Here is a 72,089-nt window from a genome sequence, read left to right on the forward strand (position 1 = left end):
TCTGGAAGCTCGCCTGACACTCATCTGATCATCTGAACGGGGCACCCTTCTGGGTTAACCTGGTCAATGGGGTTGCTATAGATGAGAACCCCTCCACAAACCGATGGTAATAACCCGCCAATCCTAAGAAACTACGAATCTCTGTAGGTGATGTGGGTCTAGGCCAGTTCTTAACTGCCTCAATCTTCTTAGGATCCACCTGAATACCCTCTACTGATACAACATGACCCAAGAAAGCAACTGAACTCAACAAAAACCCGCATTTTGAGAATTTAGCATATAGTCGGATGTCTCTCAAGGTCTGAAGAACGATCCAAAGGTGATGCTCGTGCTCCTCTCAGCTGTGGGAGTAGACCAAGATATCATCAATAAACACAATCACAAAGGAATCCAAGTAGGGCTTGAACACCCGGTTCATCAAATCCATGAATGTTGTTGGGGCATTGGTCAGCCCAAATGACATCACTAGAAACTCATAATGCCCATATCGAGTCCGAAAAGCTGTCTTAGGGACATCAGATGCCCTAATCCTCAACTGATGGTAGCTAGATCTCAAATCAATCTTTGAAAACACCTTGGCACCCTGAAGCTAATCAAATAAATCATCAATCATTGGCAATGGATACTTGTTCTTGATGGTGACTTTGTTCAACTGCCGATAGTCTATACACATCCTCATCGACCCATCTTTCTTCTTCACAAACAATACAGGTGCACCCCAGGGCGAGACATTAGGTCTAATGAAGCCCTTATCAAGCAGATCTTGCTTTTATTCCTTCAATTCTTTTAACTCTAGCGGGGCCATGCGATACGGCGGAATGGAAATGGGCTGAGTGCCCGGAGCAAAATCAATGCAGAAATCAATATCCCTGTCGGGTGGCATCCCCGACAGGTCTGCAGGAAATACCTCTGGAAACTCACGAACAACTGGCACTAAATCTATGGAAGGAACCTCCGCGCTAGAATCGCGGGCATAAGCCAAATAAGCTAGACACCCCTTCTCGACCATATGCCGAGACTTCACATGAGAGATAACCATACTGGTAGAATGACCAAGAGTCCCTTTCCACTCTAATCGAGGAAACCCCTGCAAGGCTAAGGTCACCGTCTTGGCGTGACAATCTAATATAGCATGATAAGGTGAAAGCCAATCCATACCCAGTATGACATCAAAATCAACCATATCGAGAAGTAGAAGATCTATACGAGTCTCAAGACTCCCAATGGTGACCACACATGAACGATAAACACGATCTACAACAATAGCATCTCCCACTGGTATGGACACATACACATGGGCACTCAAAGAATCACGGGGCAAAACCAAATAGGAAGCAAAATAGGATGACACATAGGAGTAAGTAGACCCCGGATCAAAAAGAACTGAAGCATCTCTACTGCAAACCGAAACAGTACCTGTGATAACAGCGTCAGAAGATTCAGCCTCGGGCCTGGCTGGGAAAGCATAACATCGGGGGTGGGCCCCACTACCCTGAACTACGTCCCTGGGATGACCCCTAACTGGCTGGTCTCCACCTCTAACTGCCTGACCTCCACCTCTAATACTCTGGCCCCTACCTCTGGCTACCTGACCCCTGCCTCCGGCTGGCTGAGCAGGTGGTGCCGGAACCATGGCACGAGAACCCTGATATTGTGAGTTGCCCGATGTCCGAGGGCAAAATCTAGCAATATGCCTCAGATCACCACAAGTATAACATAACCTCGGTTGATGTGACTGTTGACCCTGAAACTGACTCTGTCGACCTGAGTAACCACCCTGATAACTCTGGAGTGGAGGTGTACTAATAGGAGCTAGTGGTGCGCTGTAAACTAGCAGGTCGGAATAAGGCATATGAGGACCACGACCACCTAAGGCACCGTGGGATGCCTGGAGTGCTGAATGAAACGGCCTGGGAGGATGGCCTCTACCAAAAGTACCCCTGCCTCTAGATAAGGCACCGCTGAATTCACCAGAATAACGAGGTCTTTTGTCAGACCCCTGACCTCCCTGATTAAGAACCATCTCGACTTGTCTGGCGACATTAGCAGCCGCCTGAAAAGAAATCCCACTCCCAGTCTCCTTAGCCATCTGCAATCTGATAGGCTGAGCAAGTCCATCAATAAACCTCCTCACCCTCTCTCTCTCTCTCTCTCTCTCTCGGTGGGAAGTAGAAGAACATGATGGGCCAAATCCACAAAACAGGTCTCACACTGAGTAACAGTCATACTGGCCTGCTGGAGATGCTCAAACTGACGGCGACGCTCCTCTCTCAATGTGATAGGCAGAAACTTCTCTATGAAGAGCTGAGAGAACTGGTCCCAAGTAAGAGCATGCGACCCAGCTGGTCTGGTCAACAAATAATCTCTCCACCATTTCTTGGCGGAACCAGTCATCTGAAATGCAGCAAAATCGACCCCATTGGTCTCCACTATACCTATGTTCTGTAGAACCTCGCGACAGCTGTCAAGATACTCCTGGGGATCCTCCGAAGTAGCACCACTGAAGTGAACAGGAAAGATCTTGGTAAACCTGTCCAATCTCCACAAAGCCTCAGAAGATATAGCGGGCCCATCTCCGGCCTGCGCTGCAACAACCGGCTGAACTACTCTGACTGGCTGAGCTGCTGGAGCCTGATACTGGGGAGCTATCTGCTCCGAAGCGGGAGTAGTGGGAGTCTAGGCTCCTCCACCAGCCTGAGAGACGGCTGGTGCCATGGTAAATGCTCAAATTTGGGCCACACTCTCCATAAGGCCCACCAAACGGACCAAAGCGTCCTGAACTACTGGGGTGGCAATGAACCCCTCCGGAACCTGAGTTGGCCCGGCAGGAACAGTCTGGGTTGGAACCTCCTCATCAAGCTCTATCTGAGGCTCCACTGCTGGGGTTGCTGCTCATGCTCTAGGCTGAGCCCTGCCCCTGCCCCTGCCTCAGCCTCTGGCACGGCCTTGGCCTCGACCTCTGCCCCTCGTACGAGTTGCCACTCGAGGCTCTGGTTGCTGCTCAGCTGAGAAAGCGGTACGTGTTCTTGCCATCTGCGATAGAATAAAAGTAGAAGAGTTCAATCAGTATTGAGAAAACAACATCGCACGACAGAGGAGAATAGAAGTGAAATTTGTTCCTAAACTCCATAGCCTCTGGAAGATAAGTACAGACGTCTTCGTACCGATCCTTTAGATTATACTAAGTTGGCTTATGAATCGTGAGACCTAGTTAACCTAGTACTCTGATACCAACTTGTCACGACCCGAAATTCCCACCGTCGGGACCGTGATGGCGCCTAATATTTCACTTGCTAGGCAAGCTAACGTTAGAGAATTATTAAACCAATTCTTATCTCATTCAACAAATAACAACAAATTAGCTAAGGTGAAATATAATGAGTGGGGAATAATATAAAGACTGCATTAACTCCTAATACCCGGATCTGGAGTCACAATTCACGAGCATTATAGAATTCATTACAAGTAATACTCTAAAATAAATACAACTGCTTGGATGAAAGAAATAGTAAAACTGAAAAGATAGACGGGGACTCCAAGGTCTGTGAACGCCGACAGATCTACCTTGAGTCTCTGGATAGTGGGTCCAACAGCTAAATTCTCGATCAACCCGAGCCGGTACCAAAATCTGCACGAAAAGTGCAGAGTGCAGTATCAGTACAACCGATCCCATGTACTGGTAAGTGTCGAGCCTAACCTCGACGAAGTAGTGACGAGGCTAAGGCAAGGCACCTACAAATCAACATGTACAATTTAACAGTGTATATACAAATAACATTAATGAAGAATCAGACAAGAATTATTGGGAGGGGATACATGTTAGGGGAAAATACGAAGTAAAGAGCTACAGCAGAATGAGAACTGAAACAACCAACATAATATGAATCAACAGGAACACGAATACAATAAAGGAAAAATGTATGACATCACCCTTCGTGCTTTTACTCTCAATCTCACCATAAAATCAATAAAGACGGCACGGCATCACCCTTCGTGCATTAACTCTCATATCATGGCACGGCATCAAGCCTATATAAAGGCCTTGTAATAGATAGAAAAATACACACAATTAAAGAAGAAAATCTCTTCCTTCTCTCTATCTGCATTTCTTGTTCATTTTTTACTAAATTGTTTTTATTTCGTAACAACATTTCTTATTCATATTTTACTAAATTACTTTTATTTTATAACAATCATCACTTAGTTGACCAATAATAATTGAAAAGCATACCAAAGTTTAGCAATCCTGCGACCATTTTCTCTTAGCTTCGTACGGAATACGCAGTAGAAGTTCTTTTTCGGCCGCCGTTAATTTGCTCCAAATGAGTATGTGTTTTTTTCTCTCTAACCAACTGGGAACTCTATTTATATACCCTAGTTTTCTCATCTGGCCAAAACATTAAATAAACAAATAGTGGTGTCTGGCCAATTTAAACCTTTTGAAAAAAAAATTATATTTCTAAAGAGTTATGTGTTTTATTTTGGCCCAATAGCTACAAATTAAATCAATTCTCCAATCTCACAATTAAGTATAAAAATATTTTGGGTTATTACAGGTGTCACTCTCCTGAACCTTCCCCGATGCAATATCCTTCGACCTCAGCTACCTAACCTACCTATCCAAAATGGCCACTGCTTCCTCCTCATAAGCCATGTTCTCATCCAGCTGCACCAAACTGAAATCTAGCACATGTGAGTGATCCTCATGATACTTTCGAAGAATGAAAACATGAAATACCAGAAGAATTTCAGACAAGCTGGGTGGTAAAGCAAGCTTGTAAGCCTCCTCACCCACTCTCTCCAAAACCTCAAATAGACCAATGTACCTAGAGTTAATTAGTCCCCTTATTATAGAGTTATAACATAAAACTGTCCATTAAAGTTAAAAAAAGTTTTGAGACAAATTCTACGGTGGTAGGTCGTGGTTTTACTCCCTTAGCTTGAGCGAGGTTTTTCACGTAAATATTATTGTGTTGTTTAATTTTCACACTTTATTTCTGTTTGTATCCATCTATTTAGTTCAAAGAACCAAGTTTTTTGCAATCGCGAAAATCGGGTAAGACAAATTTAATCCCTCCTTTGTGTGTCTGGTTCAACTCTAAAATAACATTGTTCTCGTCAGAAGTGGGCAGTGCCTTCGTTGCAATGGTGTAGTGCGTCAGGTTCCTTTTATTGTACAAGGTTGTGAGCTTTGCTTTGATTTTTATGTGCTCACACTATACTGAGTTGATCTGGTTCTAGGAGTTTCTTGGATTTCTACATTAGGACAGGTGGTCAAAGATCATTCCACTCGCATTTTTGAGTTTTCTTTCCAAGGAACAAGTTATTTTTGGCAATAGGAATTGCCTAGGAGGTCCAACTTGTTCAGCTGCACAAATTACGCCGTCTAACGGCTATGATGCCATATCTTCATTCTTTCTTTTTGGAGGTGGTACAAGAGGGAACGGACCTCTAAAAACACTCCAGTTGACCTTAAGGAAATATTCAACTCATTTGAGGATGTCTTTCAGAAACATCAAGTTCTGCCTCCAGAACGATCTCAAGATCATGTATTCACTTACAACCATGTACCGGTCCTGTTAATGTCAAACCATATTGGCATCCTTATTTTCAAAAGCAGGTAACGGAGCAACTAGCCGGTGCTACTAGTTCGAAAGATGGATGGAATATGGCGATTTTGTATGGATTATCGTGCCATCAATGCCCTAACTGTGCGTGATCACTTTCCAATTCCTACAATAGATGAGCTTTTTGATGAATTATATGGGGCTTGGTACTTCTATAAGCTGGACTTACTTTTTGGGTACCACCAGATACGTGTTCGAATGGAAGACATTGAGAAAACAGCATTTAGGATTTATGACGGCCATTACGAGTTTTTGGTTATGCAATTTGAGTTATCCAATGCTCCCTCAACATTTCAAGCAACCATGAATGACATATTTTGACCTTATTTGCGACGTTTTGTATTGATTTTATTTGACGATATACTCATCTATAGTCATGATTGGATTGCTCATTTGGAGCACCTTCAATTGGTTCTACAGCTACTCCGACATCACCACTTAGTGGCCAAAAGGATCAAATGTTTATTCGGCCAACAGACCATTGATTATCTTGGTAACATATTATCTCATCAAGGATTGGTAGTCGATATGATGAAAAATATTGCCATCCAGCAATGGCCACCTCCCATTATGCTTTCTGGATTTTATCGGAGATTTATCTATCATTATGCTTCCATCGCAGCTCCTTTGACCGACCTACTGTGTAGAGATGCCTTTCAATGGAAAGAGCAAACACATGAAGCACTCGAAACCTTAAGAAGTGTTTAAATTCGACTCTTGTTCTTGCACTTCCTAATTTCAGTCAGGAATTTCAGCTAAAAATTGATACGTCTGGTGTAGGGATAGGTGCAATCCTATCTCAGAGGGGCCATCTTGTGGCTTTCTTTAGTCGAACATTAAGCCCATGCATGCAATGAGCTTCTATTTACTACCGAGAGATGTTTGCTATCACCTAGGCATTTGATAAATGGAGACAATATTTACTTGGATGCAGATTTACAATACTCATTGACCAACATGCACTTCGAAATCTTACCACTCAAAGAATCCAAATTCTAGAGCAACAGAAGTGGTCGAGCAAATTACTGAGCTATGATTTTTTGCATTATCTATACACCGAGAAAACAAAACATGGTTGCTAATGCATTGTCGCATAAATTTGAAGCCATTTATGGCTATTTGTGTCCAAACTCTGGAATTAGTTAACGATTTGAAGGAATTGAACCGAAGCCATCCCCAGTTACTAGAAATTCAGCAACAACTTGACCAACAACCCGAGTTGCGCAGTGATTTTTCAAAGAGGGGTTGCTATTTTCTAAGGGATGTTTGGTAATTCCTGCAGATTCACCACTTCGTCAGCAACTATTACAAGAATTCATTCTTCTGCAGTTGGTGGGCATGCTGGGGTTGCTAGGACCTATCAGCATGTGGTCTCTAATTTTTACCGGAGAAACATGAATGAAAGATGTGCAGTCTTTTGTGTCCATTTATCAGATCTGCCAGCAAATGAAAGACATTTATCATCATCCTATAGGTCTCTTATAGTCTCTACCAATCCCGGATATGGTGTTTGAGGATATAGCAATGGACTTTATTATTTGCTTAATTAGTTCCATGGGGATAACCACCATAATGACAGTGGTTGATCGACTCACAAAGTCCAAGCATAGTATACCCTTACCATCCACTTTTTCTGCTCGTACGGTTCCTAAGGTTTTTGCGGTTGGTGTTATCAGATTACATGGTCCTCCGAGAACTGCTGTGATTGATCTTGATTCCCGATTCATCCATTCTTTTTGTCAAGAGGTTAGCAAAATGCAAGGCACCACTCTTCATATCAGTAGAGCTTATCACCCGCAAACTGATGGACAACCTGAGGCTCTAACAAGTGTGTCGAATAGTACCTTCGATGTGTTGTTGCAAATAGTCCTTCAGAATAGGTGTCCATGTTGCCATGGGCTGAGTACTCGTACAATACATCACTTCAAACACCAGCTGGCATGACCCTTTTTCAAGCTCTTTATGGAAGAGAACCACCAACAATTGCTAGTTATATTTTGGGCAGCAACTGTAGTGATCTTGTGGAATAATTTTTACTCCAAAGGGATGAGGTGTTAGATATATAAACAAAATTTGGCTAAAGCTCAGTGAAGATTGAAGGCCCTAGCAGATAAACAAAGAACTGAACTTTGAGGTAGGAGATTGGATCTTTGTGAAGCTCAAACCATACAGACAAGTATCAATTCAAGTTCAAAGACAACATAAACGGAGAAGAACGTACTTTGGTCCATTTCGTGTTGTTACAAGAATTGGAGAAGTGGCATACAAATTAGAATGGCCGATAGCTGCAAAAATTCACACCGTCTTTCATATATCACTGTTTAGAAAATGTTTAGGGCAATCAGGTCGCACTTCACTTGACTGATTTTGTTCATAATTATAGACCTACAGGACTGAACCTTGAGGACAAGGTTCTCGTTGGAGATGGGGTAATGTTATAAATCCAGAATCACAAAATGAACCTGTTTATCAGGCTGACGAGTTGGGTGCTGATGTGGAGTCCACGGAAGATACTATTGAGGACAATATGGTAAGGGGCAAACGAGTGAGACAAATGCCTTCAAAGCTACGTGATTATGTTGTGGGATTATATAAAGCAGGGTAGTGGATCAGAAAAAGTTAGGCAAAAGTTATCAAGAATATTCTTCTCTCATCTATACCTATGTAATTCTAATTCTCATCTCCTTCTTTCAGTTGCTATCCCCTGCACTGTGTTAATTTCATCATTGTAGTTCCCTTTGCATATCAATATAAGTTGTTTCTGGTGTGGTTAAGTATTATTAGTAGCAATTGCTATAGTATGTACTCTTTGAATATTGCAGTCAATAACATAATTTCAACTCAGGCACTAGTTAGTTTGTGTCCACCAGATGCCCATTTTTTTCCAGGCTAGGACCAATCTAAACTTTTGTTGGGACCAATTAGAATAAAGCCTCACTCCTCATGGTGAGAGATCTGCAGTGTTGTATTAATTCATTCAACAATTGCATATTCGTATTCCTGTAAGCACATGCTAAAAGGATCCCAGGCACTGAGAAACAAAAAATTCTGAAGAAAATATACTAACCTAATAATGATACATTTGACCAAAATTATAGCACAACATTGAGAATTGTTGAATTGATATCATTGATTTATTCAATAAATTCAATCAACCACTAATTCTGATTTCTGATAAATACAACAAAAGGATACAAAATCGACAAGTCACGCCAAAGGGAAAAAAAGACAATCTAATACAATGATATAACACGGTGCAATCGTAAGCACCGATTAAAGTTACAAGTTTACAACAACAAAATTTAGAAAGACAAAAGGAGGGGGGGGGGGGGGGGGGGGGGGGGGAGAACTATCTTTCTTCCTAGTTCAACAAAACTGTTTATCAAAAGCCTGCTGCTTATTGTTAACTTTTTATTTTTATTGGTTCATATAAAGAATGACAATGGCCATGAATAATGCACCTATACAGAAAGTAAAGGTTTATATTTTCCCCTTCCTCTTCTCATCCAATGCCTGCACAAAAAGAGAGGTAGAACTTAGGCAGCATTTTTATGAATCTATAGCACCAAAACAAATTCCCTATGAAAGTGTAATGACTCAACCCGTGTTTTCAGTTCTAGCATCCCATTCTTTGATTTGAGACTTGGTACGTTCGTATAATGTTTATGACAAGCGAGCAATGACAGTTTGGACCCCGAAGGACTCGGGGAAGATTTAGGCTCTTATCATGCTATTAGGAAGTTTAAAGAGTTTAAGTAGCAACCTTACCCCTGGATTCTAGTAATATACTTCTGGTTCATGTTTTGAAGCTTCTAATAAGTTTACATGATGTACAAGTCTGAATGTTCGGTTTAGGACTTGAGGGACTTGGGGGACGTTTGTGCACTATTGCATGAAAGTTGGAACCTTAAAGATTCTTTAAGTTGAATCAAGTTGTTGTTTTGATTTGTAGCGTTTGCTTTGTGTTTCGAGCCTTTGGATAAGTGCGTACAGGGTATTTGGACTTGTCAAGATGATTTGAAGGGATCCCATGGGGCTTAGGTGAGTTTCGAGGTATTTGGAGGAGGATTAGGTGAAAGACCAGCCAAATCTGCAAAGAATGCAAACCTGGCGCGCCAGGGCAATTTACCTGAAGTTTTGTATAAATAGCCTCATTTCGTACGTTGAGTTCATTTCACCATTTTTGGAGCTAGGGAGCTCGAATTGAGGCAATTGTTTGAAGGATTTTTTATGTACGACATTGGGGTAAGTTATTTTAACTAGAATCTATGATTGTATCATGAATCTGTCGTCAATTTGTCTTAAAATCAAGGAATCAAAGAGGTGAAAATGGGATTTTAGACCAAACCTTAAGAAAGTGATGAAGATTTAAAAACCGATTATTTGGATTGAGAATCTAATTACATATTTGAACTCGGAAGATTATGGATCACCGAGATTTGACCTTCGTTTTGGGGTTTGACTATGTGAGCCCAAGGTTGACTATTGTTGACTCTGACCTAAGCTTATCTTTTGCTCCGGGAATTGAGTCCTATGACTTTATTTTACATCAGGAGCATTATTTGGGCTAGATCAGGCTCGTTTGATGGAATTGGAGCAGGGAAAGATTATATTCTTCGAAGAATAGAGCTAGTCCAAAACCGAGGAAAGTTGAGACTTGACCTTACTGAGGGAATATTTTCCAAATTGTCTTGTTTGTTATGTGCTACGTATTTGGGGGTAACGCATATTCGAAGTGACGAGCGTATACGCGGACACCATGTTAATTCCATGCTTGGGTAAAGGACAAGCTTTGTATGCTTTACTTGTTTTAACTGTTGTACGACTACTTGAGCATCTTATTCATGCTAGTATCATCTTATTAGAATTCCTGCACATGCTAGTTTAACATGATAGTGTTATGTATGTTGGATTACATGAGTTACTCATTAGTTATACATTGATCATGTCTAATCTTTGAGCCATGACTATTTATGCATCTTTATATGCTAGTCTTATGTTATAGGCATCTTTCACATACTAGTTTTACATAATAGGTTACATGAATGTCGAGTTACATGCTTGTTTGATAGTCATGCACTGAACATATGCATCTTCATCTGCATATGAGGTTCACAAATAGATGTGGTTTTGGCATGTTGAGTTGTCCCTGTGGGTTATATTGTGCATGTTGATTTGGCAATGCAGTCTGGGTGTGTGGATCCACGTTCATGTTTGTGTGTGGATTAGGATTCATTCCTTGTGAGTCACCCTCTCATGTTTCTTTTTTGGTGGCGTACACGCAGATTTGTGAGAAACTGACGAGTTTCTGGTTTGTTGGACACTTTGAGGATGTCGGTCGATGTAAAGTTCGAGTTTGTATCATAAATATGCAATCATAGACTCTTGTTGCATTTTATATAAATGTTAACTGGTGCATGTCATTAGATATATGTTGTTCGATGCATTTCACACATGCATTGGGTTGTTTGTTGTGAAAGCATACATCATATTGCATGCTTAGACTGTGCATATATTTTGATGCATTGATATATGTATTGGACTTGCTTAGTCGAGATAGGGTGTATCATTTCATATGCTCTATGTGTGCATATTGTTATATGCATTGAGCATGATTAGCTTGTTCTTCAGTGCAATTTTTCTATTGTTGCTATGTATATGAATTACAGGGGTTAATAAGAGAGTATTTTGACTAAACCCTTGCCGCTAGTTTGTTAGGGGAATAGTCATGGATACTTACTGAGTACTGTGCTCGTATACTCATACCACATTTTTGCACCTTGTGTGATGATACTGGAGTTGAGCGTTTATAGAGTTCTTGAGCGAGTATTGAAGATATATCATCGTTCTAGTTATGAGTAGTCATTTTGTTTATGGTAGTGTAGGACCTTGTATCTATGTTTTGTATATTTCAAATAGATGTTGCATTTGTTTTTCATATCAACGTTGTATTCATATTCTTAGTAGCTCTGACTTGTGACATCAATTCTTGGGATAGTTTGTATTGAATTCTTCATTTTAACCTTATTATTTATAAGAAGATTTTCCGCTTAAGTTATATTTGTATTGATTGGTTCACCTAACGGGTTGCATTGGATGACATCATGATTTAGTGGGATTTGGGTCGTAACAGAAAGTCAAGTTCATGTCAAGACAAAGTTGTCGAAAATAGAAATATTTTCTATGCCGAAGTAAAAAGTAAACAAGATTCTAATCCTTCAGGTTGAATTATAAGAGTAAAGTACGATTCCCACACTACAATATTCATCTTGGCCGGCAAGCACTCAAATTGCTTGATGTTATTTTCCCCGTTCTTTTCATCTAGACTTGGGGGCTAAATATAAAAGATAAGAATGAAGCCAAAGCAGCACTATCACATTAACCAACACCGTGTTGGATTTGGACAAGGACAAATAGATGAAAACATAGAAACAAAGATATTCATATTCTGGAAAATAGGAGGACACGGCACGAATAGGACATGAGATTTGCGTGTATATATGCAAGAGTACATATAACAAAAAGGAAACACGGAAAAACATACAACACATGCTTCAGACATAATTTATCAAACGTTGTTAATTGTATAATCCTCTTATCTAAAAGCTTAAACTGTTAGAAAAAGAACACTTCTATTTACGTAAGTCTTCAACACGCCCCCCACGTGTAGGCCTAATTTTTCTTCATGGGTCAAACACATGAAACTTTTTCCCGATAACGGCTGGCGGTGAGGCTAAAACTCTAAAAATTTGCCTGCTCTTATACCATGTTTAAGTGTGCGACTACCTCATTTAAAGGTTGAAGCAGTTAAAGAGAAAGAGAATACACTTTCATTTACTTATTTACGTCTTCAACAAACTTCATGAAATCTTAGAAAGGTATTAAGTGGCCCATATTGGTTGAGGAAATGGATTGTTGTCTCCTTAAAAGCGAGAAATCCTCATCTCATGACATGAGTTAACTTTTGGGTTAAGTTAGGTCCAAATTCCATTTTTTTAGACATGGTATTAGAGTCAAACCAGTCATAACTTCATTGCCAATGTTGAGACCCCTGTTATGTTTTCCATGCTTTAGTTGTCTAAATATGGTCTTTTTTTTTTTTTTTTGGGGGGGGGGGGGGGGGATTAAGATCCCAAATTGATCGAGGAAATAAGTTGTTATCTCCTTATATGATCTTGGTAATCCTTGTCTGATGAGCTTACTTTTGGAGTTAGAATAAGGTCCAAGGTCCCTCACGGCTTAAAAGAAACACATGCTTGTTGTGACTGTTAAAATCATTCGCAAATTTTCCGAATGTACCTTTCTAACTTCCGAGTTAGAGCTTGGTAAAAAAACAGAGATTCGAGATTCCAGTTTTGACAAGCTTCCTTCACTAAAAAGGATACTCCATGTACTCCTTTAAAATATATTATTAGTCAGTATAAGAAGGGTGAAGATGAGATTAGACGGTATTATGGTGCCTAAATGCAAGCAATTCAGATATCTAAGCTCATTTCAGGCGAGTGGAATGAGAGATAAAAATGTTACATGTAGAATGAATATCAGATAGTTGAAATGGAGAAGTAGTACCAGGGTTTTATGTGATAGAAGGATGCCTAGCAAAATGTAAGAAAAGTTCTATTAAACAGTTATAAGACCAGTAAAGTTATATGGGAATGAATGTTGGGAAGTCCGACACTATCCACAAGATGTGTTTCATATAGATGCAGATGCTAGGATAGATGTGCGGTCATGAAGATTAGATAAGATTAAAAATGACAATATTGGTCAAAAGGTGCAAATAGCAGATATTGAGGATAAAGTGAGAGAAGGTCGCTTGAGATGGTTTGTCATGTCATGTGTCGCCACTGGTCTGTAAGTCTAATAGCATAGCGAGTGAAGGTGTTAAAAGTGGACGAAGTAGACCTAAAATCACATGGAAAGAAATTATCTTGAAAGACCAACAATTTCTTGGAATCCATACAGACCTAGCGAAAGACAGAGCACAATAGAAGAAAAAAATATATAGGCGATATTAATTAGTTGGGAATATGTTTTGGTAATGTCAATACATTTAGCCCTATGCTTCTAAGATAGCCTTATCTCAGATTTTATGCCGATACAAAGTGCAAAGAACTTCTAATACTTCTATTCTTGTTATTTTGTATCATGTTGGACTGAGATGAATTGAAATGAAGAAACATGGTCATCGAGGATTCATATATTCAACCCAACTTGTTTGGGATTGAGGTATGGATATTCTTGTATGCATTAGAGAAAAAACTTTAGCAAATAATAATAGTAGTAGTAGTTTAGTGCACTAGTAAATCAACACAAGTGCCCATAGTTGACAACTGCGTTTATATTTTCAAGATTTCGGACATGATAGGTTGGTGCTAAAAACTGTCCCATTGGTGTTAGTGTCGGACTACTGTACAACTCAAATATGCTACCCAACATTTGATGCCCACACTTTCAAGAATTTAAGCTAAGCATCAATATACAGGAAAGTTTCTGTTAGTTTACAGCATGTATATAGTGTATTATTGTCCCATATTGGTAGAAGAGTAGTATGTCCTTGTATAGTATAACTATAAATAAGGACCTCTTGTATTGTATTGTTCATCTAATATCAATAATATATTTTCTCCCGTGCTTTCTCACATGGTATCAGAGCAATTGTGAGAGACTTATCGCTGTGCATAAATTCCAGCGATTCCGGGAAAGAGAAATCAGTACTTTTTTAAGGTTGTTTTATATCTGCTTCATTTCTGTCAGTGTTGTGCAAAATCCAACACTACCACAAGAGCCGTCACTGTCCGGCGACCAAACCCCAGTGAAAAACTCCGGCAGCAGCCTCCTCACGCGCCACCAGAAGCTGACGCGCGTGAGCTCACGCGTCGGCGCGTACGACCACTTCCGGCCATTTTTTGAAAATCTTCCTTTAGAACTGTTGGGTCGCCTGGTAATTCCGATCCTACCCCTACTGTTTTCATTTCATTCCGAAAACTTTGAGTTTTTTCCGGCAGCTACAGTACTATTGCGACAGCTACAGTAGATTCCGGCAGCTACAGTATTTCAGTATTCTGTTTCTGTGTTTCCGTACACTGTTTCAGTGGATTACAGTTGATTCTTTCTCCTATTTGGTAATAATTTGCAACAATGTCTTTGGGATTTGATGCTTTTGGGTCTAGAAACATGAGTTCTGGAAGCTCTAGTGCTATTATTACCTCGGAACCTTTAATGGGAGGTTCAAACTACTTAGCTTGGGCTTCATCTGTCGAGTTATGGTGTAGAGGTCAAGGTGTTCAAGATCATCTAATCAAACAGTCTAGCGATGGAGATGAAAAGGCAATAGCACTTTGGGCAAAAATCGATGCTCAGTTATGTAGCATCTTGTGGCGATCTATTGATTCCAAGTTGATGCCCTTGTTTCGTCCATTCCAGACATGTTATTTGGTTTGGGCAAAGGCACGCACCTTATACACTAATGACATATCTCGCTTCTATGATGTGATATCACGGATGACAAACTTAAAGAAGCAGGAATTGGATATGTCTACTTACTTGGGTCAAGTACAGGCAGTCATGGAGGAATTTGAGAAGTTGATGCCAGTTTCTGCTAGTGTGGAAAAACAACAAGAGCAGCGACAGAAGATGTTTCTCGTTCTTACCCTCGCTGGACTTCCTAATGATCTTGATTCAGTACGCGACCAAATTTTGGCTAGTCCGTCTATCCCTACAGTTGATGAATTATTCTCTCGATTACTCCGCCTTGCTGCAGCACCAAGTCCACCAGTGATCTCATCACAGATACTTGATTCCTCTGTTCTTGTATCCCAGACAATGGATGTTCGGGCATCTCAAACTATGGAGCATAGACGAGGAGGAGGTCGTTTTGGAAGATCTAGACCCAAGTGTTCTTATTGTCACAAACTTGGACACACTCGTGAAATGTGCTATTCCTTACATGGTCGTCCACCCAAAAATGCTTACATTGCTCAGACCGAGACTCCAAGTAACCAAGGATTTTCTTTATCTAAAGAAGAATATAATGAGTTCCTTCAGTATCGAGCAAGTAAGCAGACATCTCTACAAGTAGCCTCACTTGCTCAGACTGATACTTCTGTTACTGGTAATTCTTTTGCTTGTGTTTCCCAGTCTAGCGCTCTTGGCCCATGGGTCATGGACTCCGGCGCTTCTGATCACATCTCTGGTAATATATCACTTTTGTCAAATATTGTATATTCACAATCTCTTCTCACTGTTACTTTAGCCAATGGATGTCAAACTGAGGCAAAAGGAGTTGGACAAGCTAATCCCTTGTCTTCTATCACCCTAGATTCCGTTCTTTATGTCCCTGGCTGTCCTTTTAGTCTTCCATCTGTTAGTCGTTTGACTCATGCCCTCCATTGTGGTATATATTTTATTGACGATTCTTTTATTATGCAGGACCGCAGTACGGGACAAACAATTGGTACAGGACGTGAATCAGAAGGCCTTTACTACCTTAACTCACTCAGTCCTTCCACAACATGTCTAGTTACAGATCCTCCAGATCTAATCCACAGACGTTTAGGACATCCGAGTTTATCCAAACTTCAGAAGATGGTGCCTAGTTTATCTAGTTTGTCTACATTAGATTGTGAGTCGTGTCAACTTGGGAAACATACCCGAGCCTCCTTTTCGCGTAGTGTTGAGAGTCATGCAGAGTCTGTCTTCTCCTTAGTTCATTCTGATATATGGGGCCCTAGTAGAGTCAGTTCATCCTTGGGATTTCGTTATTTTGTCAGTTTCATTGATGATTATTCAAGATGTACTTGGCTTTTCTTAATGAAAGATCGTTCTGAGTTATTTTCTATATTCCAGAGTTTCTGTGCTGAAATCAAAAACCAATTTGGTGTTTCTATTCGCATTTTTCGCAGTGATAATGCCTTAGAATATTTATCTTCTCAATTTCAGCAGTTTATGACTTCTCAAGGAATTATTCATCAGACATCTTGTCCTTATACCCCTCAGCAAAATGGGGTTGCTGAGAGAAAGAATAGGCACCTTATTGAGACTGCTCGCACACTTCTAATTGAATCTCGTGTTCCGTTGCGTTTTTGGGGCGATGCAGTTCTCACAGCTTGTTATTTGATTAATCGGATGCCTTCATCTCCCATCAAGAATCAGATTCCGCATTCAGTATTGTTTCCCCAGTCACCCTTATACTCTCTTCCACCTCGTGTTTTTGGGAGCACGTGTTTTGTTCATAACTTAGCCCCTGGGAAAGATAAGTTAGCTCCTCGTGCTCTCAAGTGTGTCTTTCTTGGTTATTCTCGTGTTCAGAAGGGATATCGTTGTTATTCTCCAGATCTTCGTAGGTACCTTATGTCAGCTGACGTCACATTTTTTGAGTCTAAACCTTTCTTTACCTCTGCTGACCACCATGATATATCTGAGGTCTTACCTATACCGACCTTTGAGGAGTTTACTATAGCTCCTCCTCTACCTTCGACCATAGAGGTTTCATCCATACCAACCGTTGAGGAGTCTAGTGTTGTTCCCCCTAGTTCCCCAGCCACAGGAACACCACTCTTGACTTATCATCGTCGTTTGCATCTTCCATCAGGCCCAACTGGTTCTCGTCCTGCACCTGACCCTGCTCCTGCTGCGGACCCTGCTCCTAGTACACCGATTGCACTTCGGAAAGGTATACGGACCACACTTATCCCTAATCCTCATTATGTCGGTTTGAGCTATCATCGTCTGTCATCTCCCCATTATGCTTTTATATCTTTTTTGTCCTCGGTTTCCATCCCTAAGTCTACAGGTGAAGCGTTGTCTCATCCAGGATGGCGACAGGCTATGAGTGACGAGATGTCTGCTTTACATACAAGTGGTACTTGGGAGCTTGTTCCTCTTCCCTCAGGTAAATCTACTGTTGGTTGTCGTTGGGTTTATGCAGTCAAAGTTGGTCCCGATGGACAGATTGATCGACTTAAGGCCCGTCTTGTTGCCAAAGGATATACTCAGATATTTGGGCTCGATTACAGTGATACCTTCTCTCCCGTGGCTAAAGTGGCTTCAGTCCGCCTTTTTCTATCCATGGCTGCGGTTCATCATTGGCCCCTCTATCAGCTGGATATTAAAAATGCCTTTCTTCACGGTGATCTTGAGGATGAGGTTTATATGGAGCAACCACCTGGTTTTGTTGCTCAGGGGGAGTCTCGTGGCCTTGTATGTCGCTTGCGTTGGTCACTTTATGGTCTAAAGCAGTCTCCTCGAGCCTGGTTTGGTAAGTTCAGCACGGTTATCCAGGAGTTTGGCATGATTCGTAGTGAAGCTGATCACTCTGTGTTTTATCGGCACTCTGCTTCAAGTCTCTGTATTTATCTGGTAGTCTATGTTGATGATATTGTTATTACTGGCAATGATCAGGATGGTATTACCAATCTGAAGCAGCATCTCTTCCAGCACTTCCAAACTAAGGATCTAGGCAGATTGAAGTATTTTCTAGGTATTGAGGTTGCCCAGTCTAGCTCAGGTATTGTTATTTCTCAAAGAAAATATGCTTTAGACATTCTTGAGGAGACGGGGATGATAGGTTGCAGACCTGTTGACACTCCGATGGATCCGAATTCTAAACTTATGCCAGGACAGGGGGAGCCGCTTAGCGATCCTGCAAGCTATAGGCGGCTGGTTGGAAAATTAAATTATCTCACAGTGACTAGACCCGACATTTCTTATCCTGTGAGTGTTGTAAGTCAGTTTATGAATTCTCCCTGTGATTGTCATTGGGATGCAGTTGTCCGCATTATTCGATATATAAAATCGGCTCCAGGCAAAGGGTTACTCTTTGAGGATCGAGTTTATGACCAGATCATTGGATACTCAGATGCTGATTGGGCAGGATCACCTTCTGATAGACGTTCTACGTCTGGATATTGTGTTTTAGTAGGAGGAAATTTGGTGTCCTGGAAGAGCAAGAAACAGAATGTAGTTGCTCGGTCTAGTGCAGAAGCAGAATATCGAGCAATGGCTATGGCAACATGTGAGCTAGTCTGGACCAAACAATTGCTCAAGGAGTTGAAATTTGGTGAAATCAGTCGGATGGAACTTGTGTGCGATAATCAAGCTGCCCTTCATATTGCATCAAATCCGGTGTTCCATGAGAGAACTAAACACATTGAGATTGATTGTCACTTCGTCAGAGAAAAGATACTTTCAGGAGAGATTGCTACAAAGTTTGTGAGGTCGAATGATCAACTTGCAGATATTTTCACCAAGTCTCTCACTGGTCCTCGTATTGGTTATATATGTAACAAGCTCGGTACATATGATTTGTATGCACCTGCTTGAGGGGGAGTGTTAGTTTACAGCATGTATATAGTGTAGTATTATCCCACATTGGTAGAAGAGTAGTATGTCCTTGTATAGTATAGCTATAAATAAGGACCTCTTGTATTGTATTGTTCATCTAATATCAATAATATATTTTCTCCCGTGCTTTCTCACAGTTTCAATTGTACTAAAACGAACATATATGTGCAAAATGATTAGTTTACCAAGAAATAGTAGCAAATCATATGAGATGGTTAACTACAAAGGAAAAAGTTAAATTTCGAACTCATATATTTCAGAATATCGTAAAGGAAACAATACCTTGCTTTGGAAGATTCTCATCGTCAGCACAAGAGTATCGCGCATTCTAGAAAGAAATAAGAAAGCCGCAACTTATATTTCAATGATTCAAAGAACGAAGAGAATCAAAATCTGATTTAATAACAATATAGTAACTAAGGAAACACTATATTCCCCATACCAAATTCTTTGGTAACAAACAAACCCAAGAATACAAGCAACAAAAGAAATAACAGATTAGTTCCTCTTTTTTTTTTTAATGATAAATGAGAGCTGCCTCCCTACAAGAAGTCACAACTTAATACCTTATCTAAAAATTAAAAAAGAAAAAGTACACAACTTAATATCATGAAATCACTAAAATTTAAGCTGAAAACTGGGTGCTTCTAGTACTCTAGCTACAGCTTATATAAGATAATAATTAGGTAAAATACAGTGGGAATATACATATAGCTGTTGACAAGCAACTTACGACAGGAAATATCAATGCATGCTACAATCTGAAATAAATCCATATGCATCAAAGAACCGTGTCTAGAATAGTACTGCAGAAATAATTAATAAATACTTCTAAACTATGAATATGTGGATGCTTTTCATTCATTTACATGATACAGAACACATAGGGGGTACCTCTTTATCTACTACATATTACTCTTAAAACATGTGACACTAATGCGCTTTTAGAAAAGTAACTTTCAAGATAGATGAAGTGACAAAATCCTAATCTCTTCAACACAATCTATCACTGTTCACCTACGTTGATGCGGGTACCCCTAAGTTAGATGTTCTCCTAAATCACGAAATTACGATTCAATACCACTTCAATTGTTTGTTTAGAGCTTTACTTTTGTGTGACTAAGTAGAACCTACTAAACAAAAAAATTGACAACCAGTTTATGCCCTGTGCATGATTATGTTATAGGACAACTAACAATTTTTCAATGTCATGTGATTTTAACCCAAAAAAGATGCTAAGTTAAAAGTTACCTTATATCATTGTTTGTACTGAAGGGATGTGAAGACCCATTGGAACATGTGATAACAAACTGTGTTGACAACCCACTTGGAATTTTGATCTGAACATAGAAGAGTCAGAATTACACTCAAATATTTGACAATAAATTAGGTGATAATACAAATTTCCGTTATATTCAAGCACTTTACCACCATACTGTTAAGCCTATTTTCTGTTTATTTGCTCCAATTATGAGTAACGATCACCCTCACACCCACCCACCCTTAAGTACAAGTGACTTGTCCATCCATTGATCGATAATGGTGTCTCCAGCATTTTTAGATTACTAAATTTTGCTTCCTGTGATTATCTTTAGGAAAATCAAGAACAATGTGACTAAACCACGATAAAATGGGCTTCTTTTGCTTGCTGTTGTTATTTTTACATTTTTACTATAGTTTCTTTTTCTTCTTTTCTTAGGTGTAACCGTATAAGCCAAATGAACCTATCAATGGTTAGGCGATGTGCCCACCAAACACGGTTAAGTAGGATACATCCTTTTCCTCCCTACAACAAGAAATCATAAAACTAATGTGTTATCTCCTCCAACTAATAGCCTGTAATGACAATCAGCATCATTGAACATCAGTTAATGTGATGATTCAAACCTATGTATAATTGTATCATTACATTTTTTATAAGTAATGAAAATCAGGATGCAACCAACAGCTTCTTTCCATTGGTAAATTTCAGAGAGCTAACTGCAAATCAAAGGTCAAGACAACAGTCTACCAAGTCTAGAGCTCCACATCTAGAGCCAGTTCCTTTTTTTCTATTAACGGAGTTGAAAAATGAAAAAAAATAAAGAGAGAGAGAGAGAGAGGGGAGGGAGGGAGAGAGAATTGTAAGAAATGTTCAGTCATATCCTCAATCCACTGAGATGTAAATAATGTACACACATGTGACATGTATTACATAACATACAACTATAGGAATTGAATCAGCCTAATGATTCTAATTAATCTACATAATATTGCTTTATATCCATAACATTACCAAATCTAAGTCCTTAATTACATAATATATACTTCTTAATTATAGAAGGAAGAATATATATAGATGGTTTTCTAAACTTGGCAACAATTTTCACTTAGCTACCTCAACTGAGGCTTGTACTATTAGATACTTCAACCTCACTCAATGTGTGCCTATTAAGCACAACACGCTGACATGGCAAACAAAGTGTATACTCGGCAACAATTTTCACTTGCCTACCTCAAACGAGGCTTGTACCTCCTACATACTTCAACCTCACTCAATGTGTACCTATTAAGCACAACACCTGACATGGCACAACAAAAGTGTATCTCACCCCTCTTAGGAGCGTGGAAATTCCAAAATTACATTTTTTTTCAAAAATAAATCCATTTTCAGAAAACCACCGGGCCTCAAACGTATAGCACAGTCCAAACAGCGGCATACCGGAGTCAAAGACACCCGTAAATAATTGGAGCGAACGATTACTGCAAACAGATACTCCACCCTTTGAAGGATTCAGAGAGCTCGAGATGACTTTTCTTGAGACCATGGATGAGGAAAGCATTGAAATAGAGAGAGGGGTTAGGAAGCGGAGAGCATTTTTCGGTAGTGGTTCACTGGTGGGTTTCTGCTAACAAGGAAGGAGGGCTCGAGAAGAGAGAAGGGTGGCCGACAGCGATTTCAGAGGTTGAGGCTGGTGGACCGGCGGTGGTGAGATGATGAAAAGAGGAATGGGAGAGGGTAGAAGAAGGTGGTGGCGGCTATTTTGAAGGTGTGGTATTAGTGGTGGGTTAATGACGTTTCGAAGGTTTTCCGGCCATGTCGGCGGTGAAGGTCCTTCCTGGTGGTTGTTTTTGGGAATCTGATGGGTAGTCAGGTGATGGGGTCGCTGGTGGTTTCAACGGGTGATGGACAGGAAGGTTCGCTTCAGAAAGAGGGTGGAGTAGGTGGTGGTTCTGACCTGCAACTGAGAGGGGAAACTTGCCGGCGACAGCCGACGGGTGAGGGGGGGTTTGCAGCACTGAGGGAGGGGTTTCTTTTATTAGAACAGATTTTTCTTTTTCTTCTTCTGAAAAGTTATCTTTTTGGATTATCTAAACCCAAAAGCCACATGGCCTTGTTCCATTTGTTAATTCTTGCCAAGTCATCGCATGTGAGATTCACGCATTACATTTTTTTTGCTGATTAGACAATTGTGCCCCATAGGCACGCAGTAAGTGAGGTTGAAGTATCTAATAGGTACAAGCCTCAGTTAAGGTAGCTAAGTGAATACTGCCACGTTTAGGGAGTCGTGTATGTATTCCGCCATTATAGAATGTTCTTATCAAGAACTTTTCCATACGTGATTATAAATGATGCTGGAATGTATACATGCATAACAAATTTATGGTAACTATGGCTGCACGCCTTCACATTATCATATATTTGCAGGAAAACTTGAACTCAGCTTCTCAAGACCCATACTAGATGAGTACAGAGTAGTAAATTCTATTGCTAAATAACACAAATTTCACTTTAAGTATTAATCCATCACATGAAAGCACATACCGACAACTCTTTGGAAAATTTTTCTGCTATTACAACAGCTTGTGTTCTATGAACCTTGACTTGGAAGCTTGATCGCCGCAAAAATATAATCGCTGGTTCCCAGTTCTCAGAAGACTCGACCTGTTGGGCAGAACCAAAAAAGATTGTTCTGAGAGATCTTACAGGGTACTGACAGCCATGATATCTAAGAAAATGATAACAACAGTTGACTCCCAAAAGAAACACCGAACAACGCAACCAAGAATTTCATTCTAACCAAACATTTTATGAATTCAATTATATGAAAAAGCCTAAACTTATTGAATGATTTAAACTCAACAAGCTTAAATCCTAGCCAATGAATTCCTCATCGGTTTACTCATTTCTCTAATTTTTCTGTTAATAGGGCTTATTATCCCAGGTAGCTTAAAAAGAATGTTTCCTATTAATGTTTCTACAACACTACCTTTGACAGAAAGGACACCTGGTGCCTAAGGGTGTCCAAGAAGAAGAATTGAATGCCAGTAACTGTGAGAGAGGCTATAGGTGCAAGAACAGGACAAATAGAACATCTCGTGAGCCTATCCAGGAAAAAGTAATGTCATCAAACAATATTTTGTATAACCCGTCTGAATATAACTCGCAAGGACGAGAGCAATAAAAGACGAGGAGCCTCATTTTGCTGCCTGCTGAATCTGGCTAAAGGGACTTGTTAAGCCTGAGAAGAAGTTAATAAGTTTTCGCAATGCACATCCGGAACCTAATATAATACAGGTTTTCAGTACATATCATCTATTTGGGCAATTGGTTTTAAATGACAGCAGTGCTTTCCCTTCACATCATAAACTTGTATATCCTGGATCACACTGCCATCCTCTACACCAGCTGAGCTACATTGAGCCCAAATGAGTTTATAATGAAAGCTAAAACTAGCAAAAGATGATTCAATACCAAGATGAAGTTGGACGGAAGACATTGATTACAAAAGGAACTGACAAGAGACCTACTCCAGCTAGACATGCCCTCATTTATAAAACCATTTAATCCAGATGTAACTTCTTCTTATTAATTTTCCAGCTGAAGTTAAAATTTTATTGATACTTTAGCTCTACTAACTAAGTGCACCTTTATCAGTGTAGTTACCATCTTGCTGAATGATTAGGACGAAACCTTTTCCAGCATATGCATGTAAATTTGGAAAGGTACTCGTTTAAGAACGTCACATAGAGGTTCTCACATACTTCCTCAAGCAGCGGAACAGTCAATGCCCAAGCAGTTACACGTTGATTTCAGACTCCTCCGGTAGAGAAATCAATGCTCTCTAGCCGGGATATGTCACGTGTTCGATAACGATAGCTTAGCTATGGCCTCAGATCATCTTTCTGTTCAAGCAAACTACGGGCCTTTTAGTTTTGTTTTATCTAGTCTTAATGCAAAGAAATTTAGCAGTCTAATAGAAAACTCATTCATAGATGAAAATTGTCCAAATTTCGAACAGTTCAATAAATGGTGGCTCAATGTAGAGAGGCACTAGCTGGAATATCACTAGACATTGGCAAGATCAATAACTGGTGGGAGTATGTTCCTAATTCTTTTCAGCTTTAAGTGGGTAATACCAGAGAACTTAATAATAAAACATCCTGCAGCTGGAAAGGAGCAACGGTACAGAAAAGCAGAAGGAACTTATGGTATGCCATTCACTATGCATACTGATAAATGGACCTTGGGCCTAACTCAACCCCAAAAGCTAGCTTATGAGGTGAGGATTGCCCAAGACCATATAAGGAGACCAAAGAACTCAAAATCCCTCCGATGTGGGACAACACAACACCCCCACCACGCGACAACATAAATGGGGGTCCAACATCGGTAACAATAATTGAAATGGGTCTGGTGGCTCTGATACCATGATAAATGGACCTTGGGCCTGTGAGAAGGTACGGGAGAAAATATGTTATTGATATTGGATGATAAATACAATACAAGAGGTCCCTATTTATAGCTATACACTACAAAGAGATATTACTCCTCTTCCAATGTGGGACAAGACTACACTATACATATCTATAAACTAACACTCCCCCTCAAGCCGGTGCATACACATCATATGTACTGAGCTTGTTACACATGTAACTAATACGAGAACCAGTAAGAGACTTAGTGAAAATATCTGCTAGTTGATCATTCGACTTTATAAACTTTGTAACAATATCTCCTGAAAGTATTTTTTCTCTGACAAAGTGACAGTCGATCTCAATGTGTTTAGTTCTCTCATGGAACACCGGATTTGACGCAATATGAAAAGCAACTTGGTTATCACACACTAGTTCCATCTTGCTGATTTCTCCGAACTTTAAATCCTTGAGCAACTGCTTGACCCAAACTAACTCACACGTCGCCATAGCCATGGCCCGATATTCGGCTTCGGCGCTAGATCGAGCAACTACATTCTGTTTCTTGCTCTTCCACGAGACCAAATTACCTCCTACTAGAACACAATATCCAGACGTAGAACGTCTATCAAAAGGTGATCCTGCCCAATCAGCATCTGTGTACCCAACAATCTGCTCGTGGCCTCGATCCTCGAATAGTAATCCTTTGCCTGGAGCTGACTTTATATACCGAAGAATGCGAACAACTGCATCCCAGTGACTATCACAGGGAGAATCTATAAACTGACTTACAACACTCACCGGAAAAGAAATGTCAGGTCTAGTCACTGTATGGTAATTCAATTTGCCAACCAACCTCCTATATCTCGTAGGGTCTCTAAGAGGCTCCCCTGTCCAGGCAGAAGCTTAGCATTCGGATCCATAGGAGAGTCAATAGGTCTGCAACCCATCATTCCAGTCTCCTCAAGAATGTCTAAGGCATACTTCCGCTGTGAAATAACAATACTTGAGCTAGACTGAGCGACCTCAATACCTAGAAAATACTTCAATCTGCCCAGATCCTTAGTCTGGAAATGCTGAAAGAGATGTTGCTTCAGATTAGTAATACCATCCTGATCATTACCAGTAATAACAATATCATCAACATAAACCACTAGATAAATACACAGATTAGGAGTAGAATGCCGATAAAACACAGAGTGATCAGCCTCACTACGAGTCATGCCGAACTCCTGAATAATTGTGCTGAACTTACCAAACCAAGCTCGAGGGACTGTTTCAAAACATATAGTGACCTGCGCAATCTGCACACACAACCATTAAACTCCCCCTGAGCAACAAAACAAGGTGGTTGCTCCATATAAACTTCTTCCTCAAGATCATCGTGGAGAAAAGCATTCTTAATGTCTAACTGATAAAGAGGCCAATGACGTACAGCAGCCATGGACAAAAAGAGACGAACAGATGCTACTTTAGCCACGGGAGAGAAAGTATCACTATAATCAAGCCCAAAAATCTGAGTATATCCTTTTGCAACAAGACGAGCCTTAAGCCGATCAACCTGGCCATCCGGGCCGACTTTGACTGCATAAACCCAACGACAACCAACAATAGACTTACCTGCAGGAAGAGGAACAAGCTCCCAAGTGTCACTCGCATGTAAAGCAGACATCTCGTCAATCATAGCATGTCGCCATCCTGGATGAGATAGTGCCTCACCTGTAGACTTAGGGATAGAAACAGTGGACAAAGAAGATATAAAAGCATAATGTGGTGACGACAGACGATGATAACTTAAACCGACATAGTGGGGATTAGGATTAAGTGTGGATCGTACACCTTTGCGGAGTGCAATTGGTTGACTAAGAGGAGACAAGTCTGCAGTAGGTGCAGAATCTGATGCGGGGCGTGAATCACCTGGGCCTGATGCTGGATGTGGACGATGATAAGTCAAGAGTGGTGGAGTTGCAGAAGGTTGAACTGGATTATATGGAGGAACTGGAGCTATAGGTGGTGGAGCTACAACCGGAGCTGTAGGTGGTGGAACTGGAGCTATAGGTGGTAGAGCTACAACAGGAGCTATAGGTGGTGAAGCTATAACTGGAGTTGTAGGTGGTGGAGCTGGAGTGACTGAATCTCCAAAAGATGAAACTGGTAGTACCTCAGAAATATCTAAGTGATGACCCGAACCTGTGAAGTATGATTGGGTTTCAAAGAAGGTAATATCAGCGGACATAAGGTACCGTTGGAGGTCAGGAGAGTAGCATCGATACCCCTTTTGCGTTCTCGAGAAACCCAGAAATACGCACTTAAGAGCACGAGGAGCTAACTTATCTGTTCCTGGAGTAAGGTTATGGATAAAACAAGTGCTTCCAAAGATACGGGGTGGAAGAGAGAACAAAGGTAAATGGGAAAACATGACAGAGAATGGAACTTGGTTCTGGATAGCTGAAGATGGCATACGATTAATAAGATAGCAAGATGTAAGAACGGCATCCCCCAAAAACGCAACGGAGCATGAGATTGTATGAGTAGGGTACGAGCAGTTTCAATAAGATGTCTATTCTTTCTTTCAGCTACCCCATTTTGTTGAGATGTGTACGGACAAGATGTTTGATGAATAATCCCATGAGATTTCATAAACTGCTGAAATGGGGAAGACAAATACTCTCGGGCATTATCACTACGAAATGTGCGAATAGAAACCCCAAATTGATTTTGAATTTCAGCGTGGAAGGTCTGGAAAATAGAAAACAGCTCAGATCGATTTTTTATCAAAAATATCCAAGTGCACCTGGAATAATCATCAATGAAACTGACAAAGTAGCGGAATCCTAAGGTAGAACTGACCCGACTAGGACCCCAAACATCTAAATGGACTAAAGTAAAAGGTGACTCTGCTCGATTATCAAGACGCCGAGGGAAATGGGAGCGGGTATGCTTACCGAGCTGACATGACTCACACTCTAGAGCTGACAAGTGAGATAAACCAGATACCATTTTCTGAAGTTTTGACAAACTGGGATGTCCCAACCGTTTATGTAATAAATCTGGTGAATCAGTAACAGGACAAGTTGTAGAAGGAAGACAATCATTGTAGCTCGCCGGAAAATTCCAAAGTTGTCGGAATTTGTTGTAACCAGGATGGATAGACTCGGAATTCCTTTGCGAGCAAGCTGTCCTGAAGAATTATTTTCAAAGACCACACTGTCATGAAGAAGCTTCGCGAAAAAATGGCCGAAAAGTGGTCGGAACCCTCGCCGGAAAAGTTGTTGCCGGCGCGTGGAGGAGCGTGGCGGCTTTTCTGCCGGATAAAATTTCAGGGGTTGGTAGTCGGAGGGTGATCTACCTCGTGGTGGTGTTGGTTTTAGCACAACACCGACAGTAAGTGACTTTCACTTAGACAAGCCTTGGGTCACTGGAAAAATTACACGATGACTAAGTTCTTTCTTCCCGGTTAACGCTGGAATGACGCACAGCGATCTTTTCTCACTAATGCTCTGATACCATGTGAGAAGGCACGGGAGAAATATGTTATTGATATTGGATGATAAATACAATACAAGAGGTCTCTATTTATAGCTATACACTACAAAGAGATATTACTCCTCTTCCAATGTAGGACAAGACTACACTACACATATCTATAAACTAACAGGGCCTAACTCAACCCCAAAAGCTAGCTTATGAGGTGAGGATTGCCCAAGACCATATAAGGAGACCAAGGACCTCAAATCCCTCCGATGTAAGACAACTCAACACATACTCTGAGTGTTATGGAGAGAAGAATAGCAGATTGATGGTGAAAGAAGACCAGTGCACCAGCTAAAGTATTTTTGCCCTTAGTCTTTGTTCTCATAGTTAGCAAGTGGCTATAAGTGATATGGATCAGATACAAGACCTTATCAATTCCCTACATTTCCAGTTATCCACAAAGAGGCAATTTGTAAATTTTCACGTACATTCTCATGACCACTTTCTTGGTGTTGATAATTAATGAAGTACCTTATTCTACTAATTTAATTTGATGTTAACCTTACTTGATTTAATAAAACTAATTTAGTATGTTGTTCTCTATCAAAAACCATTTTAAAGCACAGGAATCCCACAAAGTTAATTCTTGAGCATCATTCTGCAACAATTTGTAAAGGAAAATTTGGAATAAATAAAAAAGGCATGTAAGTACATTTGCATAAGATCAACCTACAAGCATTAGAACATTAAACGTGGCCTGGCCTTCAGAAATATGGGTATCTATCTCTGATTGCATGTCTGGGTCTGCAAATATCAAACCACTCATCAAAAGGAGTTGCAGCAAGCAACAAGAGAAAGCTGCTTTTGAAAGTGGACAACTGAATCACATATTTGACAGTGAAAGCTAATTACCACATGTTATTTTGTTTTGATCATTGGCAAAAAGTCTGACAAGTTCCCCCTGACAATACCAAATATTAGCACAAAAAATCTACAAGATAATATGCATTAAAAAATTATTGTACGAACACACAAAACTAAGAAGAATAGATAGAAAACGATTAAGATCCATAACAAGATCATCTTTGAATTAGCAATGACCAAATAGACAGGATGCTCAACAAAAGACACAAAATCAAAATTAACGGCTTAATAATTTGAAGTATGGTTAAATTTTTATTAGATTATGTTATTGTAGAATCTCTGGTCATGTCAATTTTAGGTCTTAAAAGACAAAGATGCACTGTAAAACAAAATAGATCAACTCTGCTGGCATGTTCATTCAGGTAATCCTAATGAAAAGAGTAGATCAATTCTTTGGTACTTGACAAAGAATTCACAGTAGCACAAGTTGGGAAGACAATAGCTGGAATATAAAATTCAGAGGAGACATAAACGACTAGGAGCTAAATGAGATAAATGAATTCTTCAGTATACTACCTGTGTCTGCATGCCTAACACTAATGAAGACCGTTTGATATGTAGAGGCCACAACAAAGGGAATAATACTGTCAAGACATGTTACAACATATTCATGAAAGAAGTAAATCAGTTGCTTATTGGTCCCTGGAAGCAAATCTGAAAGTCAAAAGCTCCTATGAAAGTTAGTTGTTTTGAGTGATTGGTGGCTAAAAAGCTTGTTTGACTCAGGACAATTTACAAAGAAAGGGATTCCAGATAGTTAAAAGTGCTATATGTGTAAAGAGGAGGCAGAAACTATCAATCATCTATTCCTACAATGCACAGTTGTGGCAATTATTTTTGAACATTTTGGGAAATAAAAAGGTGAAGCCAAGATCTACCACTGAGTTACTGTCATGCTGGAATAAAAAGGGACTGTCAAACCAAATGAAGACGGATGGGAATACAATACTGACAGCTACTAGGTGGTGCATACAGAAAGAGAGAAATAGGAGATGCTTTGAAGGACAGGAGAATCCATTCTTGAAGATCAAATCAGACTGCATTTTGTTGATATCTTTTGGGTGTAAACAGGATTGGATAGATGATAGTGAAACCCTACTAGAATTCATGGATTCTTTAGTATAGACACACAGGGCTTTCTTTTTTACTCTTCTTTGGATAGGTTTATTAATTAATTTGAAATTCAAAGCGACTTGAAATCTGCGGAACAAGCAGTTTCAAAAGTCAAGTATTTCCTAAAGATACATATATTTTATAGCAAGGAGGTTGCATTATTTCCCCACTTTAATTGGTAGCACACAATTTCTTGTTAGTATAAATCAAAGTAGAATAAAATTTAAGGATAGGGAGAGCAAGATCAACTACCTGATGTCCCTGGTCATCCATCGGTATGCATTCAACAGCTATAAGTTTATCAATGTCATCAGCAGTAACTACATATTCAGGATTTGTGGCACCTGAAGATTATGAAAGACGACAGTCAAAAGTAGATGTTAAAGCTAAACAGTGGTGGTGTTTAAGGCAATCTATTTATTGTTGTACACTAAGACATAAAATAAATAATGACAAAGAGCCTTGAGAACCTCTGCATAAAGGTTTAGACTTACCCTCAATATACTGCCTTGTACCATCAGGATAATGACGGACCCACTGACATTTGGAAACGAAAGATTGGGAAAAACAATACTTTAGGCATCAGCGTGTAAAGCTCCCTTAAGGATTAAAATTGCATACCATATTGTAATTAAACATATATTACCTGGAACATACAAAGAGAAGTTCCACGTACAGGAAACCCACAACCCAAAATTCTGCATCCTGGTTTAGCTTCTCCGATTATTTGAAAATTTTCTATTCCAGGACTTTCCCCTGTGATAGAACTTCCCATTAGGAGCCATACAAGTCTATGCACCAACCTTAAAGACAAACAAATATGTTACCTTCTGAACTAATAGAACCACCCATCTCATTTCCCATACGAGGATTATGACGGTTTTCATCGGTGCTCTCCTCAAATCTCTCATTCACCCCATTTCTATCAAACAAGTTATCTTTACTGGGAAAGGGAACATCCCTGCAGTCTCAAATTGTCAGAGCCAAAATAAATTGCAAACTCTAGTAATAGAAAATACTCGGTCACAAACTCATCAACACTAGCTTAACCATTGGTCAACTAAAGTTCATCCCAGCTTGTTCACTTCAATCATAGACCTTTAAAGTGAGAGGTTGACTGGGTAGTATCTAATAGGTGGGGATGGGGAAACTGGTACCTGGACGCCTCTAGATTCACATGCCATTTATTCTGGGGCAAGCAGTAATCAAGGAATAGCAGCACAGGGTCATCACTTGCAAGTATGGGGTATATAAGGAAATTCAATAGGCAATAAGAAAGCAGACCCTCTATGTGGAGATTGTTAGGAAGGGATGAATACATTTAAAAATTATCTTCTTCCTCATAGATGAAAGCAGAAGAATGAAATTTAGGAAACACTGATGGTCCCATGATGCTACGCTCACACCAATGTCCACCACTTAAATAACTGCTCCAAGAGCATAAGGACCCCTTGGTGACCAAGATGGATACTGGTCAGATGTTCAGGCCACCAGGTTTCACAAAGCCTGTGTCAAGATTGGAAAATAGACCATGTGACTTAATTCTTTCAGATACTTTAGAACTGGAGGGAGACTAATTATGATTTTGCAGAGAAGTTGGCTCTTTTCATGTGATCACTAAGAGGTTGTTTGGCTAAGATTATAAGCTGGTCAACTTAGTTTATAATCATTTATTGGCTTATCTACGCATTTTGTAAACATCAAAAGTGCTTTTAAGCCAAAATTAGCCAAAAGCCATAAGTTGGTCACCCCCAATTTGGGTTTTACAGCTTATAAGCACTTTTGGTTTGACCAAGCCTTTTCATGATTTTGTCCCTAATATCTTTATGATCTCTGAAATACTTCCTAAAATATAACTTTTAATTATCTCTCTGTTCTATTCCCGTCATTCGCTCTTTTTATGTAAAAATACTTTTAAATTTATATTATTTGTAAATAGCTTTAAGAACATCTCAGACGTTTTAACAGAAAAAGTGCTTATCAACAACTTTTTTACCAAACACATTAACTGCTTAATATCAGCTTCAACACTTCTATCCCAACACGTAACTGATTATCTGTAAATCATGTGGTGCTTTTTAGCATTTGATGCGTATAAGCTACTTTTAATCAGCTAAGGCTACAAAATACCATCTCTCTACTAAAAAGGAGCCACAATCTGGAGCAAAAACGACCTAGATTGGAAGAGAGATCGCTCTGGTAAGCAAATAATTCTTTTATTTTTTATTTTTTTATTTTTTTACTTGGAACAAAAGGGAGGTTTTCCTTGTTGGAGATGATTTGAGGATGAGCAGGAAAACTAACAAAGATAGCTCTTTAATGCACTCATATGCATATAAAACTTTACATAAACGGCCCCTTTAAGTTGTCCTCAACGATCAGACAAACACTTCAATTGACCCATTTACCATTTAGACACTTCAAGTGGCTATTAAGTGTATCAAGTAGACACCTCACGTTGACATGGCAAGTTACGTGTATTTTAGTTGCATTTGGGCGCATGAGGTTTTATATCAAACTTTTCTTTCTTGTTTTCAGAAGAAAAATAATTTTATAACTGGCTAATGAAGCTCGAGTTGGATAACTCCAAAGAGTTTGATCGGATACCAGTCCTGCTTATACACCTGATTTTCAATCAAATATCCGACATCAAAGCCCTAATCTGGTGTCGTGCCGTTTCCAAACGGTGCAACTCTTTGGTCCCTCTAGCAGATTCGCTACGACGACTCCTTCATTGCCTTACTCAGATCCATCATCAAATTCCTTCACCACTTCGTTTCCCAGAGCAAGCCTCTTCGGACCCGACCCGATCTCAAAACTCGCCCGCCCAAATCCTGCACAAGTTCAAGAAGATCCGGAACCTCCAAATCGAGATTCGGTCCGGTAATCTTCGGATAGAGAAAGGCACGACGATTAGGTGGAAGACATAAGTGAAAGGAGGGTTGGGGGTTCTATTTTTGGGAAGAGATGACGGAAGAAGATGGGTTGATGGTTTTGTATTTGGGAAGACATAAGTGAAAGGAGGTGAGGGGGAGAGGGAGCAGAAGAAGGAAGAATATTTTTTGTTTTTGGGCGGGGGGGGGGGGGGCCAGGAAGGGCGTTGGTCTAGCTCAAAGCAAGGAAGAAGTATTTTTCTTTCAATGTCTTTTTTTTTTTGTATATTACGCGTGTCAAATTTTTTATTGCAAATGATATGTGGCATTTTTTAATTGGTTCATTTGACACGTCATTGGCAAGTGTAACTCACGCACATGGTCTGCTGCACTCGAGGGTTTACTTGATACACTTAATAGCCACTTGAAGTGTCTAAATGGTAAATGGGTCAATTGAAGTGTTTGTATGATCGTTGGGGACAACTTAAAAGGGTCATTTATGTATTTCGCCAAACTTTTAACCACCTCATGCAACCATGTGGCAGAAAAAGAGTTGTTGCACCCTAGTTGTTTGGTATGAGCAATATTAATTAGATATGCATAGAACAGTTAAAAGTTATTGTTAAGCTGGTCCCTTTTAGTAGAGAAGAAGATATAGAGTTTTTGAAAATTTTAGTTTAATGTTTGTCCCAAACGAAAGTACAGAAGGACCTACAAGGAGACATATACAAATCATAGCTAATATCTAAGTTGCTCAGACGTAAGTGCGGGTATCCGACACGAGAACGGATCCGAGAGTCGAATTTGGCAAAATCCAAATTTTAAGATTCGAGGGTGTGGATCTAGGTATGGATACGGATGCTGGGATTCAGCTAGAAAAATTCAAAATTATAAAAAGTAGAGCTATAAAGATATTCTAAATTTTGAGAGAGATTCTGGGAAAAACTTACATGTATAATCTTTCATTCTCCATGTCTTAAATTGTAAAACTTACATTATATTGTAGAAAAACTTATATGTATATTGAAAGTATGCCATTTCCCATGTCTTAAATATGTTTTATCTTTTATTTCGAGAAATCAAAATCTCAATGATTCCCCCAAATTTGTCCATGAACTCCGGTCAAAGTATTCGAAGTTGGTTGACCCAAACGTATTCTGCACCCGCACTCGTTCCAGTGCCGTGTCAAGACTCGACATCAAAAATGAAGAGTCCGCACAACTTAGGCTAATATATCCTCCTTATGGCGGAACCTCTCTTTTGGTCTTCAAGATGGCATCCTTGAAAGACAGGTCCATGATACTGCAGAGGTATTATGCATTAGAAGGACCATTTACTCACGTAAAAACAGATACCCTTGTCCTTGTAAATGAATGTAGATCATGATTACCACAGATGATGGACTTTTGTCGCTTCATTTTTTGTCTAGCCCTTGTTTATCTATTAGTTTTCAGCTCTTATCTTTGGCGCAGAGTAGACAGTTTGGTACTGCACAAGGCTCATCAACTTGAGGGCATGAATTCAAATCCTCTGCAACATCTTGTTTTTCTAATTAGCCCATGATTTTTATAGTACACACTAAGACAGAGAGTGAAGTATCTCAAAAGGATACAAAGTTTAGAGACAGAGACCAGTGTTTTAAAAGGCGTTTTCGGGGCGAGGCGCACCAAAAACGTCCCGAGGCGATGGTGTGGAGCGAAAGTCTCAAGAGGCGTACGCCTGGGCGTTTGAGACGCTTTTTTTAGTGAGGCGTAAGCCCCAGAGAGTTTTTCAAATTAAAACAAAATTTGTTGAATAAGTCTTTTATATAATACCCAAATTCTCAAAATTCAGCTTGGCAATTACTCAAAAGTTTTAAAAAGGAACTGAAATGTATTAAATTTAAAAGTTAAGACTTTTTTTATTGATTGAAGCCCCAATTCATGGTTTTTCCCAATTCTTTATCTTTTTCGCTAGTCTGTTAATATTTCCCAAAAGCAACGAATATTCAATTTGTTTTTTTACAAATACATAGAGAACTTTATTTTCCTTCATAGCAGCAAGTTCAATGTTCAAATTGAAGGTTAGTCATCCTTTTTGTTCCTCCATGTAGAAAACTTTATTCTTTTCGACTCAAGTTACTTGAGCTTCTAAGTAGCGTATAATAGATTGTTTTGACTAGTTTTTTGTGGAGATGATACCCTTGTCCTTGTAAATGAATGTAGACCATGATTACCAAAGATGATGGACTTTTGTGGCTTCATTTTTTGTCTAGCCCTTGTTTATCTATTAGTTTTCAGCTCTTATCTTTGGCGCAGAGTAGACAGTTTGGTACTGCACAAGGCTCTTAAACTTGAGGACATGAATTCAAATCCTCTGCAACATCTTGTTTTTCTAATTAGCCCATGACTTTTATAGTACACACTAAGACAGAGATTGAAGTATCTCAAAAGGATACAAAGTTTAGAGACAGAGACCAGTGTTTTAAAAGGTGTTTTCGGGGCGACACGTACCAAAAACGCCCCGAGGCGATGATGTGGAGCGAAAGTCTCAAGAGGTATACACCCGGGCGTTTGAGACATTTTTTTTAGTGAGGCGTAAGCCCCAGAGAGTTTTTCAAATTAAAACAAAATTTGTTGAATAAGTACTTTATATAATACCCAAATTCTCAAAATTCAGCTTGGCAATTACTCAAAAGTTTTAAAAAGGAACTGAAATGTATTAAATTTAAAAGTCAAGACCTTTTTTATTGATTGAAGCCCCAATTCATGGTCTTTCTCAATTCTTTATCTTTTCCGCTAGTCTGTTAATATTTCCCAAAAGCAACGAAGATTCAATTTTGTTTTTTACAAATACAAAGAGAACTTCATTTTCCTTCATAGCAGCAAGTTCAATGTTCGAAGGTTAGTCATCCTTTTTGTTCCTCCATGTAGAAAACTTTATTCTTTTCGACTCAAGTTACTGGAGCTTCTAAGTAGCGTATAATAGATTGTTTTGACTAGCTTTTTTGTGGGGATGAAGCACATCTATATATATATTTTTCACATATTTATAGTTTTCTTCATTTTTTATGCAATTTTACCTGTTTATAAATATTTACTGTAATTATATTATTTTATAAAATATTAAAAATTAAATACCTATGGGGCTTACGCCCGTGCCTCGGAGCTTACGCCTCGCTGAGGCATATGTAAAACGCCTCACCTTACGCCCACGCCTTTTAAAACACTGACAGAGACTGAAGTATCTCGAACGGAATACAAATTTTAGAGTTTAGCTTCTCCAAGTATGAAGACCCATCCTTCCAGATTGGAAGACAGCTAAATGAATAAACTAGATTACAAGCTGAGTTAACACCTTCCAGTTCAGTTGCAAGTCTACTAGTCCCGCATCCCCAGTCCTTTTCATGGATCTCACTCAGGGCATGACATTCTGTCTTCTTACCTTTTGACACTGAGAATGTCAGCAGGACTATCACCTCAAACCGGTGTACAACAAATACATCTCCCTAAAGGTAAACAAGTTAAAGCATAATTATGACTGCAGCTGATATATATTTTCCTTCGTATTAAAAAAGCATCCATCTTTAACCTAAGGATGTTGAAAAGAAGTAAATTTGCAGATTCAGATATCTTATGATACGTTATTGAAATATGTCACCTTGGAGTAATTTACAGAAATTCCAGAAATAAGTTGGAAAGACCAGTGTTTCTATGTTTCTTAATTTATATGATTTAAAAAATGTCCACATTAATTGAGACATGGAAGGCAACACTAAGCCATCATAAAAAGTTCGTCAATTTTGCAGCCTGACCTATCAGTATTGGATGAGATTTCGAAATGACTTCCAATATTTGCTTGCTGATGCATCTCATGATTGAGCCGCAAGCTTTCAGCTGGTAAATGTAGACTGGCTTGCCCATCTCTTGATCTGGTATCAACTGCTTCATTATGTTTTCCATCAATGTACTGTTTAAAGGATGGATATTCAGGCATACCCTGAGAGAAAGAAAATGAGACAACTCTTTCCTCTTCTCTTTTTTTGATAAGGTAAAGAAAATGAGACAACTCTTTTATCATGAGGATAGAACAAAATGATTGCTTATTGTTGGAATAAGAAGTTAATCCGAGCATCTAAAGGACGAAACTGATTGTCAACAATACCATAGAACCACTTGGAAGTTGATTGTTTATGGAACTAGAATGAGGTGATTCCATATCAAAAGATCCACCTCTAGCATGATGTGTCACCATGGAATTTAATTGTGCAATTTTTGCCTGTTAACAAACAGTTGACTCCTTGTCATTGTACTTGAAATAAGAATTTACAACATGGAAGCTTTTGGACTTCTTAGCAGAAAGGCAAACTCAATAACCAAAGCCTCTCAGGAAGTACTACAGCAGTATGGAATCCTGCCCAATTAAGCTCCCCCTCCCCCCCTTAAGAGTTAAGCTTTTAAAAGAGTTGGATCCAAAATTGATGGTATTAATCAGATGGTGGTCTTGGATTTCAAAATATCACTGTTGCTTCACATCCTTGAGCTAATAAACAAAAAAGAATTTGCCACATACGACGCGGAGGGGGGGGGGGATGTTGATGACCTAATTGATTTAACAAATAATTATCATTTGAAAACTGGAGGGACAACACATCAATACACCAAACCATCTGTCATAGATAGGTAAACACAAAAGATCACTCACTTTATAGAGAAGGGACAACATGTAAATGCAACAAACCATCTCTGATTATTAATGGAAGGGAAACGCAAAGGTGATCCCAACTTTCTTCTTTTGTCAAAGTAGAATGCACTACCAGCACATAGACAATGATGCTGAAATTCAATGTATTTACCTCCAACAGTTCACTGATTAGAGGATTAAATTCTGAACGGCTTTCCATGTATTCAGTAGATTACTCCATTGTTTTCCAAGAAAAGGTTAGTACATAAAGGCTTAAACCTTTCATGACCTTTTCCCTTTTCAAGACGAGTAGCTAAAAAAGCACTCTTCCAGCTTGACAAAGACAAGATACTGAAAGCTTTTGCATGCGAAAATTTAGGCCTATTCAAATATTTGACTTGAAACATGTTCAGTAAACGAATTATTATTTATGGAAAAAGACAAGCCATTGCGATAAATAATAAATCCACCAAATGTTACATTTATGTCTGGCCAACTATTTTTGGCGAACGGTGAATTTATTGCAGTCAAGAGGCGCAACAAGTGCACCACACTGTTAAAATCAAATTCAGACACATTTAGAGATTTTCAGAAGAGTATTTAACATCTATAAATAGGTGCACTTCGTATTTCAAAATCAAGTCATCAGTAGAAAACATTGTTTGCATATTTACTGGTATTATCAAAGCACTTGCAAGAAATAAAGCTTAGTTCTCTCGCTGCATTTTTCAGAGACGTTGAATTTATGGCTCCACCTTTTATTTTTTTTGTTTTTTTTTGTGCATTAACTGTCAGTGTTTTTATCAACAGTTTTGTTTCTGGTAACAGTTGGATTTTCTTCACAGCAACTTTGTGACTGTCAAATATTTGTCACCATTTTGCTTGGTGAGTACCCGACTTCAACTTTCACTACTACTTTCTTTCTTCACTTCTCTGAGGTGACTATTCACTGTAGCATGTACTAACTTGACCACCATTTTAATGATGTTTTTTCCTACGCGTGCCTTAATTTTCATTTTTAGAATGATAATGTTAGAAAATTGTAAATATGGTAAGAATCCATTACTTGAGAATATGGAAATAATTAGATAATTGTGTAATGAGGTATAGGAATTACTTTTGAGAAAGATGAGGAATAGGAATTACTTTATTTTCCTTTTTCTGAATACTAGTAAACACTACTCAAAATCCAACAACAATCAAGCAAACTTTTTTCAATATCTTTTTTTTCAAATCATTCTTCACATGGTATCAGGGCTAGGGTGTTAGCCCCTCCTCTGAATTGCTTACAGTTACCTTTTTGATTCCTTCTATACGTCCAAAAAAATCAAAATCAAAATTAGGGCAAAACCACATAGGCCAGAACCTAGGGTTTCAATTTGCCACTCCCAAATCCCCCACCACTAAAAACCTACTCCAAACGATCTGGACCAAATCGTCCGCCTGTTAACAATCTGGACCAAATCGTCCGCCTGTTAACAATCTGGACCAAGTCCACCTAGTGACTAATTGCTTACTCCAACAACATTCCTGCTTTGGTCGAGCAATCAACAATGTACTTGATCTTCCTATAGCTCCTCGAGAGGCACTCGGACTGCTTGCATCCTTCATCCAGTTTATAATTTCTTAAGTTATCACCATTTGTCACCCCTCAGAGCATGCCTTTGTTACAAGTTCATCCATTGTCAAAATACCTAAGTCTGGCAGATACAATGGCTCATCCAGGTTAACATCACTGTAATTCATGATTATTGTACTTGGGAGATAAGTAATTTTACAAAATGGCAAAACAACTATAGGATGTCGATGGGTATTTATTTGTAAGTGTAGGAATTAATGGGAAGGTTGATCGCCTAAAAGCTAGATTTGTGGTCAAGGGATATATTCAGATTTTGTAAATCTCCCACACTTTATATTTCCTTTCAAATGTATGTTCTTAGATATCTTAGCTCTGGAACTGAGTACATAAAAAGGTTCCTCAAACCTGAAATCATGATGCTGCTCATTCTTTGCATTTATGTCTAGCCAACTATCTTAAAAATATGGCTAATGGTGCAATTACCATAATCAAGTGGTGCAATAAATGCACCACTTTTTATTTTTTTATTTTTTTTATTTTTTTAATAACCAAGAAACTCCCGAGGCCAGTGGCGCGCAGTTCGAAACTCGGTAGATGATGGGCCTACCTTCTCCCTTCTCTACTTAAATACTAGGCTTTTTTCCGTGGCAGAGTTCGAACTCGTGACGTCCATCTAATCCACAAATCACTTGTTGGGCTCTTACCATGCATAAATACACCACTTTTTAAAGATCACATTCATACTCATGTGTTTCACACCTAAAAATAGGTGTACTTTATTCCAAAATAAAATCATCAATAGAGAACATTTCCTTCTTTTATTATCTCAAGGCCCGCCTCCGACTAGGATAATATGACATTCGCAGTTCATTGGATCTAAGTGTAAAGATCACTTCCTTAAATGCAACTTTAAAAATCTCGTCTCTCACACCAAAATTCTAAAAAGGTTCGAACATATGAAGCTCTTTCTTCCCCTACCTTCCTCCTCCCCCCCCCCCCCCCCCAAAAAAAAAAAAAACCCAATTGCTTTTTATTTCCTTTCTAATGTATGTTCTTAGATATCTCAGCTCTGGAACTGAGTACATAAAAGGTTCCTCAAACTTGAATTGGTGATGCTGGTCACCTGCATTTACAGTAATCTGATAGTCTACTGAAATAAACAACAAGCGCAATTTCCAAAAGAAACAGTATAATGCTTTCTTTGCATTTAGAGTATTCTGATAGCCTACTGAGGTAAACATCCCGCAATTTGCCAAAAGAAAAAAAAAGTATATAGCTTAGTGGAAAAGGCTGTGCTCTCTATCTTGTTCGTAAATACAATCATAACTGATAAGATTGTAAATGAGTCATACAATGTCAAAACCTTACATGTGAAGTTCTGATCTTCATCTCCAGTTGATCGTGTAAGTGCTGCAAAAGATTAAGAAGAGCAAAGCTGGATCAGATGTGGTACCCTGGAAGGAAGACTACAATGCACCAAGTACAATATTCATTAATGCTATAGCCTATAAGACTAGATTCAAAGTGAAAGGAAAAGGAGAAGTTTGTCTAATTTCGTCTAACAATAAAATAATGATCCTTTAAATATTGACTAGAAAGGATCGGACACAAAGGATTCATAAAGCTTTCCTCAACGTCTAATTATGATGATCCTCTGAATAATGATAATAGCATACTGGATACAAAGGATTTATAAAGCTTTTCTCAACTAGTTGGGATTAAGGCATAGTTGAATGATTGATTCTTTTGTAGATTTTGCAACCACCAGATACCTCTATAGTATTTCTTTTTTTCTTTTTATATGACGATGGTGACCGAGCCAGCTTGTGCGCACCTCTATAGTATAACAAGCTCGTTTGTTTTATTTAACATTAAATTCTGAATCAGGCAGAATTTAACAGCACAGAAGCAAAAAAGATTTCCGATCATACAAGTCTAGTTTTCCTCACAACACCGAAAAGCAAAACTTGAGAATAACGGCATTCATTCAGGCCTTCAGATTAGTCTGGCATAAGAACTCCAGTAATGATACCATCAACATCCACATGGCAGTATTATTAGCATGCCAAGCATGATATACAACAAAAGAATGATGATGGAAGTTTTAAGGAATGCTTTTGGAATTAGATATGTTGTAGCGTTTATTGCCACTATGACTGTTAAATGAATTTCTCCGGATTAGTAAAATGACAACATTTTTGTGGGCAGTACTCTTGCCAAAGCAATTTTTGACCGGCCAGAGCAATATGTCTGATACAAGTATTGTACCATGTGCCATACGTTTCTACTTTAGTCAGGCCAGATGAAAATAGTTCCGGCATCATCAAATAACCAACTTTGCAAAACTAGCAATTTAATATATTTTGCCTATCACGATACAGAAGAGCAATTAAATTGACATTGTTAAAACTTGTCACAGAGAAATAATGTGTAGCAATTAGATATATTTTCTTCAACATATAGCCTTTAATTTAATGTCTAGTGGCTGGTCAAGATGCTCAATGTGAATATAATCCATGTTAGAATAACAGAGAAGACATTAAGCAAGGGACCATATTAAAGATTTGAACAAGCTTTTTAACGAACAAGGAAAAGAAGAAGAAACTCATAAGAAACTACAGATCCACATAATCTGCACGTCAATGATGAGTTTGAAGCACTAATACATGAAAAGCATGCCGGATCTTTTAACTCCTCAGAGATTATTAAATACCTCATGGACTGTAAACAATTAGATCGAGAGAGACACATAAAATACTTTCTTATTAAAAAACTACTCTAGTCCTATGCGGTCAGTACCTTCACATTGTTGGTCAGACTAGAGGCATTAGCCACACGAGGAAAGATGCCATATTCAGCCAATAATCCAAGCATGGATGACATAAAAATATATCTGTCATTCTCTGTATCCTGAAAAAAAAAGAATAAGTCTTTCAATAAACAAAATCCTAGAGAGATATGCAGATAGAGGATAAAACAACAAACAACTACTACTACACTACTATGCCTCAATCCCAAGCTAGTTGGTTTAGCTGTATATACAGTTCTTCCAAGAAATATCTTTCTCAAAGAAGAAACCAATATTCTGCAGTTAAATCAAGAACAACAAGTGCAAAAATATTTTCAAAGACTGAGGCTTATACACCCAAAAAAGTACCAGGTATTCACAGTCAACTCTAGTGCTTACCTTTAACTCGTTGACTAATCTTAAATTTTCTTCAAGATCACCTTTCCTGCGGGCCAGTTCGTTTGAGGCAGACATTATTGCTTCACTTTGCTTCTCATCTAGCGCCTACAAGTGCAAAAATAACAACACTACAAGAATGTATAGAACAAAAAGATTAAACAAGTAATTTCAGTCAGACAAGAAAGACAAACCATGCGTAGTTCAGAAAATTTCTTCTCAAGTCCATACTTCTCATTCAAGAGCTGTGATTCCTAATAACATGGTAACAATGCAATGTGCTTAAGGTACAAGTTGAACAATAGAGTGTATTATCTCTTAAGCAAAAAGAAAATGAGCAAAGGCTAAGAAAAAATGGCACACCCGAACACTGGCAAGAGCAATCTGTTCCCGAAGATATAGAATTTCTTCCTGTTTTGCTTTAGCACGTGAATATAGCTCCTGATCACAGATTTATTCAACATTAGCATAACATAGTCTCCCTTCATACTGTAAGTTATATTCTGTAAAAAAAAGTGAAACGCTACCATAGCTTCATGATCCTGAGAGTCGCTGATGGTGTCATTTCCCATCAAATTGCTTGGTAGAGAAGTCATCCCAAAATCATGTCTGCAACTGAGATGAATTAACAGACATACACACTCGACCTACAATTTCCAACATAATCTAGCTCAATGATTACCTGCTTGCCAAATTAGAGCTTTGTCCCTGAACTCTTACATCTTTCTGCCCATTAATAGAGCTATTAGTGGGAATCATGTTAGTCAACTCCTCTCACAAGAAGAAGTCCAATGAAAAGTAGTCAATTAGGTCCAACATTATCGGCCAGTTCCTTGCATATTACAAGCTATTATGATTCACAAAATGCTTCAGCTCTTCCTCTTCCAAAAAGGACTAGCAACATATTAGCAAGCTATAAAAGTCAGCAACCAAGCTAAAGAATACATAACTGAGAAATATGATAGGTTGAAAAGAAATAAGGCAAAAGCAGCAATCACTTTATCAATAGCAGCTAGGACACGAATAATTTGATAAGAGGGAAACCCGCAGCCGCTACACTTGGTGCGCACCGGGTAAACCTCCCCCTGTGTAATAGCCTGCAAACCACACAGGGGAGGTAAACCGCACTAGGCAAGCCATGTGCGACAGGCTCAACCCAGAAGGCATTGAGGGGGATTCGATCCCAGGTCATCCGTATGGATGACCGCCCTCCAAACCAACTGGGCAACCCCGAAGGTAGCTAGGACACGAATAATAAACAGATCAAGCAATCAGCAAGGCTTCGTCAAAGGGGACTAAAAACAGTAACAGCCGGAGGAAGATTTTAAAGACAGCAATATATTTGTCAAAGTAAAGATTGAGCACAGTTGATCCACAGATGTTCCCAAGGATAAAAATGCAATCCTATTTTCAGAAAGAGAAAAAAGAGAAAGATTAATAGAACAGCTGTTCATTTTTATTTTCTTTATGGAACACTAGTGACGGCTCTTTCATACATGTTTTTTGTGATATTTATATATTTAACATGAATTAATTTCTTCTCCAACACCCACCAAAAGACCTTTCTTGGTATTCTATTATATGCTTTCTCCAAGTTAATGAACACCATTTGCAGATCTTTTTTCCTCTCGCGATAAATTTTCATCAGTCTTCTTAGCAAAAATATAGCTCTCATTGTAGATCTACTGGGCATAAAACCAAACTGATTCTTATTCACTCTTGTAGTGTCGCTAAATGTACGCTCTACCACTCTTTCCCAAAGTTTCATCGTATGACTCATGTTTAATTCCACGACAGTTGGCAAAACTTTCAATATCTCCTTTGTTATTATAAATTGAGATCAACGTACTCCTCCACTCGTCGAGCATCATTCCACTGCATTCAACAGCTTGGTAAACCACCCTATTCCAAGATATTTCCTAACCTCTATGAAGATACCATCTGGACTACAAGTTTTTGTAATCTTCATATTTTTCATGGCACCCTTTACAATTCTATGAGTGTAACTAAAGCTTCTATCATGTACAGATGTATGTATTGAACAATTGATCAAAATAGCCTCTCCATATCTCATTGGTCTCCCTAACTTTTGTTACAAGTCATCGAGGATTTCTCCTCGAGTTTTATTGATCGTTTTCTTAGCTCCCTCTTAGCTCTCTTATACTCTTCAAAGACTACTCCATCTTCTGTTTCTGGTAATTTCCTATAGCACTCTCTTTTAGTTTTAATAAACTCATAGCACCTCCTCATTCCACCACCAGGATTCTGGTGGTCGAGGTCCTTAACCTTTAGACACACCTCGATCACTTCACTTGCTACTTTTTTAATTGCAAACTAATATTTCCTTCCACAGGATATCTACCCCTCCCCCATCTAAATCTCATGTTCCTTCCTCTCATAATTTTTCTTAAACCGCTAACTAGTTAGCACCCTTTAATGCCCACCACCGAATTCTCGGTTGCTTACAACTATGCATATGAGTTATACTTACCAAATTCATGTTAATTGTTAGGAAAAAACTGAAGCTTTGATTATCACATCTTAGTAGTAACTTTTATCACAGACCCTTTTGCTGCTTTAAATCAGAAAGAAAGAAAAAAAATCTAAACAAAAGCAGAGAAAAAAACTCACTGAAGATTTAAGAAACTGGCACAAACTAAGAGAATTATTAGCAAAAGCATTGAAATGGGTATATACAAGTAAGCTCGACCAAAAATTCATGCAGAATTAACAACAAATAACAATCAAAATCCCTTTACATATGCATTAATAAATCACAACAAATTGAAAATTGCAATCTGGAAAGGTTACCTTTTCTTATGTAGAAGAATACGTCGTCAAGAATAGAAAGGCTTTGAATCTCAGATCAATCACTTTAGGAAAAAAATATGAAGAAAAATTGGGAATGAAAGAGAGAAGAAGGTGCAAAACGTTTTAATTCTCCAAAAAGTCAAAATGTGGGTCGTTGGAAAAAAGTTTTAAGTAATCCAAAATCACATGAAGAAATAGAGACCGTGTGAACATGAGACCCCCTTTTTCTTTCTTTTCTCTTTTATTTTTTTGGATTCTAATAGACCCGCTTTTCATTTCTCTTGTTTGACAAAAACCGGTCTTGAAAATGGAATAATTAATACTAGAATAATTAATGAAAAACAAAAATCCAAAGATTAATAAAGGAAAATAATTATTTATTTTAAAATGTGTTTGGTTGGGATAGAAAATATTTATAAAAGAATACTTACTTTTTGAAAAATATTTTTTAGAAAATATTTTATGGTGCTTGGTTGGAGAATAGAAAATATTTTTTTTAAAAGTTATTTTATTGAAGATTGATAAAAATATTAACAAATTGAATAGGGTTCTTATGGAATAATTGAGTATTTGATACTGATAATAATGTTAGTGTTGATTTTAGTAATAATATGAAGAAAAATTGAGAATTGAGATAACATGGAGAAATTAAAATCAACAATAATAAGTTAAGAATTAAAATAGTAATTGTAAAGAAAAATGACTTATGCCCAAATATGAAGGAAGTCATTTTTTCTCATTTTGGTTAAAATAAATTCTTTAAAAAAAAAGAATTTTCTCACAATCAAACGCAAAAGCCTCATTTATGTAAAAATATATTTTTAAGAATATATTTTCCAGCACGCCAAAACACAAAAGAACAAAGTGATGGGGCTATGAATCAATTTTTATTTTGTTGTATTTTATTTTTTGTTTGTTTTTCATGTTGTGTGCGGTATTCACGTTGAGGTTTGACTAAACTCGTATTCATTCGGGAAGTTTTACATTGAAGAGTAAAGCACTTTTTAACAAAGGCGGTTCCAATTTTAGTTTTATACCTTTTTTCTTTTTCATCGGGTGTCCGATATCTGTATTAGAGTTCAATTAAATTGAATTCGCCCCGAAAAACCCTATATTAAGGAGTAAAATACTTCCTAAAAAAAATGACTTCGTACCCAAAAATAGAATCGAAAACCTTTAATTAATAATAAAAAAAAATACTTATCACTCAACCACAATTTTTCGCGGTAATATAATATCTTACATAGTTACATATACATAGTATGTGAAAGGTTTGTTTCGTTTCCTAATGGAAGTGGACTTACTATTTGAGTTTTAAGATAAGAAAATGGTATATAATGTGTTTTTTGGCTCTAGTGCTGCCACGCAGCCCCAAACGGTCAACTTGTTCTCTTTAGTCTCTCTCTTTCTTTTTTTTTCTTTCAATGATTACTTTACAATTTGACTTTTCTGTCAGCAAGTTAAATGAACTTTTAACATTCAGAAGAGAGCAGGAAAATTCTTAAATGCGTGTCCAAACAAAGGAGCACATGAAACAGGTAAAACATTATGAGGTCGTTTGGTTCAAAAATAGAATTATTCATTGATTACTATAATTTTGAGATAATAATCGAGAAAGATAATTTCACCTTTTATATGAAATAAATAATTTTATATTTTTAATAAGTATAACTTTTATTTTGATTTGAGCTAATACCTACCATTAATTACTAAACAAATTTAATTTCGAATTTTATATGGAGATAACCCCTAATCCATATAACCAAATGACCCCTCACAGGAAGAAGAATTTTTTAACTTAAAAGATAATGTCACCTTGCACGGTTTTGCAAGAAAACAAGTTAAAACCTCGGTAAGTTCGATTCAGTCTTTTAATCTTAACTAGTGTTAGAACCCGTGCGATGCGCAGATAATTTGACAGAGTATTAATTTTATAAAATTATGATCTAATATATTATATTATTTTAATAAATATTAGTTATATTTTATTATTTAATATAGTGTGCAGAAATATAACAAAATCTATACAAACTCAAAGGATACACATCATATAATAACAAATAAATTGTTTGTTCCTTATTTATTCTTATCATCAAATTAGCAAGTAGTTAATACTATACATTTACTAATGTGACTTTTTATTAACTTGTCAATTTACTTAATATTTTGATACTACTTCTCTTTTAATATGATATAGATATATATTTTTTTACTCTTGAAATATGCTATATAGTTTTTTAAACTCCTGTTATACTGTTTAAAATTCTTCAATTATCTAAATTTATTGATAATGTATTTGAGTGTTATTTATTTATCTTTTATTTTTTAATCAATTAAAAATATAATTATCATAAAATCATCTTTATCCCCCTCTTTTCATACATTCTTTTCTACCATGATATTTGATTAGTTTCTCATTTTGTAGTTTACTGAAAATATAAATAATGTAATATTTTTTACTAAATTATAATTTTGAATTCATCAAAAGTATAAAGAATTATTAATAAATTACCAGTTTAATATAATACAATAAATATAATTTTGTATTACTCTTGAAATTTAACTTGACTTTATCCTGTATGACTTTCTCATAGTTATTTTGATATTTTCATTTATCAATAATATTTTCAAGTATTATTTATTTACTTAATTTTATCAAATAAATTTAATGTGAGGATAGAATCACATTATATCTATTATGCTCTTTATACATTATTTTTTGTTCTACAATATTTTGATTTTTTCCGTTATGTTTATCTATAATACGAATATAATTGTATTATTTTTCTAAATGGATGGTGTTGAATTATTTTAAAGGTTAAACAAAGAAGTTCTTTTAATATATGTCATAAATCTTAGACTTTTATTCTATTTCTCAGAATTATTTTATTATTTGAAATTATCAATAATATTTTTGAGTATTATTTTGATGGTTTATTCTATTTCTTAAGTTAATTTACAGTATAATTATACTCACACTATCTCTATTTTTCTCCCTTTATATATCATTGTGCATTATATAATATTGTAGTTTGCTTTTTCAGATCGTATTTTACTATAACTCAAAGAGTGATACATCTTATTCTAAATTTTAAGGATTAATACTATGATGACCCAAAATGTCATCTTTAATTTTTAAATATTTATTTCTGTATTATGTGATCTCAAAAAGCACTATTTATTATTTCTCATATTACGTGCATAGTTCGTATAATTTTTTGAAAAGTTTTTGTATGAAAAATTGATTAAAATGTGAAATAGAGCTTTAAAACTCAATTAAGTTGACTTTGATCAATATTTTGAGCAAACAGACCCGGATTAATATTTTGATAGTTTCGGTAGGTCCGTATCGTGATTTGGGACTTGGGCGTATGCCCAAAATCGAATTCGGGGGTCCCTAGCTCAAATTATCGCCATTTAACGGAATCCAGAAATCTAAAGACTAAAGGTTTCCAAAGTTTGACCACGGATTTGACTTTATTGATATCGGACTCGGATTGAGATTTTGAGAATTTAAATAGCTCAGTTATGTCATTTATGACTTGTGTGCCAAATTTGAAGTCATTCCGGACTCATTTAATATGTTTCGGCACGAGTTTTGTAAATTAAAAGTTTGAAACTCATAAGTCTGAATCGAGGTATGATTTGTAATTTCGATATTGTTTGACGTGATTTGAAATCCCGAGTAAGTCTGTATTATATTTCAGGATTTATTGGTATATTTAGTTGAGGTCCCGAGGGCCTCGGGTGTAATTCGAATCATGATCGGCGTATTCGGAACCATGAAACTGCTGAACCTGATGCTACTGGTTTCCTTCTATGCGATCGCGTGACTATGTTCGCGATCGCGAAGGCTTAATGGTCACTGATGAAATTCGTACTATGCGATCGTATAGTGCAGTCTACGATCGCACAGTTGCAACAACTAAATCACCACGAATGCGAGGGCCAAGCCGCATTCGTGGAGAAGGAATGAGGCAGAAGCTGAAGCACAAAATTTATGCTACGCAATCGCACAATGCAGTCCGCGTTTGCTAGAGCACTGTCGCGTTCGCGAAGAGCAAAAACTAGGCATCAAAAAATGTGCTTTGCGATGGCGAAGCATTGTCCGCGATCGCATAAGGTAAAAACCTGCACAACAGAACTTAAGTTCTCGAAATGAGATTTCGCCCGATTTTTCATTATTCACAATTTTGAGCTCGGGTAAGGAGATTTTTGGGCGATTTTTACGGGAAAGTATTGGGGTAAGTGTTCCTTATCCTATATTAATTATATTTCATGATTTCATACTCATTTATATCATGAACCCGTGAATTTATGGAAGAAAAATCAGATTTTTATAAAATCTTCCAAAAATATAAAATGAAGATTTGAAGGTTAATATGATGTAGGAATTGGATAATTTTTGTATGGTTGAACTCGTATCGAAACGGGTATTCGTATTTCGTGAGTTTTTTCGAGATTTGAGACATGGGTCCCACTGTCGATTTTTAAAATAAATTTCGGATTTTAATCCGGAAAATTAGTAAATTCATATGGAATTAATTCCTATGATTTATGTTGAGTATATTGAATTGTTTGTGACTAGATTTGAAGATTTCAGACACGAATTCGTGAGGCAAAGGTGTATTGAAATCTTGAGTTGGTTGCAAATCGCGGTAAATGCCATGGTTAACCTTGACTTGAGGGGGGTAGGATTTATTTGTCTATTTGCTACGTGATTTAATATGCGGGTGCAACTTATATGTGAGGTGATGAGTACTTATGCGTTGTGGTTGAGTCAAAGCATGCTGGAGGAATTTATTTTATTTTGAATAATTGCTTATTTAATTAAGATATTCCTGCTTAAGTTTATTATTGATTATTTGATCATTATTCATGAAATTTTTATTGATTTAATTATTGTTGAATATTGTGGAAGAGTGTAAAAGCACGAAGGGTGATGTCGTGCCATTTATATTTTTTATATAATCCTTGTCATGGTTAGAAAGAGTATAAAAGCACGAAGGGTGATGCCGTGTCATTTTGAGTGTAAAAGCACGAAGGGTGATGCCGTGCCATTTTCAGAGAGTGTAAAAGCACGAAGGGTGATGCCGTGCCAAAATAGAATTAAAGCACGAAGGGTGATGTCGTGCTAATTATTATTATTTATTTATCAAATTATGGGAAGAATGAGAGTAAAAGCATGAAGGGTGGTGCCGTGCTATTTTCATATTATCAGTTGCTCATTTTATTGTTGAGGAATTAATTGGCTGCTAAGTGGTACTTCTCCTACTGAAATTATTATATCATCCCATTCGCATGTTCCCTGCCAAAATTTATAAATTATTATTTATTGTATTATTGTTGCTTCGTATTTGTATATACTTGTACAGGTTATTTACGTATGTGTCTTGTCATAGCCTCGTCACTACTTCGTTGAGGTTAGGTGGCATCACCCAAACTCACACCACTAATTTAGGTTGTGAGGCGGTCGATGCAATAATAAAAACCCAACGCGAGTCGGGGTCGATTCCACAGGGAGCTTGAAGTGGGATTAGGTATATACCTAGTGTGAATGTATGGCGTGCCTAAGATTACACTTCCACATTTTCAGTTGTTGTTTCTACTTCTACCTTTACGCTAATGCTTGTAATTATAAAGCTAAGAGACAATGTTTTTGGTTTTGGTTGTTTTTCAAGTTATAAAAGATCTAGGGTTGCGACTTTCGCCTAGTTGGTTACCTAATGGATTTAGAGCTTTAGGGCACGTTTGGTTGATCGGGATACAATATAGCAATCACACGCAATTATTCACTCTATACCTCTCGGTAGTTTGAGTGATTTTGCCTAATTTGGCTTTCTCAAGTCCAAATGGGTATCTCACGAAACAAGTGATAAATGCTCAAGTCGCTTACTATCTCTAGATCCAACCCTTTAATTGGGGCTCTCAATTTCTTGAGTTCACTCCAATTTCTTGTTAGCCAAGTTTTTCTAGACTTAGTCTCACTTTCTCAAGTATAGACTAAGTCAATTAGGCATGAATCAATGTTTGCAACCATCAATTCTCAAATTCAAGCAAGAAGTAGGCTAAATATCATATACCCAATCATAAATAAGTCCTAAATCAATCATACATTAAGTACCCATACTAGGGTTGGGTCACAACCCTAGCTAAGAGTTTAGCTACTCATGGAAAATGAAGAAATTGAAGAAGAAATTAAGATAAAATGCATAATAATTGATTAAGGAAAGAAAATATAATGTTTAAATGCTAAACTAGTACAAAGTTATCCAATACAATAAATAAAAATGGCTCTAAGTGTTCAGGTGCTCCAAACTTAACCTAAAAATGACAAAAAGATTTATTTATAAATAGTTGAAAATATCTGACAAAATTGTCCCTGCGAAGGTTGTGCGGCCAAATAATTCTGTGTGCGGTCCGCACTTTGAGATTGACTGGTCAGGTTGGCTTTCTGCGGTTGCATAAAAGTGAGATGCGGCCGCACTTTCTCTAATTGTGTGGACCGCACATTTCTGCGTGCGTCCGCACTCTTGCTCTTGGATTGGATCCGGGCTTCATTCTGCGGACCGCACATTTATAAGTGCGGCCACATTTTGGCATCATGCGGCCGCACAATAATAGTGTGGTCCGCACATCTTCAAGCTCCCAAACTTGAAGTCTCTGAATCTAGTCTTATGCGGCCGCACAATAATAGTGCGGTCCGCACTCTGTGAAGAAATTCTATCAGTGCATCTTCAGAGTTTACGGTCGCGCACAGTATTGTGCGGTCCGCACTGTAGCCCTTTTTTCCTTGTTTTGGTTCTCAACCAATTTTACTCCCTTTTGAGTTGATTTTCACTTCTTTGGCTCGTTTCCCAATATTCTTGCAAGAAAGCACATTTCATTAGTTCTCAGGAATACCTTTAAGCATTTATGAGCTAAAACGTAAGTAAAAGAGAGCAAATAAGTGGTCAAAATCCCTACTTATCAACTCCCCCAAACTTAAGCTTTTGCTTGTCTTCAAACAATTAAGGCAAGTCCCCACCTCCACTTAAAAAGGGCTATTTCAGCTAGCCTAAGTTGAATCAAATACAAATCAATTGGGACCAACAATTACCCACACGCTCATGAATCATTAACAAGCCTATGATTTGAATGTTAAAGCACAAATGGCTTTAATGTGATGCTTGAGCATCGAGGTTTGACTTTGTTCATCAAGAAAGCTCTCACTTTCATGCAGGTCACTGTGGATCCCAAACTCCTCCTCCTATACTCTACGGAAGCTCATCTCACTCACGAATGAAGAATTATATTCAATGACTCGAGAAAGATTCGCTCATCACTCTCAAAAGAATGTTACAAACCCGACTCTAAGTATCACATGCTTTCCCCTCATGTAGATCACCACTAATGTAAGCTTGCTCGGCTTGAAATCTAGGTCTTTTTCGGCATGTAATGAAGGCTTTTGGACTAAGGAGAGAAATATCAAAATGGAATTGGTTCATCTTTCCTTTAGCACTTCATATTCTCTTTTTGACTCTTACTTTACCGACTCTTTGAGTCATTTTCTTTTCCCTTAGGGGGATTAGAGAGACTTGACATCACTCTTTCTTTGTCATTCTATTCATACTTTCCTTCTTTGTTTTCTCCATGCTTTGAACTTTTGCTTTCTTTTGCATCTTTTCAACCCTTTCACATTATTCACTTTCTTTTTGTATTTTTCTTTTGTTCTTTCTTTCTTTTTCTTTGCCTTTCCTCTTCTTCATTTCTTTTCTCTTTTTGTGCCTTGAGACCATCTTTAAACTCCTCATCTCTCCCCCAAACTTATATTTTTGCCATTTAAATCACATGAGTGCTAAAGAAAGTTCGGGTGACAAGAGAGAGTCACTATAAAATGGGTAAAGGCTTGTAATGTGGTTATCGAATAAAAAGGATTTAGGCTCAAAAGGGTTTACTAGGGATAATATCATTGGTGGGCCATGGAAGATTTCAAAATGGGTCAAGGAAAGCCTACAATCACTTCTCAAGCTAGGCTAACTTAGAATTTTTCCTAGAAACACATTCGGGGCAAGTTCTAGACCACTCGCACGGGTACTTAGACTTGTAACAAAATACCTCACCTCTCACACAACCAGATTGTCAAAGAGAATAGAGTTGAGGGCCCACAACAATCGCATTCAAGATTGAAAATTACTAATGGTTCAACTAAACCTCCCGATGATTGCCTAAGTCAACACACGAGTCACAAGGTTACTAACTAGGTCTATTTCTTTACAAAAACTTGTTTTTAACCATAAGCGCGTAGTTAAGTGTGTTGGTACCAAGTGAAGTATGCTTGACCCTTATTTATTCATTAATACTTCTTGTTTCTACCTAATCATCAAAAACTGACTTGATCCCTTAAGAAGGCTGTCACGCTATCCATCGTTAGGAAGAGCCACCCGGTTCACACAAGACCCACCTTTGGAAAGAACCGTAACATTAAGAAAACCAAAGACTTATTGTTCACTAAAACATAAAAGGAAGCTAACAAATCAAAAAGAAGCTATATTATTAAGAAAACAAAATGAAGAAGCTATGAAATAAACTACTGAAAGTAAGGCAAATAAATATACAAACCGAGGGGAATAGAATATATACAAGAGGGATGCATATATACATAATGAGGGAGAAAATAAAAATAAAAGAAAAAGAGTATTAAAGTTATTACAGGCCCAAAAGTAATCAAATGTCATCAAAATGTCATAACGGTCATCCAAAATGAACCAAAATAGACCACCCCCCAGAATAAGAAACTAACATTGTCCTCAATGCTTAGAAAAATCAAAACAAAAGAGGATAGAAAGTAAAGAAAACTCCCTATGTGGTCTCAGGGTGACTGGTAGCATCACCACCCTCAGTCTCCTCCAACTGTATCTCATCATCACCAGGCTGAGGGAGAATAGGGTTGGTGAGCATCTGAAGCATCTCCTCAGCAGTGGGGGCAATGAGATCTGACTCGTCAGACTGGCCAGCTAGTGCCTCTGCTGATGGTGTTGCTGGGTTAGCTGGTACTGATGGATCTGTCTCCATCAGTAGGTCAAAAGGCAAATCACATGTTGCTGCTATCTTCGTCACCTCCTTTCTCAAACTCTCCACTGCTTTCTTTGAAGCCTAGGATTTCCTCATCTTTTTCACCTGCTTGGTCAACTCCTCAATAGCACCCCCGTGAGTCACCAATGTATCCATAACAGTCTTTTAGTTGTCCAGAATCTTCTTCAATGTTTTCTCCACTGACGGAGGGACCTGTGGTGCTGCTGGGGTAGAGGACTGTGCTGCAACAGTACTGGATATGTCAGACATCTTAGAAGTGGCTGTCTGCATCCAGTTGTTGAGGCTCGCCAAAGTCTGGGAGACTCGCAGCGCAGTGAGAGGATGAGTGGATGAGGCTGGCACTGGTACTACAACTGATGGCCTAAAAGATAAAGGTGATGGCATTGTGGCTGTCCCAGTGGAAGGCCCGGCTACTGTGGAAGGCATGAGAGTTGTATATGGCTCAGCAACAGCCTCGGAACCCACCACCGATGGCTCGTCAGACTATCCAACGGTGGTAGTGACCTTACCCTTGAACTTTGGGTTATCAACACCCTGCAGATGGTACCATGAGAAAGGCTTCTTGGCCTTTACTTTTGTGTAATATGGCCTCGGCTCCACCTTGGCATCATTGAAATACTCTGTGAGGGTGTTTGGATAAGGGTAGGACTTTTCACTTTTTCGGACCGCCAATGTGATGTTGGTTGACATGATGGCATCTACATTGATCGAGTACCCTACCATAATAGAAGCCACCGGAACTGCCCGGGGAAGTGGGAGGTTTTTCTCATTCAAACTTGGATCAATCCGGCTATACACAAAGGTTTGCCACCATTTAGCTTCAAAATTGAGGGTGGCCCGGAGGATAGGAACTCCTGCTGTAATCCGTGGTGGTGATGGTCCTCGGGCGGCCAAAATCTCAGCTAGCCAAGGGCGATCTGCATCACCCAGAGCCAACTTCTCTAGGTACTGGACTGCCTCCACTTCTTCGAATCCCACATAAGTGTTCAAAGAGCAGGCGTCAAAGCGGACTTTCACATTTCTCACCTTTGTAACTTTTGTCCCCTTCTTGATGTGAGCTACATTGGCATAGAACTCCCTGACCAAGTGCTCATTTGCATCGATGACACTGCGGGTGAACAACTTCCACCCCTTGCGCTCCCGAAACTATCTAAGGACATTTGGATTATGAATATCCAAATCCTTCATTAAGAACTGTCGCCCTAGTGTGAGCGACCTCTGGTGCCACAATTCCCGGAACCTGTTGAAGGCTGTCAAGCTCATGAAAGGATCCTCCCATATTTCCTTTTTCTTCGACCTCTTAAGGCCGCCCACTTGAGTGCCCCACCCTCTACCATCATCCGAGACACCATCATCATCGACATCAATAGCTACTGGTGCCGGAGGAGTAGGTGTAGAGGAGGGCTCAAAACCCTGGCTTCCCGCATCAGAACCCCCAGAAGAACTAGGTGTAGGTTCGTTGCCCAATTGATAACGCCTAGTGGGTTGGGATGGTTGGTACTGGGCCTCAGGTTGGACCTCCATTGAATTACCCTCGTAGGCTTCCCTGGATGGGGCATAGGAACTGGATTCTGAGGGCTGTGTGGCCCTTCCTCTCCCGGTGGTCGGCTTTTTAGCAATATGCTCCGATTGCACTCGCAGAGGCTGAGTGCCTTTTCCTTTTGATGTATCGCCTCCACCACGGGATCTACCCATCGTTTGTAATACAAGGTACATAGGTCAGTTGATTTCAAAACAATTCCCGGGAGGATTCACCTCTCCCTTTTGATGTATCGCCTCCACCACGTGATCTACCCATCGTTTGTAATACAAGGTACATAGGTCAGTTGATTTCAAAACAATTCAAACATTTGCAGAACAATTGGAGCACAACAGTAATCAAAGGAGACAGTGCGGACCGTACATTTTTGAGTGCGGCCGCAGACTGTCTAGTGCGGACCACACAATTTTGAAGTGCGGTCTCACACCCTGAAGTGCGGACAACATAATTATGAGTGCAGCCGCACATCCTGAAGTGCGGACCGTACAATTTTGATGCGGCCGCACAAGTCCAATCCTGAGATACTGATTCTCTGAAGTTCAAAAGTGTGGTCGCACATATTTTTATGCGACCCACAATTTTTCTGTGGACCGCACAATTTTGAGTGCGGTCCGCACTTTTCAAGCACAATATTTTCTCTAATCAAGTGGTCTGCGGACCGCACAAATTTGTGTGCGCCCGCACAATTTGAACATTTACGACAGTAAGGTTAGGGTTCATGCAAATTTTCACAATTTAGACATGGCATGCACAAATTAACATGATTAATGGTCTACCCGGTCCCTAATGAACATATATGAAACTACCCACATGAGTTCTAAGCACATTTGCTATTTTTAGGCAAAAAAAACTAAACTAATCAAATAAAACAAAAACAAAAATTAAGAAAAATGGACAAAAATCTTACATGGATTGAACATATCAGTAATGAATGGTGTAGGTGAGAAACTAACTTGATGAACTGAGTGTGATTTATGAACTATTTTGTGATGCACAGTGTTTTCTTAGGGCTTGGGAATTCAGAGAGCGCAAAGTGTAAATTGTGTTGAAAAGCCATATTTATAGTTTGACCAATTGGGTCAAAAAGTTCGTTGAGTGCGGTCCGCACTCTTTACCTACTCTTTGAACTGAACTTCTACGGTTCGCACAAAAGTGAGTGCGGCTGCATAAATTTGTGCAGTCCGCACAAAAGTGAGTGCGACCGCATTTTGGCCAATTTTCTGCAAATCCAAACTTCAGAGAGTTCATGTATTTGGGTCTCCAGTTGTGCGGCCGCACAAAGAATTGTACGGCCGCAGATCCTTCTTTGCGCTTGCAATCATTTTTTGTGTGGTCCGCACAATTTTGGTGCGGTCTGCATAATTTCAACTCTTTCTAATTTTTTCAATTATAGTCCCTGCAATGCACACTCATTCCTGCAATTCACTTCAAAACCAATTAGCTCAATACAAAACCTATCTAAAAAGGAAGAAAATGAAAAAGATTAAAAGAAACATGGGTTGCCTCCCAAGAAGCGCCTGATTTAATGTCGCGGCATGACGCAGGTTACCAACAATCACTTGAAATGAATCAACGCCACAACGTGGCCATCATCAACCTTGCCAAGATAATGTTTCACCTGGTGACCATTGAATCTAAACACTTCATAATTCTTGTTCTTCAAGTCTAATGCACCAAAGAGTGTCACATGCACAACCTCAAATGGACCACTCCACTTTGACTTCAACTTTCCCAGAAACATCTGCAACTGAGAATTGAATAATAGCACAAGATCGCCTTCTTTGAACTCCTTATTCCGGATGTACTTGTCATGGAGGTACTTCATCTTGTCCTTGTACAAGGACGAACTTGAATATGCATGGAACCGGAATTCATCAAGCTCATTCAATTGTTCCACCCTTAAGTTGGCGGTGACATCCCATTCAAGATTAAGCTTCTTCAATGCCCACATAGCCTTGTGCTCAAGTTTCATCGGTAGGTGAAAAGCTTTCTCGAACACTAACCGATACAGAGACATACCAATCGGTGTTTTGTAAGCCGTCCTATAATCCCACAGAGCATCACCAAGTTTCTTTGACCAATCCGTCCGGTTGGCATTTACGATCTTTGACAAAATACTCTTGATCTCCTGGTTGGAAACTTCAACTTGCCCGCTTTCTTGAGGATGATAGGGGGTCGAAACATTGTGTGTAACACCATACTTTTTAAGTAAGGTATCAAAAGCTTTGTTGCAAAAGTGCGATCCCCCATCACTAATAATGGCCCTTGGAGTACCAAACCTTGTGAAGATGTTCTTTTTCAAAAATTCCACCACACTCTGAGCTTCATTGTTGGGCAAAGCTACGACTTCAACCCACCTTGACACATAATCCACAACTACTAATATGTAAATGTTCCCACAAGAGCTCACGAACAGACCCATGAAATCAATGCCTCACACATCAAAAATGTCAATCTCCAAGATGGTGGTGAGGGGCATCTCATTTTTCTTTGAAATACCACTGGCCCTTTGACATTCATCACAACGCTTGACAAGATCGCTAGCATCCTTGTAAAGAGTAGGCCAATAGAATCCACAACTCAACATTTTTGTTGCCGTTCTAGCTCCACCACGGTGACCACCATATGGCAAAGAGTGGCAAGCCTCAAGAATTTCCATTTGTTCCTCCTCCGGTACACATCGTCGAATCACACAATCGGTACAAATCCGAAAGAGATAAGGCTCATCCCAATAATAGTCAAGGCAATCTCATTTGAGCTTTTTCCTTTGGTTTGAAGAGAACGCATTCAGTATAATACCACTCACAAGATATTGGCTAAGTCGGCGAACCATGGCATCCCGGTCATAGAAATGGCTAGGAGTTGCTCGTCGGGAAATGAATCATTTATCTCAAGGCCATCATGTGGCCTCCCCTCCTCCTCCAAACGAGACAAGTGGTCCGCTACTTGGTTTTCACTTCCTTTGCGGTCTTGAATCTCTAGATCAAATGCTTGCAAAAGAAGCACCCAACGAATTAGTCTTGCTTTAGAATCTTTCTTGCTCATAAAATATCGAAGCGCCGCATGGTCGGTGTGAACAATCACCTTTGTACCCATCAAGTACGGGCGGAACTTCTCCATAGCAAAGACAATATCAATGAGCTCTTTTTCGGTCATAGTGTAGTTAACTTGGGAATCATTCATGGTCTTACTAGAATAATAGACCGGATAGAAGATTTTGTTGATACGTTGCCCCAAAACTGCTCTGACCGCCACATCACTTGCGTCACACATGAGCTCAAAAGGTAAGCTCCAATCTGGTACGGTGATAATAGGAGTAGTAGTCAACTTGAACTTGAGAAATTCGAATGCCTTCATACAATCCTCGTTGAAATGGAACTCGGCATCCTTTTCCAAAAGTTTACACAAGGGGTTCACCACCTTAGAAAAGTCCTTGATGAATCGGCAATAGAACCCCGCATGACCCAAGAAGCTCCTCGCTCCCTTCAGGGATGTAGGAGGAGGGAGTTTGGAGATCATCTCAATTTTGGCCTTGTCGACCTCAATACCATGCTTTGAAATTTTGTGGCCGAGGACTATGACTTCTTCGACCATGAAGTGACATTTCTCCCAATTCAAAACCAAGTTTGTCTCCTCACATCTTTCCAAGACCTTATCCAAGTTGTTCAAGAAATCATTGAATGAATTCCCAACCACAGAGAAATCATCCATAAAGACCTCAAGAAAATCCTCCACCATGTTGGTGAAGATGGCCATCATACACCGTTGAAAAGTCATCGGTGCATTGCATAACCCAAATGGCATTCGCGAGAATGCGAAAGTACCATAGGGACAAGTGAAAGTAGTCTTCTCTTGGTCCTCAAGAGCAATAAGAATCTGATTGTAGCCAAAATATCCATCAAGAAAACAATAAAAAGCTCGTCCGACCAACCTATCAAGCATTTGATCAAGAAATGGAAGCGGAAAATGATCTTTCCGAGTGACTTTATTGAGCTTCCTATAGTCCATGCACACTCTTCACCCAATCACCGTTCTTGTGAGAATCAATATGTTCTTGTCATTGGTGACCACAGTCATGCCCCCTTTCTTTGGGACACATTGCACCGGAGAGGTCCACGAGCTATCGAAAATGGGGTGAACTACCCCGGCATCCAACCACTTTATGATCTCCTTCTTCACCACCTCTTGTATTGCTTCATTTAATCTTCTTTGATGTTCAATGGAGGGTTTGGCATCCTCCTCCAAAATAATTTTGTGCATGCAAAAGACAGGGCTTTATACCCCGAATATCCGCCAATGTCCATCCTATAGCTTTCTTTCTCTTTTGTAGCACCGCCAAAGTGGAGGCTACCTGCACGTTAGTCAAACAAGAGGAAAGAATAACCGATAAAGTAGAACATGGCCCAAGGAATTCATACCTGAGATGTGAAGGCAGTGTCTTTAACTCCAAAGTGGGAGGCTCCTCGATTGAGGTCTTTGTTGGAGGAGTCTTCCGATTCTCAAGATCTAAGGACAATTTTCGAGATTCATAAGTATACGACCCCATTCCTTGTAATGCATTTACACATTCCACAAATCTTTCCTTCTCATCATCATCATGATTAAGCAATACGGCCTCCAAAGTATCATCAACATTCATCATAGCACTAGCATCATTAATAATTACCTCGGTCACTAAGTCCACAAACGAACAAACTTTGTTGCTATTCGGTTGCCTCATAGATTTGCACACATGGAAAACCACTTTTTCATTGCCCACCCGAAAGGCGAGCTCACCGGTTTCCACATCAACAAGATCCTTCCCCGTAGCAAGGAAAGGTCTACCCAAATAATAGGCACCTCATAGTCCACCTCGCAATCAAGAATCACAAAGTCCGCCAGAAGGATGAACTTATCAGCACGAACCAACACATCATCAATAATACCCAATGGTCTCTTCAAAGTACGATTCGCCATTTGTAACCTCATAGATATGGGTCTTGGTTGCCCAATCCCTAAAGTTTTAAATACCGAGTAGGGCATCAAGTTGATACTCTCCCCTAGATCACATAGAGCTTTGGCAAAATCGGCGCTCCCAATAGTGCAAGGGATTGTGAAAGCACCGAGATCTTCCAATTTCGGAGCCACTGAGTGCACAATAGTACTCACTTAATGTGTCATTTTATAGTCTCACAATTCATTGATCTTTTCTTTGTCACCAAATCCTTCATGAACTTTGCATAGTTGGGCATTTGTTTAAACGCCTCAACCAATGACACATTAATGGATAAGTTCTTCATCGTATCAATAAACTTCTTGAATTTGTTCTCGCTATTTTTCTTGGTGATCCTTTGAGGGTATGGAGGAGGAGGCCTTGGCATTGGTGCCTTAGCCTTTGGCACTACCGGTTCCGGTATGTCAATCATGTGTTCCCTAGACGGGTTCACTTCTTCTTGGGTCTCCTCCATACTCTCATCAATATCAATTCTCACTTCTTCATTAGCTTGAACCACATTTCTTGGAATCTCATCTTCTTGAACCACTACATCATCATCCACAATTCTTCTTTGATTTGAGGTGGTTGCATCTCCACCTCTTCCACTCCTTGTTGTTACGGCCATGGCATGTCCCGTGTTGTTCCCACCCTTCAGGTTCACCACTGTATCACTAGGTAGTGCCCCCTTAGGACGAGTGTTTAAAGCTTACGAGATTTGCCCCAATTGAACTTCCAAATTGTGGATTGAAGTGTTGTGAGAGGCTAGTTGAGCATCAAAGTTGGCATTTTTCTCCATCATTTGTTTGAACATAATTTCAATCTATCACATCTCATTGTTGGAAGAACTAGAACCTTGAGATGGATAAGGAGGCGAGTTGTTTGGTTGTTGATACATCGGGGGCCTTTGAGAGCCCGACTCCCGATTCCCTTGGTTACCGTTCCAACCCCCTTGGTTGTTGCCTCCCCAATATCCTTGATTGTTGCCACCCCAATTGCCTTGGTTGCCTTGATTGTTCCAATTGCCTTGATTATTGTTATTGTTCCAATTACCTTGATTGTTGGTACCACCACTCCAATTGCTTTGGTGTTTTTGATTGTTCCAGTTTCCTTGATTTCCTTGCGATCGCCATTGTTATTTATTCGGGCCTTGAGAGTTGTTCCTTTGCCCTTGGTAGTTATTCACATATTGCACTTCTTCCTATTGCTCATTGTATGATTCGTCTTGGTCAAACCCACTATCAACTTGCACAAATTGTTCCACACGGTTTTGTACTTATTGACCATTTTGCCTTCGCTTGTTCACCATCATATTGACACCTTCCATTGCATTTACTTGCTTAGGACCTTGAACCTATTGAAGTTGAGCTTTGGCCAATTGATTCATTATAGTGGTCAACTCGAAAATTGCTTGCCCATGATCATGCAATTCTTTGTGTAGGTGAATCACATTTGGATCACCTTGAAGAACATTTGATCTACTTTGCTATGCCGATGAAGTATCCGCCACTTCATCTAAGATTTCACAAGCTTCGGCATATGGTGTTGTCATGAAATTTCCACCGGCAAGTTGGTTGACCACGCATTGATTGGTGGTATTGATCCCCTTGTAGAAGGTTTGTTGAATCATAGCTTCAGTTATGTCATTATTTGGGCACTCTTTCACCATAGTGCGGTACCTCTCCCATATCTCGTGCAAAGGTTCATTGGATTCTTGTTTGAATGCTAAAATCTCATCTCTAAGAGTAGCCATATGCCCGGGAGAAAAGAACTTGGCAATGAATTTTTCTGCCAATTCATCCCATGTATGGATATAATGGTTTGGTAATCTTTCTAACCAGTCCAAGGCTTTCCCCCCGTAGAGAAAAGGGAAATAGTCTCAACCTTAAAGCATCCTCGGAGATGTTGGTCTGTTTACTCCCCCCAGTAGGTGTCCACAAAATCCTTTCAAGTGCTTGTACGCATTTTGATTCAGAGCCCCGGTGAAGAATCCCCGTTGCTCAAGAAATGTAAGCATAACATTTGTGATTAGAAAGTTTCCCGTCCTAATGTGGGGCGGGACTATGGCACTTGCGTACCCTTCATTTGGCAATACCTGATGTGGAGCCGCTCTTTGTGGATTTGGGAGAGGAACGGGAATGTTGTCTTGAGGCGGTCGGCTTCGTCTATTTGCTTGAGGCTCAAGAGGAACCTCTTCAACTGGGTCATCTTCCACGTCCCCCCAAAGGCATATTTCCGTTAGGATCATTGTTGAGAGCCATTTTTGTACCTACAATCAATTAACAAAAGGTTAGTAATCCGATAGGAAAAGAAGACAAATCACACACACAACCAAGTATATAGTAAAATCCATTTTTAGCTCCCCGGCAACGGCGCCAAAAATTGGCATCGCCCAAACTCACACCACTAATTTAGGTTGCGAGGTGGTCGATGCAATAATAAAAACCCAACACGAGTCGGAGTCGATTCCACAGGGAGCTTGATGTGGGATTAGGTATATACCTAGTGTGAATGTATGACGTGCCTAAGATTACACTTCCACATTTTCAATTGTTATTTCTACTTCTACGTTTACGCTAATGCTTGTAATTGTAAAGCTAAGAGACAATGTTTTTGGTTATTTTTCAAGTTATAAAAGATCTAGGGTTGCGACTTCCGCCTAGTTGGTTACCTAACAGATTTAGAGCTTTAGTGCATGTTTGCTTGATCGGGATACAATATAGAAATCACACGCAATTACTCACTCTATACCTCTTGGTAGTTTGAGTGATTTTTTCCAATTTGGCTTTCTCAAGTCCAAATGGGTATCTCACGAAACAAGTGATAAATGCTCAAGTCGGGTCTTACTTTCTCTAGATTCGACCCTTTAATTGGGGATATAAATTTCTTGAGTCCACCCTAATTTCTTGTTAGCCAAGTTTTTCTAGACTTAGTCTCACTTTCTAAAGTATAGACTAAGTAAATCAGGCATGAATCAATGTTTGCAACCATCAATTCTCAAATTCAAGCAAGAACTAGGCTAAATATCCTATACCCAATCATAAATAAGCCATAAATCAATCACCCATTAAGTACCCATACTAGGGTTGGGTCACAACCCTAGGTAAGGGTTTAGCTACTCATGGAAAATGAAAAAATTAAAGAAGAAACTAAGATAAAATACATAATAATTGATTAAGGAAAAAAAATCTAATGTTTAAATGCTAAACTAGTACAAAGTTACCCAATACAGTAAATAAAAACGGCTCTAAGTGTTCAGGTGCACCAAACTTAACCTAAAAATGACAAAAAGATATATTTATACCCAATTAAAAATATCGGACAAAATTGCCCCTGCGAAGGTTGTGCGGCCGCACAATTCTGTGTGTGGTCCGCACTTTGAGACTGACTGGTCAGGTTGGCTTTCTGCGGTCACATAAAAGTGAGATCCGGCCGCACTCTTGCTCTTGGATTGGATCTTGGCTTCATTCTGCGGACCACACATTTGTAAGTGCGGCCGCATTTTGGCATCATGCGACCGCACAATAATAGTGTGGTCCCTACATATTCAAGCTCCCAAACTACAAGTCTCTGAATCTAGTCTTATGCGGCTGCACAATAATAGTGCGGTTCGCACTCTGTGAAGAAATTATATCAGTGCATCTTTAGAGTTTGCGGCAGCGCACAGTATTGTGCGGTCCACACTATAGCCCTTTTTGCCTTCTTTTGGTTCTTGTCCAATTTTACTACTTTTTGAGTTGAATTTCACTTATTTGGCTCATTTTCCAATATTCCTGCAACAAAGCACATTTTATTAATTTTCGGGAATACCTTTAAGCATTTTTTTTAGCTAAAACGTAAGTAAAAGAGAGCAAATAAGCGGTCAAAATCCCTACTTATCATTAGGCTCGATACTTACGGAGTACATGGGATAAGTTGTACTCATACTACACTCTGCACTTCTTGTGCAGATTTTGGAGTTGGTCGTAGCGGCGTACCATAGACTTGCTCGGATTCATCTACCCAGAGGAGACTTGAGGTATAACTGCACAACGTCCGCAATTTTGAAGTCCCCTTCTATCTTATCTTAGCTGTGTATTATCTTTCAAACAACTTGAATTTTATTCAGACCTTTATTTGTATTATTCTAGTAGCTCGTGCACTTGTGACACCAGATTCGGGGATGTATTTGGATGATTCATTTGTTATTGTCTTTCGTACTTTATTTTAGTAATGGACTTCTGTTTAATTTAATTTGTTTAAAATTGTTAAGATTATTCTAACGTTGACTTGCCTAGCAAGTGAAACGTTAGGCGCCATCATGGTTCCGAAGGTAGGACTTTCGTGTCGTGAGAAGTTGGTATCAGAGCACTAGGTTCACTCACAATATAGCACGGCATCACCCTCCGTGCTTTTACACTCACAATATGGCACGGCATCACCCTTCGTGCATTGACACTCACAATATGGCACGGCGTTAACACTCACAATATGGCACGGTATCGCCCTTCATGCATTAACATTCTCCCTTACCATAATGCAATGAACAATTAACAATAGGGAGATAAAATAACACGTACAAGCCTTACCTCAATATTTAGTTCCACAATATAAATCTCAATCTTCGAAATAAATACTCAATTATCACCAGAAGGTCCATGAACATGATAAGAACAATCAAATTAACAACATTAGTCTAAACACGTAGCAATTTGGCATGGCAAAGAGACAATATAAGAAAAACGAAAGAAACCTGGAAAACAGGTAAATTGGCGGCGCATAAGTACTCGTCACCTCACATATATGCCGCTCACATAAATTTCACATAGCAAATAGTTTAAGGTTCCTAATTTCCTCAAGTCAGGGTTAGACACAATACTTGCCTTGCTCCGAAGGCCACTTAATACTCAATCACAGCTTTTCCTCTAGAATTCACCTCCAAACCACTCGTATCTATTCAAAAATGACTCAATAATATCAAATATTGCTAAAGGAATTAATTACATTGCATAAATTTAGATTTCCCAAATTTTCCTCCAAAAAGTTAAAAATCGACCCCGGGCTCGCTTGGTCAAAACCCGAGGTTCGGACCAAAATTTATTTACCCATTCACCCCCGAGCCCGGATATATAATTGGTTTTGGAATCCAACCTCAAATTGAGGTCTAAATCCCCAAATTTTCGAAATTCCTAGTTTCTATCCAAACCCCTAATTCTACCATGAAAACTCTAGATTTTAGGTTGATAATTCATAAAATGTAATGGGTAATTGAAATAAAATGGTTTAGAATCACTTACTAACACTTTGGGGAAGAAAACACCTCTTTAAAATTGCCTCTCGCCCGTTTGGTTTTTGAGAAAATGAGTTAATGGCCAATTCCCGTTTTTGGATTCTGTTAAGTGCTGGGCGACAGTGTTCATCGTGTTCGCGAGAACACTATCACGTTCGTGAAGAGTATAGACTGCCAAGCCTTCGCGTTCACGAGACCTTGTTCGCATTCGTATAGGCTACCCTTTGGCCTTCGGGTTCGCGAGACATTGCTCGCGTTCGCAATGAAGGAACGATCGACTCTTCCCCAGTTGTGCCTAACACTACGCGTTCGTGAGGAGATGGTCACGTTCACAAAGGGTAAATCCCCCATCGCTTCGCGTTCGCGACCAAGGCTTCGCGTTCGCGAAGAAGAAAACTCCAGCTGCCCTGTTTACTCTTCGTGTTCACGAGAGTACCTTCGTGAATGCGAAGAAGGACATGCCAGAACACCTGCTGCAGCAAAATACCAGATTTTCTAAGTCCAAAACATCCCGTGGTCTATCCGAAACTCACCCGAGCCCTCGAGACTCCAAACCAAACATGCACACAAGTCTAAAAACATCATACAAACTTGCCCGCGTGATCAAATCGCCAAAATAACACCTAGAACTACGAATTTAGCACCAAATCAAATAAAATTCTCAAGAACACTTTAAAATTCATATCTTCTCAACTGGACGTCCGAATCACGGCATATCAACTCTGTTTCTCACCAAATTTCACAGACAAGTCTTAAATATAATAATGAACCTGTACCGGACTCTGGAATAAAAATACTGACCCAGTATTCACAATGTCAAACATCAATCAATTCTTAGAAACAATTAATTTTCAGACTTTTAATTTTCCTCGAAAATTCATAACTCAAGCTAGGGACCTCCGAATTCGATTTCGGACATACATCCAGGTCCCATAATTCGATACGGGCCCACCAGGATAGTCAAAATATGGATCCGGGCCTGTTTACCAAATATATTGACCCAAATCAACTAAAATCAACTTTTAAGGCATAAATTCTTATTTTCATTAGTTTTCAACATAAAAGTTTTTTGGAAACATGCCCGGACTGCGTACGCAAATCGAGGAGGGTAAAAATGAGATTTTTAAGGCTTAAGAGCACAGATTCGAGTTCTAAAATATAAGATAATATTTTGGGTCATCACAAACTCCTAGGGAACTTCCTAAAGCAGTAGACTATTTAAATAAGGAACTTGAAATTAAAGATCTTGAAAAGACAAAATTTTGTCTTGGTCTACAAATTGAGTATATGAAAGATGGAATATTTGTCCATCAATCAGCATACACTAAAAAGATTTTAAAGCGATTCTATATGGATAAAGCACATTCATTGAGTACCCCGATGGTTGTGAGATCACTCGATATAAATAAAGATCCATTCCGACCTCATGAAAATAATGAAGAGCTTCTTGGTCCCGAAGTACCATATCTTAGTGCAATTGGTGCACTAATGTATCTTTCCAATATTATAATGTCTGACATAACTTTTTCAGTTAATGTCTTAACAAGATATAGCTCTGCTCCTACAAGGAGACATTGGAATGGAATCAAACATATATTGCGGTATCTAAAAGGGACTACCGATTTAGAATTATTTTATGGCAATGATTGCAGTCCTGATCTTGTTGGTTATGCCGATGCTGGGTATTTATCTGACCCACATAAGGCTCGATCTCAAACAGGCTATGTGTTTATATATGGAGGCACTGCCATATCTTGGCGATTGACTAAGAAATCAATCGTGGCTACTTCATCTAATCATGCTAAGATAATTTCTATTCATGAAGCAAGTCGAGAATGTGTATGGTTGAGGTCTATAATACACCTTATTCGAGACAAATGTGATTTGAAGTGTGAAAAATTACCCACAATTTTGTATGAAGACAATGGAACATGCATAGCCTAATTGAAGGGAGGATTCATAAAAGGGGATATGACAAAGCACATTTCACCAAAGTTATTTTTCACACATGATCTTCAAAAGAATTTTGATATCAATGTGCAACAGATCCGTTCAAGTGATAATATCGCTGATTTGTTCACCAAATCTCTACCGACGTCAACCTTCAAGAAACTAGTATACAAGATTGGGATGCGATGACTCAAGGATGTGAATTGATGCTCTCATCAGGGGGAGTTAATACGCGTTGTACTCTTTTTTCCTTATAAGGTTTTGTCCCACTGGGTTTTCCTTGCAAGGTTTTTAACGAGACAACCAAAAGGCGTATTTCTAAACATGTATACTCTTTTTCCTTCACTAGGATATTTTCCTAATAAGGTTTTAACGAGGCACATTATCTATGGACATCCAAGGGGGAGTGTTATAAGAAAAATCAAATTATGGTGGATGTCTATTCTTCCTCCATGATCTTCTCAAATGATTAATGACATATTTCTATGCTTAATGACATATTCAATGACATATTTTTCTTCACTTAGGTCTCACGAGTCACGAGCAAGCTTAATAGAGTCTGAAGGATCGGTACGGAGACGTCTATACTTATCTTTCAGAGGCTATAAAGTTTAGGAACAATATTACTTCTTTCTTATTCTGTCGTGCAATTTTATTCTATCATAGATGATTGAACTATTCTATTCTTATTCTTTTGCAGATGGTGAGAACACATAATACATCTACCGATGGACATGGACCAGAGCCCCCGGTGTCAACTATGATCAGGGGTAGAGGTCGAGGCCAAGGTCACGCTAGAGGGTGAAGCAGAGGAAGAGGTAGAGCTCAGTCTAGAGCTCGAGCAGCAACACATATTGTAGAACCTCAGGTGGATCTTCAGGAGGAGGTTCCAGTTCAAAATGTACCGGTTGGACCAGTTCAGGTCCCGGAAGGATTCATAGCTACTCCAATACTTCACGACGCTCTAGTCCATTTGGTGAGTCTTATGGAGGGCGTGGCCCAGAATGGTACATTTCTAGTGGCACCAGCCGTCTCACAGGTTGGGGGAGGAGCACAAACTCCCACTACTCCTTCTATGGAGCAGATGGCTCCCCAGTATTAGGCTCCAATAGGCCCGCCAGTTAGGGTAGTCCATCTAGTTATTGCGGCACAGGCCGATAATAGGTCCGCCATGTCTTCTGAGGCCTTATTAAGACTGGATAAGTTTGCTAAGCTCTTTCCACTTCACTTTAGTGGTACACCTTCTAAGGACCCACAGGATTATCTTGACCGCTGCCATTAGGTATTGTGGAACATGGGTATAGTTAAGACCAATAGGGTTGATTTTGCTGTATTCCAGATGACGGGATCCGCCAAGAGGTGGTGGAGAGATTATATGTTGACCAGACCAGCTGGGTCGCCTGCAATGACTTGGGAGCAGTTCTCACAGCTATTTCTAGAGAAGTTAATCCCTATCACATTGAGAGAGGATTACCGTAGACAATTTGAGCGCCTCCAGCAGAACAATATAACTGTTACTCAGTACGAGACCCGTTTTGTGGATCTAGCCCGTCATGATCTCCTTTTACTTCCTACTAAGGGAGAGAGAGTGGGGAGGTTTATTGATGGACTCACTCAACCTATCAGGCTTTAGATGGACAAGGAGACCGGAAGTGATATTTCCTTTCAGGTGGCTGCTAATGTTGCTAGGAGGATCGAGATAGTTCTTGCACAGGAGAGAGGGCAGGGTTTAGATAAGAGGCCTCGACAGTTCGGTGGATTCAATGGTGCCTCGTCTGGAGGCAATGGTAATTTTTGTAGAGGCTATCCTTCCAGGCCATTTCATTTAGTTCTCCGGGCATCCCACAATGCTTCAGGTGGTCACGACCCTCATGTGTCTTATTCCGACCAGCTAGCTTACAGTACACCACCATCTCCTATTAATGCACCTCCGATACGGAGTCATCAGAGTGGTTATCCAGGTCGACATGGCCAGTTCCAGGGTCAGCAATCACAACAGCCGAAGACCTATTATACTTGTGGTAATCCGAGACACATTTCTAGATTTTGCCCTCGGGCATCGGGCAGCTCACATCAGCAAGGTTCTCGTGCTATGATATCAGCATCAGTTGATCCGTCACTCACCCAGCCAGCTAGGGGCAGGGGTCAGACAGCTAGAAGTGGAGATCAGGCCGTTAGAGGTGGAGGCCAGTCAGTTAGAGGGCGTCCCAGGGACGCGGTTCAGAGTGGTGGGCCCCAGGCCTGATTTTATGCTTTTCCAGCTAGGCCTGAGGCCGAGTCATCCGATGTCGTGATTACAGGTATTATCCCAGTTTGCCATAGAGATGCTTCAGTTCTATTTGATCTACGATCTACTTATTCCTTTGTGTCCTCCTACTTTGCTTCATATATGGTTGTGCCTCGTGATTCTCTGAGTGCTTCTGCATGTGTATCTACACCGGTGGGAGACTCTGTTGTAGGATATCATGTCTATCGTTCGTGTGTGGTTACTATTATGAGTCTTGAGACTAGCATGGATCTTCCACTTATTGACATGGTAGATTTTGATGTTATCTTGTGTCACGACCCAAAATCTTACCTGTCGTGATGGCGCCTATCTCAATATTAGGCAAGCCGACAATCTCAATAAACTCCCATATCTTTTATGTTTAAAGACAAAATAATTAAATTCAGTGAAAGAAAATTCATAAATACATATGTAAACACTCCCAAAACCCGGTGTCACTGAGTACATGAGCATCTAATATGAATACAAGTCTGGAAATACGATCCATATAGTCTGAGACCAAATGCAGTAAATAAGAAGATAGGGAAGGAGAGTCAAGGTCTGCGGAACACGGCAGCTACCTCTACATCTCCGAAAAAGTCAACCGTGCTAAAGAAAACACCCGCTATATCCGGGAACACCTAGATCTACACACGAAGTGCAGGGTGTAGTATGAGTACAACCAACTCAGCAAGTAACAATAATAAATAAGGAACTGAAGATAGTGACGAGCTACACAGTTATAGTTCACTTTCAGTAATTCCAGCAGTTTAAGTCAAATCAGTTTTATACAGTTCAAGTTCATGTAATCCGGATATAAAATCTTTCAAAAAATTTCACAACAATGACAAATAGAAACTAACAACAAATGAAAAGCAAGTACACCTCTCAGGGCAACAATCACTTAACTCGTTACAACATCTTAACCACTCGGCTCTCAACCCTCAGCACTCACACTCAATGGGTACCCGCGCTCACTGGGGGTGTACAGACTCATGAGGGGCTCCTACAGCCCAAGTGCTATAATTTGCACGGACAACTCACGTGCTGCAAGGACAACTCACGTGCCATAGTATAAATATCTAGATCCGCACGGACAACTCACGTGTTGCACGAACAACTCACGTGCTATAGTATAATATAAGGATCCGCACGGACAACTCACGTGATGCACGGACAACTCACGTGCTATAGTATAATATCTCACAATCAGGCCCTCGGCCTCACTCAGTCATAAATCTCTCGAGTCTCTCGGACTCTCAATAGTCATGATAATCGGCCCAAACAACAATAATATGATGCATCAATAATGAACAATAGAGACTGAAATAAAATAAACAAGTGAACTGTGACCGAGTACAAAACAATAATTTAGCAGATAATTCAACATGTACACGACCGTTGTGGGTCCCAACAGTACCAACATATAGCCTAAACATGGTTTCTAACATGACTTATAGTCAAATTTCCACAACACATAGAGAGCACATAGCTAACAAGAAATTATTCAACTTTACAATTTCCCCGGGACGGACCAATTTACATTCCCCTCGGTGCACACCCACACGCACGTCACCTAGCATGTGCGTCACCTCCAAAATAATCACATGGCACAAAATCCGGGGTGTCATACCCTCAGGACCAGATTTATAACTGTTACTTACCTCAAACCGTGAAATTCTTATTTCGCTAAGCCTTTGCCTCGTGAATTGACCTCCAAATACCTCGAATCTAGCCACAAATAATTCGA

The 72,089-nt window shown here is 39.1% G+C and overlaps 1 protein-coding gene across 9 annotated transcripts; it reads right to left on the reverse strand.

Annotated features, from left to right (window-relative positions):
* Window positions 1-8,732: 8,732 nt before the first annotated feature.
* LOC104089112 (uncharacterized) lies at window positions 8,733-45,458 on the reverse strand. 9 transcript variants are annotated; one of them, XM_070182249.1, is made up of 20 exons: window positions 45,268-45,456; window positions 43,139-43,350; window positions 42,984-43,065; window positions 42,820-42,897; window positions 42,651-42,710; window positions 42,460-42,564; window positions 42,072-42,182; window positions 40,641-40,682; window positions 37,175-37,288; window positions 36,825-36,979; window positions 30,986-31,119; window positions 30,805-30,914; window positions 30,653-30,695; window positions 30,411-30,502; window positions 29,034-29,082; window positions 28,855-28,925; window positions 22,777-22,896; window positions 20,223-20,311; window positions 19,254-19,299; window positions 8,733-9,140 (listed from the first exon to the last, which is right to left on the reverse strand). In XM_070182249.1, exons 2-20 carry the CDS (start codon window positions 43,213-43,215, stop codon window positions 9,108-9,110), a joined length of 1,611 nt encoding a protein of 536 aa, XP_070038350.1. In that variant the 5' UTR covers window positions 43,216-43,350; window positions 45,268-45,456; the 3' UTR covers window positions 8,733-9,107. The 9 variants fall into 9 exon arrangements, 8 of the variants coding, with proteins under 8 accessions (XP_070038350.1, XP_070038349.1, XP_070038348.1 ...); XM_070182248.1 differs by having other exon boundaries at window positions 36,825-37,009; window positions 43,139-43,337; window positions 45,268-45,455; XM_070182247.1 differs by having other exon boundaries at window positions 36,825-37,009; window positions 45,268-45,455.
* Between the last annotated feature and the right edge of the window lie 26,631 nt (window positions 45,459-72,089).

Source organism: Nicotiana tomentosiformis, chromosome 8 (genome assembly GCF_000390325.3).
Source record: "Nicotiana tomentosiformis chromosome 8, ASM39032v3, whole genome shotgun sequence".
Lineage (NCBI taxonomy): Eukaryota > Viridiplantae > Streptophyta > Magnoliopsida > Solanales > Solanaceae > Nicotiana > Nicotiana tomentosiformis.

What these genes read in the sequence shown, in the direction of transcription:
- LOC104089112 (XM_070182248.1), bottom strand. Translation starts at nt 43,215, where the DNA reads ATGATTCCCACTAATAGCTCTATTAATGGGCAGAAAGATGTAAGAGTT. An exon ending in CTCAGGATCATGAAGCTATG is followed by an intron (nt 42,898 to 42,983) that starts GTAGCGTTTCAC and finishes ATCTGTGATCAG; the next exon opens with GAGCTATATTCACGTGCTAA. An exon ending in GATTAGTCAACGAGTTAAAG is followed by an intron (nt 42,183 to 42,459) that starts GTAAGCACTAGA and finishes TTTTTTTTTCAG; the next exon opens with GATACAGAGAATGACAGATA.